Source organism: Polyodon spathula, chromosome 1 (genome assembly GCF_017654505.1).
Source record: "Polyodon spathula isolate WHYD16114869_AA chromosome 1, ASM1765450v1, whole genome shotgun sequence".
Taxonomy (NCBI): domain Eukaryota; kingdom Metazoa; phylum Chordata; class Actinopteri; order Acipenseriformes; family Polyodontidae; genus Polyodon; species Polyodon spathula.
The window spans coordinates 83,411,099-83,483,187 of NC_054534.1; the positions used below are offsets into that span (position 1 = coordinate 83,411,099).

At 37.9% G+C, this 72,089-nt stretch overlaps 2 protein-coding genes and 1 pseudogene across 2 annotated transcripts; 1 reads left to right on the plus strand and 2 right to left on the minus strand.

Annotated features, from left to right (window-relative positions):
• Positions 1–5,551: 5,551 nt before the first annotated feature.
• LOC121323424 (signal recognition particle subunit SRP72-like) lies at positions 5,552–18,154 on the minus strand. The gene is made up of 19 exons (XM_041264501.1): positions 17,971–18,154; positions 17,232–17,352; positions 16,093–16,216; positions 15,729–15,872; positions 14,879–14,990; positions 14,533–14,564; positions 11,424–11,548; positions 10,638–10,695; positions 10,343–10,474; positions 9,890–10,018; positions 9,238–9,310; positions 8,917–8,981; positions 8,650–8,745; positions 7,543–7,646; positions 7,181–7,258; positions 6,780–6,917; positions 6,617–6,654; positions 6,185–6,344; positions 5,552–5,944 (listed from the first exon to the last, which is right to left on the minus strand). The coding sequence occupies exons 1-19, from the start codon at positions 18,068–18,070 to the stop codon at positions 5,770–5,772; spliced, it is 2,004 nt and encodes a 667-aa protein (XP_041120435.1). The 5' UTR covers positions 18,071–18,154; the 3' UTR covers positions 5,552–5,769.
• Positions 18,155–21,879: 3,725 nt separating this feature from the next.
• Positions 21,880–26,372, minus strand: LOC121323428 (leptin receptor overlapping transcript-like 1). The gene is made up of 4 exons (XM_041264516.1): positions 26,266–26,372; positions 24,432–24,507; positions 24,123–24,309; positions 21,880–23,008 (listed from the first exon to the last, which is right to left on the minus strand). Exons 1-4 carry the CDS (start codon positions 26,279–26,281, stop codon positions 22,892–22,894), a joined length of 396 nt encoding a protein of 131 aa, XP_041120450.1. The 5' UTR covers positions 26,282–26,372; the 3' UTR covers positions 21,880–22,891.
• Positions 26,373–27,530: 1,158 nt separating this feature from the next.
• LOC121325456 lies at positions 27,531–38,854 on the plus strand (annotated as a pseudogene).
• The last annotated feature ends 33,235 nt before the right edge of the window (positions 38,855–72,089 follow it).

Here is a 72,089-nt window from a genome sequence, read left to right on the forward strand (position 1 = left end):
CCCAGCACATCAGCATGACAACCGTTTGGATTGAGCTAAGTAGGGTACATCTCTGGGGTCTTCAAGGTGTTTCCTCGACTAGCCCACAACACCTCAAGAGGGCTCAACAGTGATTCTGGTTTCCCAGCATCACCCCCCTCCGTCCCCCACACAGCTCAGCCCAGCTTACTTAACCATACATCAGCGTTGCTTTCTTTCTATTGTGCTTGAGATCCCTATCCAGAATCTTTCTGTCTCAACCACAGCCAGTTGCTGCTCCTTTCTGCTGCTTCAGATAAGTTCTTCACTGTGCGATGCAACTCTTGGCCACTGAACCTGACATCTCTGAGAAACTGGGTTGTAGAGTGTGCCACAAATCCTTGACAACCCACCTCCACTGGGTAAACTCAGACTCTCCATCTTCGCTGTTCCGCTTCAGCAGCTAGTTGAGCATACCGAAGTTTCTTCCTCTCATACGCCTCATCTAGAGCATCCTCCCATAGCACTGTTAACTCTATCAGATGAACAAGGCGTGCTGATCCAGACCACGAGACAATGTCTGGTTGTATTTAGTGGTGGCAATCTCAGGTGGAAAAATAATCCATTGACCAACATCTGCCAGAATCTTCCAGTCTCTAGCAGCTTCCAGTTGTCCTGGGCGAGGCTTGGTTTTAACATCTTTTTTTGGTGGTTGCTCTCCTGAACGGAGGAATATTGTCTTTTGTGTGTAATGCTTTGATTGAACTGGTGGCAACCTATTGGTCAGGTTACGCTTGTCTTCCAATGCTAAGGCCAAACATCTCAGCACCTGGTCATGGTGCCAAGTAAACTGTCCTTGGCTAAGTCCCACCTTACACCCTGTCAAAATGTGCCTTAATGTTGCAGGTGATGAACACAAAGGACATGAGGGATCTTCACCCACCCAGAGGTTTAGGTTCTGTGGTGATGGGAGAACATCATAAGTTGATCTGATGAGGAAACTGATCCTGCTCTGTTCCATTGTCCATAGGTCTTGCCTGCCGATCTTGTTTTGTTCCGCACTCTCCCATCTCATCCATTCTACCTGCTTGGCCTTGGAAACGGCTTTTACACACATGATCCTCACCTCCTGCTTTTGCACCTTGTTGATTACCAGATTCCTCTGTTGAGCTGGGGTTGCCATGTAGGAGGAGCTGAACTGAGACCAAGACCTCCTTTTCCATGCTGAACCTGCCCCATAATATCTTCTATTCGAAGGGCAGCCTTAGCATCTTCTACAGTTTTCTTCCATTTTCTTAAAGTTTTCAACACAGGTGCTGCCTCCCTTATGCTTTTGTCACGTGAATCTACTAATGTCATTTCCAGTCGGACTTTGGCGCACTTAAACTCCTTGGTTAGAGCAGAGATTGATAGCTGCAGTGTTCCTTTACCATAAAGTCCCAATCTGCTCAGGCAGTGTGAAACTCCCAACCACCTCCTAACATATGAACTGATTAAATCTTCCAGCTTCTCAACTGTTGTCAAGAAAACCTCGTACACAGTCAGTGGCCACAGCAGTCTTGGCAGTAGACCAAACTGAAAGCACCAGAGTTTCAGTTTGCCCAGTAAAGCGCTGTTGTCTATGCTCTTCAAACCTTCCACTGCTTATTGTCTAACTTCTCCCACACTAACTGTGTCCTTTAGATCCCCGTCATACCATCTCCCTAGACTTTTCACTGGCTTCTCGGACACTGTTGGTATTGCCTCACCATCAATGTAGAACCTTTTATCTACTACTTTACCTTTAATTATAAAGATGCTCCTTGATTTAGTGGGCTTGAATGTTATTGGTTAATTTGCCCAATAACCAATTAGTGCAGACTACTGTTGTAATCATTGTTGTCGTGACATCCATGTATGCTCGAATTGGTGGTAGTCACATTCCAGAAGCCAAGCACTCTCCTCCCACTACCCATTTTGATGCCCTAATAATTACTTCCATTGCCATGGTAAAAGCCAGTGGAGAAATGATACATCCTGCCATTATTCCAACTTCTAGGCATTGCCATGTAGTGCTGAATTCTGAAGTTGAAAAACTAAATTGCAAATCTCCAAAGTAGACTTTCACTAAATTTGTTATTATCATCAGTAGCCTTAAAAAACTCTAATCAAATGCTGCCCAAAGAAGTTCATGTGTTACTGAACCATATGCATTAGCCAAGTCCAGGAATGTTACATGGAGCTCCTTCCTCTCCTTTTTTGCTGATTGAATTTGTTGCCAGTTTACACTGATGTGTTCTAAGCATCCTGGGAAATCTGGAATGCCTGCTTTTTGTACTGAAGTGTCAATGGAGCAGTTCTTTAATAGGTAGGTTGACAATCTCTGACCAATGATGCTTATTCAACTTCTTTCCACTTAGATGCACAGTCCTCCATTTGGTATTCGGGTGGATTGATAGGTGGGATGTCTGAAGGAATTGACATAGGCTCCTGCCTTTTTGAATCTGTATGTGTTTCCTCCAAATATCTTTCTAGCTCAAATGATTTTAGTGTGTCATTTTTCTCAGGTACTTTGTAAATGGGTTTGACTGTATATCTCTTCTAGGGATATTTTGATATGATATCGATATCGTTCGATATTGATAATAATTTCCACATCGCGATATCCATCCATCATCATTAACCGCTTAAGCCTTTACAGGGTCGCAGAGTCTAACCTGGCAGACACAGGGCGCAAGGCAGGACTACACCCGGGACGCCAATCCATCACAGGGCATCACTCACACACAGGGCAATTCATAGTGACCAATCAACCTGAACAGCATGTCTTTGGACTACGGGAGGAAACCGGACCCAGCGAAAACCCACGCAGACACGGGGAGAACATGCAAACTCCACACAGACCGGAATGAAACCCAGGACCCTGGCGCTGTAGGGCAGCAGTGCTAACCGCCACGCTGCCCCAAACGTACGCTCGCAGAGACACTTTTTATTGCTAACACTGTTAAAAATACAAACGCAGTATAATCAAGTTTATTTTATAGCAAGATATAACAAACTTTAAACATACATCATGGTCAGTCTCATAGGCAAACATCACACACTATGTATTACTTAACCACTGTATTCCATTGATTGGCGTTTAGGTAACAAACGCTATTTACAGGCTGCATTAAGCACCATTGGCCATCCGTCTGCATTATTTTGAGATATGCGCATACGTCAGCGGTTCATTACTTATATTATTATTAATGTATTTTTTTTTTTTTAAATGTTAATTTTTGGTATTATAAATGAAATGTACTTTTAAAACATCAAAACACTTCTCAAAATAATGCAAAATTCAGCATGACACCGTACTTAATACTTTTAGAGATGTCCTGAGTCAGCATTTACATGCAGAGCAACAAGATTAAATTACTTCCGGCTTCAGTCACGTAATAACACGTTCATTTTTTTTTAATAAGATGTACGCATACTTTCTAGGAATTCCATCCTGACATCTGTATTGATACAAACAGCATTGAAACCTTCACTGGGGGACACTTTTCTCTTGACTGTACCAGTGGCCAGACAGTACAGGATACTGGTCTTCCCAGCTCCATCTAAACCCAGTACAAGGATCTGTTTGTTTTCAGAGATTTAAGAACAAAAAATATGAGGAATGATTCTTAACCCTAGCTCTAAATTTCTGCATGGCTGCCAGGTACAATCAAATATTAAAGGAAAAAATAAAGTTTTGAAACCTGTGTTACAGGTTACAGTCCTCGACATCACAGTTTCACTGAAGGATACAATTAAGTAATTATTTTAATGTGATCGACAAACACACAGCAAAATGAATCAGCAGTATAAATTTATACTGATTGTGCTGCATCAGTTTAAAACCATTTAATCCAGAAGCTCCCACATTTTAATTCCTGCTCAACCAATTTACTCTGACCTTTTGCATGTTATTTTCCTCTTTGTGACAGTAAAACCTGATGTAATCAGTTCCCTAAATAAATGCTATATAATTGGAAGAACTGCATTTTATAGTGAATTTACATAGGAAATAATGTGCATCCAGTGCTGTGATTTTGTACTTTGTGAATCAGCTATGCAAATAAACGCATGATAATCAATTATATTGCATTGCTCAATGGATAAATGAAGAGGTTTCATAAGTAATATTTACTTGTCTGTCTAGACATCATTATTGAACGAAATCAAGATAAACTATTCAAATCTTACCTCTGTAACTAAATTGGGTTCATCACTTTGTTCATCTATGGTTGTCTGTTGTTTTCTTGTCGATGCTAAATAATTCCAGATGGCACAAACACCAATCAAAATATAAGTTAACTAATAATGACAGCTAATGTAAAGCATGACTTTACTGATTGCAAAAAACTTATCCACCCCCCCCCCCCCACCCCCCCCCCCCCCCCCCCCCCCCCCCCCCCCCCCCCCCCCCCCCCCCCCCCAAAAAAAAAAAAAAAAAAAAAAACCAAAACATAGTATTTATAAAAACAGCATGTGGTGCTAAAAAAAAAAGACCAAATGTGTATATGAATTTGGCATTGGTACTGGTAAATCCAGAAAAGCGTGTGCTCGGGTGGCATTAGCTGCCACACATCGTTACAATATGATCCCAGGTTTGCAGTGTACTGTATAAAAGGAGGTTTGGTGTAGCATACTGTTTTGACAATGAAAATAATGGAGCTCAGGCAATAAATACATGGATGGTTGAAATGGATTTGCATATTTGGTATAGTACTTTTAAGTTACATAACATCCTGTATTGTTTACTGCAAATGTATTATTTCACACACACACACACACACACACATCCAGGGTCATACCCAGGCAGTTATAGTAATGAACCACAATTTCGCACAACTGCCTTGTTTGTATTCGCATCGGTGCTCCCTCCTGCAACATTGCTGATGCTCTCATTGAACAGCATTGTCATTTTTTTGTACTGTGTATTACTATAAAAAAAGGTGACAATGCTTTTTGCTGCAAAGTTTTTATCACGTTAACTACACTTAAAACAGAAATGTGATTATTCTTGTTCGAACCAAACACAAGCAATGTTATTAGGATGTCTCTTACATTTTTTGAGAGAATTAAGAAATGTACCATTCATGTTATACAGTAACAACTGCTTGACGATTTACATTTCTTTAAAAGCTATAGAAAAAGTGAAACTGATAAAAACTGTACCAAATCAAAATACGCCACCTCAAAGTATACGGTCTGTATCAATGATAAGGCCAGTAAAGTAACAGTAAAAAACATATTTTACAGCTGTGTCCCAAATATAAAGAATCTAAATATTCTCTGCATACACAGTGTAAAGTATTGCCCTCTACGTCAGCCATATTGCACCAGATGCTTATGTGAAGGTTCATAATATATACTCTCAAGGGTTTACAAAACATTGCAAATATGACGTCAGTATCTCAAATGGTATTTGAGCTATAAAGTGGACAGTGCAGCAGTAACAGCTTTAATAAGTTTATTCTTATTGGGCCAATGTCCAAACTTGACCCATTTTAGAGTACAATTGTTTCTCAAAACAACTGGTATTCATCATGTGGAATGCATAAAAAAAGAAAAAGAACTTTGATTAAGTGATTGTTCCATTTATTTTTAAAACAGCAATGTAAACAGGATTGATTCCCCCATTATTACACATTTATACAGACGTTAAACCGTATTTAAACAAAACAAAGTTCCTTTTTAAAACAGAAAACTTCATGTTAACATTTTAATTTCATATTTTAACTTATTCCAATTAAAGAATTCCTCCACTCAGACTGATGAACATGTTTTTTGCTTCAGCAATCACCATCCACCTTTTCCACCCTTCTTTTTCTTTTGCTGTGGTTTCTTTCTGGTTGCCCCAGATGCAGTTGGCTTCTGTTGTCTAGGGGGTACCACGCTGCTTGAAGTGACTGATGAAGCTGCAGTGCCAGGCCTCGGAGACGTAGGAGGACTACTTGCTGTTTTACTTGCATCCCTAAAAAGGAAAGTTTCATTAAAAAATGTGCTCCTGTTAAAACCTTTCTCCATGCGGACATCAACAAAGACAGCTTCACTGTAATTCTTATGAATTTAATATAGTCAGTTAACCTCTGGAAGATACTCCAGTGGGATAAATATCTGCTTAAGAGTAGCCAAATTTAGATTAATTAAAATAGGCCACAGGGAGTGGTTTTATTTTGGTTTTATTTTTATTTTTTTTGTTCTCAATACTTACAGTTCTCCCGATGCACCTGATGTTGCGCCCTGTGTACCTCTGCCAACTTGCTCCTTCTTTTTACCCTTCTTTTTTCCCCGATAGTAAGAGCGCTCTCGCATTGGGAGCCATCTCTCTGGATCTGGAGTAGCTTTAGGATCACAATTCTTTGGCAGTTTACCTACAGAACACAATCCAAAGAGAGAGAGACATTTAGACAACCTAACACACCATTCGGTTTCTATTACCGCACACTTAAATGGTAAAAATAGACAAATCATTTGTTTAACAACTTATGAGCTGTTGACAGAAGCTAGTAATAGGCACAATCAAGTAACATTTTTAAACTTATCCGCAGCCATCCCACTCTCTGTCAGCTCTAACGTTCACATCTAGTACATAACAAAAGATAAAACCACAGTACATGCCCTTCTACAGAAAATGAAACCTTACCTTTCTTTTTCTTCTTCTTTTTCTTTATATCCCCTTGTCTGCAAAAAAAGTTAACAAGAAAAACACAAACTCTTTACACACTACAACACAAGCACACACTTTATATTACCAACATTTATATTACAGTTTAAAGAGAAGGTTTTTGCAGGAAGCAAACACTTACCCTTGTTGATTTGGTATAATTTCGCCAGTCACCTTTGCTGCCTTCTTTCTAACATAAGTAGCTCCGTGTGAATTCTCCAGCGCATCTACATCAACATTGAAAGACATTTTGTCTGCTGATGGCAGGTGCTTGCTAAGCCTGGGAAACACTGAGCTTAGGAAATCTGACTTTGATAAAAGGCAACACTAAACTACAGGAAATTTTACATTTCAATATAGATTTTACTTCATCTGCCAATTACATTCTACCTTATGAAATAATTGACATTGGTCAATATTGCAAGAACAGTCGTCCACAGCTAAACAAGCTTGAAAAAAATAGAACCACCAAAATAAATAAATAAATAAATAATCTGGAACCTCAATGAACTCCCAAATAAGGTAATTCTGTTAAAAGGATACGATTTAGCTTTTTCTTGATCTACCAATGAGTAAGCAGAGATGAGTTGTGCCAATGTGTGTATATCCTTTGGATTCTGCCTAAGGTGCAAAAAGATAAATCAATTTTTTAGCAAAAAATTTGGGAAAAGGCTTAGTCAACACAAACAATATAATACAAAATAATGTACAAGTAATCAGGTTTATTGTGAGCTCAAGAAACATTAAATAAACTGCGGAAAGTTATCAAAGTGCAATTTGATATTAACTGGGAGTCAATGCTGAAGACAATCATAAGAATATTCTATAGTTTTAGGAGGAATTGGAGAAATTGTTGTCGTAAACGTGTTTATTAACATTATGTAAACCTTTGAAAATGTACTTACTTCCACAACTGCTCAAGGTCACTTATAGCCTCCTTTTTTCGTCCATACTTTAACTTGAAATTCGCGGCTTCTCTTACAAGTGATAAATGAGCAGATAAGTTTGGCTGAAGAGTTAAAAAAAGGAAACGTCAAATACCTTTATGGCAAAACTGACAGTGACAATTTTTTAATGTATAAAATAAAGCTGATGTTCATGACTGTTGTTAAAGAGCCAACAACTGCCTAAAACACATATATGAAATTATATTCAAGTCATAATAGATTAGGGCCCAATAAGGACTTGTTTAACAAAAACAAGAATCTAAGGTGATTGTCATATCAGATTGGATGGTTTGTAAACACAAACAAAAAATGGATATGTGAAAAAGATCTGTACTATTCATATTCACAAGGAGTTTCCATAACACTGAAAATATGAAACTGCAAGCTTAAATGATTTATTTAACCCTTTGAGTAGTACACCGTACCGGTGCGTTCGCTGCTCTCTGGTCCCCAGGGATTCCGAACGTACCAGTACATTCTGCAATTTTAAAACGTGAATTACTGAGCCTACAAAACCCCTGATCGCATAATATTTTAAGACTAGGTTTCTGTAACACATTTTATTGGTCTCTTGCGCCCCCTGCTAGATATTGACTGAATTACATAAAATTATCCCAGACACAAAAATGTCAAGTGTGTTTGTAAACCTGTGAAAATTGCTCAGTGAGAAAGAAGTATTAGTAATAATATTTAATACAGATGCCGATTTAAATACATACAATTCTTCCACTGAATCGGACGTCAGCGAGTGTGAGAATATTTACCACTAACAACAAGTGACAGCAGAGGTGGCGTCAAGCTATATATAATATATATATATATATATATATATATATATATATATATATTTTTTAATGGTAAAAATTATTTGTCTGTATTTCAGCGATATTCATTACATATAGCTTTCAGCTTGTTTGTACGCTGCACTCATAATAATAAAGCGGATGCATAAGAGGGAAATAAAAAAAAAAAAACTCCCATAAGCTGGCAGTGTATTTTAGAAATCGCAACTCAAAAGGGTTAACCTGCAGTGGCAGCACTGGACACTTCAATTAGCAGACATACCTGATGCTCCTGGTAGTGTTGAATAGCTTGGCTAAAGACATCAATGGCGCTGTCAATGTCTTCTTCATGGCTATACATTGTAACCAATGCAGAAATCTGGAAAGATGACAAGCACTTGTAAACGTTTGCAATTACACATGACTATAGAACAAATAGTCATTCTTACAGGGCATTTTATTACAGAACATTTTATTTTATTTCATTGTATAAAGGGGCTTACATTGCATTGAATACTAAACTACAAATCATATTATTATTTTTACTTACAATGCCTTGTTTGTGCTTAAGATCTTCTATGGACCGCAAGATGTCACATGCTTTCGTTACGTGACCTTAAAGTTAAAAGAACAAATTAATCTTTGATTTTAAAACAGTCCAAAGAGTAAAGAAAACAATATTGTACGCATAAACATATTATGCAAGGCCATCCAAGAGAAACTAAATCTCTTGTATAGTAAACAGTGAAAAAACGTTGAAAAACATATTTTACACCTTTAATTGAATAACTGCACCCACAAATGAATAAACCCTACGAAAGGAATAAAACTATTTTTTATTTTATTTTTTTTAGCATGAAAAGCAGCTTACCTTGAACCACATACAACTGAGCCATTGTTAGTTTTATTTCTGATGCACTCTCTGGATGTTTTTCTGAGAAACTCTAAAATGAAATAATGGGATGTTCAGGGTTTGTTCAAACATTGCTGCCTCAACATCACATTTGGACAATGAAGCAACATTTCAACCAGTTATCTGTAGCATTACAAAATATAAAGTGAAACATGATTAAATAAATACAAATAAGGTTATAACGTGCAGTAGTTTAGTTACTAAACTGTGTAATTAAATTGATACTAAAAACTGCCTTCCAATTTACAGAGCAATACACAGTGTACCAAAATATTCTAGTAACAATACAACCGAACGTACTTAATTAAAAATGTAGTAAACTGAAACGTGTACTGGTTTGAACTGAATTTGTACCTTGTAGAAATCAAATAATTGGTATAAAATAAATAAATAAAAATGATTAATCTCAGTCCAGAGACTCATTCAGATTAGAAAATTAAAAATATTTTCAAAATAGACAGCCTTTGATTCTTGTTAACATTAGTTTACAGATCAAACTGTAAAATTACAATTGCAATCTGCAGCAGACCAGATTGGAAACAGAAAAAGGAGTTACATAGGACTGATGCTAATAAATATAAAAACAGTATCAAAGACATAAATGGTTCACCTGCAGTAGATCTATAGCCTTTGAATGCTGCTTTTCTCTGCAAAGCTGTGAGACTTGGATTAACACTGGTCGTGGATGACCTGGATTCTGGGACTGTAAACTTGCAGCTAGTTTACAGCATTGATCTGCCTATAAACATAAAAAGATTTGAAGTGGCTGATGTATGGAACAGTGCTAATTTCAATCTGCATAATATACATTTGCAATAATTTAGTAATTTCAAATAAATACACACTAATATAGGCACCTTAATGTTCCTTCTTGACCTTAAATACATTGTAAGTATAATTTAGGAATTGCTTTAAAGTGGTTTCACGAACACAAATTAGCACCTTGGACCTTATAACAATGACCAATAAAACATAAAAACACACACTTAAAAGGGAAGACAACTGTGGCAATAGGCTGCTAAACATTACTGTAAATCTAAAAACAAAACTTTTCATTCCTTACCTGATTCGTGTACATGGCCAATAAAGCCTTGTTAAAATCAATAGCCTGCAGCTGTTTTTTGGCAAGTTTGTGCTCCACACCATCTGCATTGGTTAATTTCACCTTTTTCTTGGAGTCAAACACATTTTGGTCCTGTATAGAAGAGATCAACATGTTATATTAAGAACTAGATGTATGAATTTCTTTAATATAACTTAACAAAATGAAGATGACACTGCCATTAAAGACATTTTAAAAATATATTAAAACGAACAAAATCTGTTCAACAACATTTATTTAAAATGATAAAATGTACCTTGTTAATAGTTATTATGTTATTAGCAGTGACAGCAAGCAATCCAACATCCGTGGGCCTATAGAGAAAAAAAAAAAAGTTCACATTATATTGTGATAGTAATAGTTAACTTCAAAACCAACACATACAAATAAACACGCACCATATTCCTTCGAATTTAAGACGTGCTTTAACAATTTTTTGCTTCTCCGTCTTTAATTCAAATACAGAATACAGTATTAATCACCAACAAAAGACGTGACAAGCCAAGTACACAAACAGCAACGTGACTAACTGACGAGAAAAGACAACAAAGGCGTCTGCCCGAATACACAAGCAGTAATGTGACACGGCTGAGAAAAAACAAATGAAGCTTCCTGAGGAATTCCAAGAGAAACGTTTACAATTTCTGCATTTGTAACAAACAGTACCAGCATGGACAGATCGGAAATGCTGATCAGACCCCCGTATTTTTCGACATGTCAAGCAATGTTTGTGGTTGCTGTGGGTTGCATGTTGCCTGATGCCATGGAGTGTTAGGTCATGCTTGCTGTTGCCAGAATGTGTGATGCTGTGAGTGAGTTGTGGTATGTATAAGACAGAGACGGCATCTTAAGTATTATACAGTGCTCAGCACAATAAACAAGCTCTGTGGTTAATACAGAACACTGTTACGTGTCAGGTTTGTACGATACAACAGCGTAATTGAGGTTGTATTTTTGTAAATGCATACTTGATGTTTTACTTTTTCCTCAAATTGAGGGTGGTAAATTTGGGATGTGTCTTAAATTCGAAGAAATATTGTACTTTAATTTGATGACTTGATTGTATAGCTGCAAAGCATCTTCAGTCCGTCCCTGCAACTGCATGACATAGGCCATTTGGGAATGGATCACAGCCAGCTCAGCATCAATATCTTCTTCAGTCATATCCTGATGATAAAAAAAAAAAAAAAAAAAAGATAAGACTGCTATGCACCATCTGACATATACATAAACCAATTCCCTGAATAGATCAATTAGCTTATTAAAGTCTCTGCAGATTATTAACAGCAATGACATATAGCATAAACCATGTATACTTTGCTCAATGATGCTCATAGAGACGAGGTTGGTCGCACTCACAAAAATCTATTCTTCTTTAAGTAGTATCATACATAAAAGGACACCAATCAATACAATAGTTAATCATTAACTGGATAATAACAATATACGTTATTTAGAATTACAAATAACAATCTGACCTGTCATAGTATTTTAACTGAAAATGGTTTTAGAATCTTTTTGTTAATCCAAACAGTGTCATTATACAATAATTAAACTCAAATGATGATATATTAAAAAATCTTAAAATATAGCTATATATTCTACTGTACGTAACAGATCATATTACATAATTAACTTAAACAGTTATTCAATACTAAAGATCGGAAGACACTGGAAAGCGATTCTCAACCCCGGACAACTGAAGATTCAAGTTACCATACAAAGACAAATTATCTCATTTTTAAAACATTTAACACTTTAAGGAGACATGGATTGAGATCTAATGTTTCATTCATTCCACGTGGTTTCATAGATTTTAAAAGTAAAAATCCAGAATGAGACTCTCCTTATTAGCAGATTCACTGTATTACCACCTCTATTAGAGACTTTTTCGATTCCTATAAATTTAAAACTTGAGGCAGAATCATGGTTCATGGCTAAAGCTACGATTTTGGCACAGTGATTTTTAGTACATTACCAAGAACTTACGGAAAGGTCACCAAATAATGTAGCTTGAGCTAGACATCAACATAAACAAGAGCTTTTAAATAGTACACAAAAACCAATATAATAAAGACTATTGCTTTTGACTGCTGGTAAGTTTAAATGTTACTTTAGAGTACAAAACTTAGTTAATAGGGTTTCACACCAACATAACTTTTTTTTTTTTTTTAAATACTGTACAATGCAGGCTTTCACACCAGCCACATAGTGAAACAGACGGTGTTTGAAATAAACTGCGTTCCTATTTCTCTGTGCGCGTCTGGCATAAACATACACATATACAAAATCAGCATGTCAAATAATTGTTTTTATTACCGTGTTCAAAAAAGAAACGGGGCATCACAAAGATCAGAAAAAAAATAATAAACCTCTCGTTTTTTCTACAGTTTGCAGGAAATAAAAAAAGACATTCAACGGCAGTCTGAAGTATTTTGTTCAGCAATGTTTAGTTTTAGAGAAAGTGAGTATTTATTGTCAACAGGCTACTTGTTACATTGTATGAAAAAAGTTTCAAGAAATATAATGTAAGTATTAATTGATATTTTTTGAAGATGCAAGCCCACTTCTGTTTCAAAAAATAAATTAAGCTCTGTATGTGAAGATCACAACTGAGAGTTTACAGGAACATACGATCCGTGTTCATTTTTTTACTTGCTTGCTCAGCTACAAAATACAAATCTCATTCGCTGACCTACATAGCGACACATAAATGCTGAGTGCACACACAACCAAACAAGATACAGATACTCGCAGGTTTCTATTTTCAGTTCAAGACATACTGAATTGTTAAAGGAAATAAAGGAAGTGCCTAACCAAATGCGTTTTTACATCCATTTCCACGACTTCATGGGCTTTTGTTCAAATTCACAATTTCCATGACTTCTGTGACAAAACTGTAGCCTTATTCATGGCGATCGCATAATCCATACTGTTATTTCGTATTGCAGTCTCATGTTCTGCTATATGTATTTTTACATTTATTTGTCCGACATAAACCAAGCCACAAGGACATTTAAGCATAGATACCACATGGGTTATATTACAATTGATAAAACCCTGCATCATCTATTTATGACCAGTGTGTGGATAATTACAATATTTGCTATTGTGCATGTTAGAACAATGAACACATCTTCCACACTGAAAGTTACCATGTATTGTTTTGGTAAGCCAATTTTCATTAGATGGTATTGATTATACATAGAAGCAACTAACGCATCCTTAATATTCCTGCCATGTCTAAAACAAAATCTAGGTAAACAGGTAATGAAGGGCAAAAGTTGAGTATCACATTCCAATATCCTCCAATGTTTTGAGATTATTCTTTTAATGTCATTGGAGATATAGTTAAACTCTGTGACAAAAGTCAATCTTTCTTGTTTAGTCGAATCATTAATCTCTGTAGTTTCTATAAACTCACTATGGTTTCATTTCAGTTCTACTAAAAGCGGCACCAAGTAAGTTCTTATTATAACCCCTATATCAAAAGCGAGCCTCTGTGCCTTTAGCTTTCATTTTAAAGTTAGACATATCACTAATGTTGTTGAAGCTGACACCCTGGGATCCTTCAAGAAGCTGCCTGATGAGATTCTGGGATCAATAAGCTACTAACAACCAAACGAGCAAGACTGGCTGATTGGTCTCCTCTCGTTTGTAAACTTTCTTATGTTCTTATATTCTTTTTAGCTGTGCAAATTGACCATATAGTATATTTTTGATCACATGTTTTGAATGATCGCTATCGGCATGCAAGATTGTATTTCTACCTGTTGATTTACAAAAAGTAGATGTATTAAGAGAACCCTCATCATTTACTGAAATTAAATCTAAAAACGTATCTTCGTTTGGCTATATTCCATAGCAAACTAAGTTTGGATTGTTATTATTTCTGTAATTGCAAAACAAAAATAGATCAGCCTCAGATCCCATCCATTTTTTTAATAACACATCATCAAGATATATTTTCCAACACAAAACATCCCGTAGGTATGGGTTAGTTTCATGTGAGTCATTTTATGCAAGTGTACTGTTACTGTTAATTTTGTAGTGACAATTTAATGCAGGTTAAAAATTATTGTATTATACAGTAAAACCACATATACTCAGGTTTGGGTACAACTTAAAATAAAACAGGAAACAATACTTACAGAATCTTCAGACAAAGACTGACGGCAGAGTTCTAAGGAAAACAAAATTAAAAAAAAAAATATGTAAGAATCACTTTAACATTTGACGTCTAGGTGCAAGTTATAAGTAACATACATAACCATAGAACCTGTGCATTTTTACATTTTACTGTATGGATTGGTAAAACTGCTTTTTAGGAGCAATTTCTGTGACACTAATGCATTTACCTACTATACTGTTTCAATCACTGCAATACATGTCCTTAAAGACATGTATATGAATAATGTATATCAAGTTATTTTAAATTAACAAATTATATACATCAATAAGGTATTACACCACAATTCTACAGCCGCTGAACCTTACCTTCTGCTTCTTGAAGTTTTTTCATAGCCTCAGGTAGCCTGCCTTGACCAATCAGTGTACAAGCAGAATTGTAGCACAGCTCATAAGAGGTTTCAGGCAGTCCAAGGTCTTCCTGGGAAATAGTAGTTATCACTGTACTTGAAATATGACTGGAATTGGCAAATGTACAGATTGTATGAAAGTAAAGCAGTAAGTCATTATGTGAAATTATCATTTAGTTTAGTTATAACTGGTGGTTGTTGCCAACAGGCTCCAATTACTTGTAATGCTTACAATGAGCGTGCTTCAGTGATGTAAGCAATATCTACCTCTGCAAAAACAAGAGGTAAAATACATCTTGCTCTCTCTCCGCTTTATTTGTCCATAAACTTTATAGTCTACATTTGTGTTTTTTTAAGTTACCTTGTAAGCATATCATTTTGTACCGATATGGTTATCAAGTGAACTGAACCTTTAGAGCAGCGGTGGCCAAAATTGGCCATTTCACTCCTGGTCTTCATTCCAACCTTGTCCTAAATTGTTTGATGAACCAATTCACACTCTATCCACACCCCGAATTACACAACTGTACCTGTTAAACCTGGAGGGGAATGGCCCACCGGGACTGACTGACACCCCTGCTTTACAGCCTGCAATGGTGAATCGTTTCACCCCTATATCCTAATATAGTAAAGAAGCTACTTTAATTAGGGACAAAAATGGCCATTTCTGCATTAAGAGTAAAGGTTATAATTGTTATTGCCAATTTGTAAAGTCCAACTTGTTCAAAGTGCATAGGAGATCCATTGTGGGTGGCTGTTAGGTATGCTGTATTTACCTTAAATAGAACAGATTTTAAAAGGTATCCTACCGGTGAAGCCTGTTCCCAGGCACTCAAAGCTGCAACTACTGCAGATAAGTTTGTTTTCCTTTCTTCTTCATAATCATCCTGAGAGTTTCTGATCAGGTCCCGATACACTGCCAAACACTCCTCATAGCGCTCCAACCTATACAACTGTCCCCAAACAAATAAATCTTCATATTTACAAAATAATAAATTATTTTTCAGAACAGATATTAAAAATAACAGCTTTTAAATAAGCCAGTATAATTCAACCAATGTATTAATTTTTAATACACCTCAAGTCAATAGGCATCAGCTGGCCTGCTGCATATACATTTATAATTGCATTAAAAGTGAAAGTACACAGAAGGACATTTGTTAGAATGATTACCACTTGGCCATAAAGTTCCTTTAGCTTATCTGTCTGCTGGCTTGCGCTTTCAATTGTCTTCAGGGCGTTTTCCACTCTGTTCAATCTGTACTCACAATAAGCTTTCTCAAAAGCAATGACATCGCTGCAGACAAAAAAAAAAAAAAAAAATCATAAAGTACTTTCTGTATACACATAGATAGTACAGTATTTAAGATAGTTGTGTGCGTGGTATCATTGCTGTTGGGGTGAAGTATCCCATAATACTTTGTTTTAACATATTCTCTAATTTATATAACTTTGCCTTACATGGCTGTATATCTTTTAACTGCATTTCTATTTGACTTGAGTAGAGCATATTCATGGTGCCACCACATTATAAATAGGGCTTCTGGTTTTCATTCATTTCATTTTTTGGTGCTTATTTTTGCGAATACAAGCTCATAACAAAAGTATTGTCCATGAAAGGTTTTATACAAAATATAAAGAGGCAGTGATTCTCATTGAACTTATGAACTTGTGAATTCACACGTAACTACTTGCACACTTAAGTTGCACCTTCTTTGCTGTCTTCCTCAACGAAGTCCTTATGGTCACGGGCAAATTCTTCTGGGGTTTTTGTGTGTTTTTTTTTTTTTTTTTTTTTTTTTTAACAGTTCTCCACAACGTGCAATTTTCTTTTAAATTTCGCAATATAGCTTTAAATCCAAACAAACATGTCTCTGTTCCTAACTGCAATCAGAGTCTCCAATTGAAATGTAGGAGTCTGCTGCCACTCAGTAACTGGGGTAAGTTCAAAGTATTCACATTGAATCAATGATAGAGACAAGTCAGGAAGTTTTTTTTTTTAAGGGAATGGGGCGAAGGCAGTGTGAATTGAGTAACCATTTCCAGTGTTTTTCCTGTCTTTATTGGCTATGCACCGATTTCATTTTTTTTTTTTTTTTTGTATCAGGAATGTTTTATCAGTGAAAAATACAAATCAGAAGCCCTAATTATAAATCTTCCTTTGCACTTTGATACACATAAGAATCTATATAAATCTATAGTGTGGTGGCAGTTAAAACAGAAAATTCCACGATATGTTAATTTCAGTGTCATTCCACAACACACCTAGTTGTAATAAGTAACACAGCATAGTACAATTTAAAATGCAATACCTGCCAAACACTTTATTGTGGGTATGGATAACGTTCAGAGCTTCCTTGAAGTTACTATTCTGAATTAGGCAGACAACTTTACAGTTTAAAGCTGTGACGTCATCTTTGCATTCTTGCAGAACTTTTAAAGAAAAGAAAAAGCAACATAATCTCCCCAGTTACAGCCCAACATTAAGGTTTTCCACTGTGCCAAGCCTGTGTAAAACACAATGCACCTCACCCATGCCTAGCCTACTCAATTGCTAATACCGTAGACTGGATTAAATATTCTGTTGAACCTTCAATAGTATCTTGATTAGAACTACAGTCCTCACAAAGCAGATGGTGTGTATTACAATGCAAGATGAAACTGGTACCTGCTACAGCCTTCAAAGATTGTGCTACCCTGGAAAAGAACATCTGCAATATTGAATACTTGTCCGACTACAAAAAAATATTTGTAAGGGCAGTTTTCTAACCGACACATTCGTCATTATTCGCTTTAGTGTATGTGACACGTAACCACTAGACAGGCAGTATAGTAAACATGTACCAAACCAGTTACCTTAATATTTTATTATACTGTTATAAAAACGACACGATGGGTTACTAACTCAACCTGAATTATACAAAAATTGCTAAATGTTGTGATCTATATTTTAAACATTTACCTAGTCCTGCTACACACTGCTCTTTGTCAAGTATTTTTCAAATGTCTGTCTAATTTAGCGAGTAAAATATACTCATATACATATATTACTTTTATTCACAGATTTCAGCGCTCGAGAGAAGTCTCCGTTTTGCCCACATCGATTTACTTCAGTCCAGAGCGCTGCTACAGAAACCCCACTGCCCGCCATCTTGCTGCACACTCAGCAGAGCTGCAACACCGGAAGAACTGTAAAATCATATCCTGTTGAAAGGTTACATTGTTTAACCCAATCGCAGGTTTACCAAAGATCTTCTATATACACATATATATATATATATATATATATATATATATATATATATATATATATATATATATATATATACACATAAGATAGTCAACTCCCCCCTTTCTTCTGCCCCAGCCGAAGCGGTGCATCCTGGGAATCCAGAGTTCCGGCGGCGAGTTTTCCCCTCTCTCTATAATGTAAAGTCCGCCTCTTTACCTGTTCCACTGTTTCTCTTTTGAAAACGATTTTATTTTTAGCAAGATTCATCTGGATTTATTTAGAGACACCCCCCCTTGCCCTTGTTGTGGATGTCGTTAAAGAGTAACAATAAAAACAAATAAGATGTTGCTATTTTAGAGTGTTTCAAATTTATTTAATTTGTGTTCTTACTGTCCTCTTTAGTTCGAGTTGCCCACAGTACTATAGATATAGACGACCGACAACCTATAAGAATGATTAAAACATCAAAAAGCTAAGGGAACAGTAAGAAAAAAAATGGAATCTTAAGTTACTCACTTTTTAAGTTTTAGGGCTCAAAACAAGGATGAAAATTAACATGGGAGATGGAATTTGAGAGGGAGTGTCTGAATATACTACTACAACTATTATTATTATTATTATTATTATTATTATTATTATTATTATTTTATTTTATTGTATATTATTTTACTAAATTGCCACCCAACACAAATCCAGTTTTGTACTTGTGCAATGGTTATAAGGAGGTGAACAGGACAGCAAATTTCATAGGCCTTGCTCTAGTAAAACCGATTAATTTCCCCATGATAGACACAACTGATTCATTTGTTATGCCCAACAACTTTTTTTTTAATAGAAACCAACAGCTATTCCTTCATATATAAAAAAACAGTATCTCCCTGTTACAAGTTCATGTCATGATGAGCATGACTATCTGACCGATCTTGACACAAGGCTGAAAAGGTGCTTTGCTGGCAGGTACGTCTGCGTCTAAAACTGCAGAAATGATATTAGTAACAATCAGTTATCATTGAGAAAAAGTCATGTATCCTGCTAGAAAATGTAAACATCTTGCAGACCTATTGCCATCCCATATTGACACTTATGTTGAATATCTTCTGGCAGGGATTTTCCAAACCTGTATATTAATCAAATTATGAAACCCTAAAATTTAAAGTTTCTAAAGAACACTCAATTATGCAGGCAGGTATTCAAAAATGTTATTTTATATTTCTCAAAAAGTTCCAGGTTTACCACAAGTACAATATTGTTCAGTGCATGTAACAGAGCAACATATATTACAAAATAAAATAACCTACATGTTGTACTAGCTTAAGCAAAATAAATGCAAAAATATACAGACAAAGCATTACAGGCAAACTTCAAACATAACATAACCACAAGTATAGTTACATTTCTTGAAAACATTGTAAACCCTGACTGACACAAACTAAACTTTTTTTTTTTGTTGTTGTTCATTATTAAGCACAGATTTACAAAAACAAAAAAACAAAAACAACAACAACAACAACACAGGATTTTTCCAATTTTAGGGCTGAACACCTTATAAAAGCAGGTGCCAAACATTTACACAACTTTAATTAAATCTGGGCAAATACATAACATTTGATACACTTCTTACATCATGAACTACACACTCCTCAGTCAGTGAGTTTCCTGTTTAGTAAATACTTTTGCTGGGACAAATTATATTTACAGTTTACATACCCTCTATTAGCATGTGTTATTTTCCAGTGACTTAAGTGTTATACATATTGTTTGATACACTATACTTACATGGCAATGATACCTCTTGCGAGTGTGTTGAACGCTCATTCGTCCTACCGAGTGGTCGTTACAAATCTGGTGAATTAACTGAGTTAAGGCACAGGGTACCAATATGTATGACTCCAACTCTATGAAGGTCAATGGAGTTAATTCATAAATATTATTGGTACCCTTTGTCTTCACTCAGTTAATTCACCAGATTTTTAACTACCACTCAGTAAGATGAATGAGTGTTCAACACACTCAGAAGAGGTATCACTGTATATAAACATTGCACTTGTTGGTATATATCCTTAATAAACAAGCATACCAAAAATACCATAAAAAGAAAACAAATGGTGCCTGAAAAACACAAGGCACATTCTAATAAACAAAGCAGTGTTTATTTTGTTCATATGGTTATTTGATGGGGTACTGGGTGTTTGTACTCCTGAGAGTAATCTGCTAATTCAACATGAAAGAATACAGTATAATGTCAAATAAACAAACTAATGGGGGAGGTTAATCCATCTGACTAACTGATTTTCTGGCCCACTCCCTGGAAGTAACAAGAATGCAATGCAAGATCAGAAACAACTGAAAATGCCAAGCTTCAAAAGCACAACCCTGCCAGTTAGAGACCTTGGTAATCTGCAAAATCCATTTTTATATTATTTGTTATTTTGACGAAGTAGTGGTCTGGTAAATTGACAATCAGGCTAACAGTAAGCAGAGCATAAAAATGATCTACATGTAAACAATGTAAAATCATATAGAACATGCAGCTAAATGGGGTTATGAATGTTCCACATGCACTGGTCTTGGTTACAAATATGTGAAAATCTTTAATATCAATGTATGGTTGTAATGATACTAATTTGAAATTGTTAAAAAGGGTAATCCTTGTTTGCATTTTTTTTTTTTATACCTATATATCCGCCCCCCAAAAAAACAGCCAGTGTGGCAACATTACATTGGCCAATATTCACAAAGCTTTAAACTTGCAATTTATTTTTTGTCTGATTGGCTGAAATAAACACAATTCGAAACTGACACTGACCTAGACTTGTTATTAATTTAGAAGAGCCCAGACACATTTAATGGACACCTTTTTTCAGTTGGTGGAATGAAATATTTAACAAATTAGCCCTGTTGTTTTTTTCATCTTCTGTTTGTAGTGGATGTGTAGATTCTTAAATCACAACTTGTTTACAAAATGGTATGTGACTTTTTTCTAATATAATATATATATATATATATATATATATATATATATATATATATATATATATATATATATATATATATATATATACCGTATTACTTGAATTTGATTCTGCAGCGTTCATTTTAAACTGATCAAAATTACTATGGTGCTTAAAAGAGGGCAGCCATTTTACAGGGACGACCTTTATTAATAACACTACGATTTTAAAATGCTGCAATATTTTATTACATGATTTCTGACATTTTAGAAGTATCACAGTTGCTTATTTTTTGTAATACGGTAGCCTACCTGTATGTAGCAACATTTGTCGCTAACCTACTTTGACTACAGTACATTTATCGGTGACAGTTATCGAGAGCCTATTAGGTGGTAGTTGGAAGGACAGAGGAGTACTGTATCAGTGAAACAAGAGTGCGTATTGGTTGTTAAGGGGCGGGATAATGCTGGTGTGGCAGTTAAATCCAAGAGTGTGACACAGATGTTTTTCTGCACTAAAAATTACTTCAGAATATCACTTTGATTTCTGTAAAAACTAAAAACTACAACTTGTGTTTTTTTTTTTCTCACTGCAACTTGCTTGTTTGTAATTTATCTGCAAGAGAAACCAAAACTAAATCTTCTCATACATAGTAAGCACAATGTTTTTATTTGTACGAGATTGAGCAGTGGAATTACAATTGAACTAAAAATTGAACTCAAAACAAAACAAAACCACCTATAAGAACTTCAGAAGGACTGTTGTTCTGTATGTAGTTTATCTTGTATTTTCTTTCAGAACTGTACTATCATAAAATAAAATGTGCTTAATATGTGTGTGTGTACATTAGTTTTTAATTTACGTGCGAGATTGAGGCTCCCTCAGGGGCGTTACATGTACGTAGTCAGTGTTGCGCGTTTGTGTGTGCTTTCTTCAGTAGGGGAGAATAAAATACCTTAATGTTTCTTAACTGAGTGCGGCCTCTATTATAAAGCTGACATACGACTGTAGCGTCAATACCAGGGCAGTGCCAAATTTAAACACTTGCTTACCCTAGGATTTAGTTTTAATTATGGAGCAGTAATCTTAAGTACCACTTAACAAAAAAAACTGTTTAATTATTTAATGCTACCCTCCACCCCCAGATCAGTCTTTTACAGACCCTGGTACTATAATTTGTTTTTAGTACAAGTCCCACAGTATTGTTTGCACTTATTATTACAGCTGTAGAAATGTGCAATATTTACTGAATAACTGCCCTCATCCTTCTACCACCACCAAACATAGGTTTACAAAATGTAATTGTACAATTTTATGAACCTGGAAATACAGTAGTTTATAATCTGTGCTTTGTCAGGCTTTAAGAATACCTTAGAAAGAAGGTAATTATAACATCTCATTTAAAGGATTAGTAATAAGAATGTTGCTTCTTAAAATGACTGTGTCTGTTTAGGCTGGTATACAATATCAACAGCTTGCTTAAACTGGGAAGACATGCTATTTAAGAAATTGTATACCACGTTCTGGCTTCCTACCCCTTGTGTATTCTTTACACCCAAGGGAACTGCCTGTGAAAAGGGATTATGACTAAATAAATCAGAAGGGAACAATGAAAATCCTTATAAACCAGTCAGTGGATCATCAGAATATTTTGACAAACTCTTTATGACAGCTACGATACTTCAGTTTATTGCACAAATATTATCTGAATGGATGGCTGCTCGCTGCACACTGAAGCAGTCCCTATTTTTGTTTTTTTTATTCCTCCTACATGAGCATCGTTTTACTTTTACCACTGTTGCCAACTGAAATCATCATTTGTTCCAAATACCAAGAAAAATCCCAGGATGGTTCCAAAGATTATAGCGTTGCCCGTTAACACAAGCGCACAGGCTCCCCACTCAATCTGAAATGAAAAGAAATAATTTATATAAATAAAATAGGCAAGGTTAAGATACAAGGAAATACAAAGAGCTTTACTAAAATTTAAGACATGGACTCAATTGAGCATGTCTGGGAGCAGACCCTTTTAAAGGTTAAAGGGGAACAGTAATGCAAATTAATATATTACCATTTCAATAGAAAACATGTTAACTGAAGTTTTTGACGCATTTTCAGCCTCTCCTTGAGCAGTATATCTCACAAAAACCATTAAAATAAATTAACATTGAATGTATTGGAGCTCTCTTCTGCCGCGCTTTGTTTGACATCCTGTCTACAGTCACACATAGTATTCCACTGAGAGTATGTCCCACTCCTACATTATCTAGCCATTATTTTGTTATGACCACCCCTTTTTTAGTTTAAAGGCTTAGGCACACAAAAATACTTTGTTTCTGTTTTTCCTTTTGTTGTTTTTGCACCCAAACGCTTTGCATTCTGACACAATTCACCCTGTTGGCGTTCACTGGTGTGGGTGGCCGTCAACGATATGAAGTAACAGTTCCAATGTGGCGGTGGCCTGCATTTCCAGCTGTCCCAGAAAGCTAACAAAAAAATTTAAATACTGGCCAAATGCTTGACTTAACAAAATTAGGTATACATTTGCTATGTATACAAAGCATTTAGAGAGCCTTGTTATTTGAAGTACAGTTCCCCTTTAAGAGATACAAAATCAGGAGTTACAACCCAAACCCAAAACCAAACCCTGTAATGTTATCCGTCACTACTGATGCTGAACAACTGGGTTGTTATTTTTTCATATATTTTAAATATATTTAAAACTGCATGTTAACTATAAACCAAGAATATAATATATTGGTATCTGTTTCTACATTATCCCTAAGCCTGATGCTCATTCTACCGTATCTTCCTCTCTCTGCCACATTTCACTCTATAAACCAGATTGTCATGGTCCTACTATTTGAAACAGCAGTTCATCATAAATGACACTTAAGCTTTTACAGCTCAAGAATCAAAAAATAAACAGGCATCAACCTTTGGAAATATGTAAAGTCATTTTTTAAAAACCCTATGAACTAAATCGTTGGAACAAACAAATAATAAGAAGAAATAATTACCACAGTCGCTCTGGCAAAGATTATGGGTAATCCAAAGGCTGACACAACTATGCCTGTTGTAAGAAAAATGGCCAATTCTTTACAAGCGTTGCTTGCAGTGTCGGTGTCATCCACTACTCTCCTTGCAATGCAGTATGGGATTGGAGAAAGGATATAAAAGAAAAGAACAAACAATGGCCAGTATTTGCTGTAACAAGAAGAGAGAGACAAGCAAATTAACATTAGATTAGATCCCCTACTGAATCTTTTGTTTTTTTAACCAACAAGGGGAGCAACGTATTTTGAATGAACTTAAATTAAGATACTTACTTATACACAGGTAGGGCACACCCAAGCATAAGAAACATAAGCCCAATAGCTCCACCAAAGGACAGGCTAATTAGGGCTGTGGGAAAAACAAAAGATTTAGGAAAAAAGTTTTTTTTTTTTTTTTTTTAAAGAGAAAATTACAATATCAAATAATAAAATAATGAAACAACAACAAACTATAACAACTTTTGTTAGTGTTGTTGTTACATTTTACCAGACAAGTGAAGTAGAATATATAATAATTATGATTTATTTCTTAGCACACGCCTTTATCCAGGGCTACAGAATTGTTACAGAATATCACAATACAAAACATCACATTACAGATAAGACCAGTAGAAAGTACAGTGCCATCAGCAGAAAAGAAAATAAGATCAAAGTCAAATAACAAAATAAAGAATACAGTAAGTAATTACATTTAAGAGCGAGTTCGAATAAGAGCAGTTAACTTATGGTAAAGAAAAAAAAATGCTATACGAGTAAAGTTCAATAAGAGTACATAGTAAGTGAGAAATGGATGAGACGATAAGAGCAATTACAAAAACGTGAATACGGATGGATACCCATAAGAGTACAAGATACTGGAAGTATCTATAATTAACAGCAGTGGTAGAATATGACAGGGTATGGGTAAGTTCAGTGCAAGTATAAGCTGGCGTAAGTACCGTAGAATTGGATGTCATATAGTCCAGTACAGTAGAGAGATAAGCTTGTCTATACAGCTAAAACTGTGGCTATGATAAACAAATGTCAACTTTCGCAGAGTGCACAAAAAGACTTGGGAAAAACTAAGAAACAGACACTAAAGTGTATTCTACTTGTATTTAAAATATAAGATAAATCTGGGACACTACAGCTTTAATAATGATTCTATTTTCACCATGTTCCATGTCATTTGACATCAGAAGAAACAAAACTCTGCTTAAAAAAAAAAAAAAAAAGGATGTATGAAACCCTGTACGCAAACAATGTACCACTCAAGAGTACTTTAACAACACGAGAAGCATGTCCTCTTATAACAGAAAAAAACAAACAGTTTCGTCGCACTATCCATATCGTCATCCTGCTTTTCTGAACAGGACCAGCAGCTGTTATGCTGGATAAACTGCATGATCAATATGTGCTGGTGCCAGAGGTGAAACCACAAAGTACAGAGTAGAGACGGTAAAACCTTGCTGTCCTCACTTCTCCAGGACAAATACGACAGCATTCTGGTTTTAATCCACTGCGTTTTATATTTAGATTTCTGGTCACCGGCATTTAAGCACAATGAACACATCATAAACTAGTATTCACAAGGCAAGTTTCAAGCCCTTGCAAATCTAGTGTGAAATCCACCCAACAACACTAATTTAAAGGAGTTTAGCAAAACATTTGAAAAAATCTGTAACGACTACGCTACTACTACTACTACTACTATTATTAATTATTATTATTATTATTATTATTATTATTATTAAACATTCAACATATCCAGTTGTTTATTTCTGACCCTCAGGAAGATTTCAATTTGTATTAGCTCCTCTAAATAAAAATAAATAAATAAATAAATAATAAATATAAAAAACCATCGTGACATTGATATAGTATCCACTAACTCACAATGAGTAAACAAGTGTCAATAATTAAATAAATCATACTTTAAAGAAAGTAGATTTACGAAAGCTGTTGGCCTGTATAGAAAGATGTGATGGATTAAATGCTAATGCCACCATCGTCCACATACCCTGTTTGCCCTAAACAAAACAAACCCATATTCCAATGTAAATTAAGACCAGTACTACCAAATGTATGTATCTTAACAATAGATTGAACACAATTAATTTAAACTCACCTTTAATTCCAGCCATTTCTGCAAAACACTACACACAACCAGATAGCAGAACAAACAATTTGATACAGCTTCCAGTCTCCTGCTCACTCACTGTAAGTACGCATGCTCGATCCGGCGCACACTGATTTGTTTCGTTGCGCATGTCAGACAATGAAATAAGTTATACGTGAGGTTTTGGGTGATAGTAGCTGATTTTTACTTCTTATTTGTATAAATTATTTATTATTACCAACAGTCCAATTCAAAACTTGGCTACTAAATAGTTTAGCAAAAAACGTGATAAAATCCACCATTTGGATTACAATAATTCCAACAAACGTCACCCTAATTGGGCAGCTGCAAATAAACTGTACTTTGAAAGAAAGATTACCGCATTGGATATAAAACTGACATGGGGGTCTGGCTTGAGAACGTACAAAACATTTAATAAATGAAGCTGTAATAAACGTCACGCTTACGTGTATATATGGTTGCACACACTTGTTTTACTGCTGTTGGAAAACTGATGCAGACCTAACCTACTAGTTACTTCCTAATTTGAACACAAAGGTCAACCACACGAATACAACATAAACACTATCAATCAAATGCAGGAGTATTAACACTAAAGTTGCAGTACCTATAAAAATGGATACTATTGTTCAGAATTCAAAGTTAAGGAGTTAAATTTATTCAGTTCAGCACAAGTAGAGTGCTGTGTATGCTCAACGTGTGTCCATCGGTTACACAGCTCACACTCACAAGAAGCAACAGTAACACATGTTCAATTTTCAAAACAGTTCTCTCCGTATTAAATATGATAAAGTATATTACCCAGCAATAACTGACAACATGTTTTTTTTTTTTTTTTTTTTTAATAAACATTTCACTGCAATCAAAGGTTATTACACACGGCTGAGGTTGGCTTCTTATTTGCTTGTTTCTTATTCACTTTGATCTGCTCCAAACTGAATGATTGGCTTTATATTTAAGGGGTTAAATAACGTCGGGCTGCTAATTTCTCTGTGGATATTTTTTTAGAGGGGCAGATCCTAAACAATATTCATTTCTTTTTTTGCTCAGTCCAACTCTGATTTCAGGGTCAAAACAGCTGGTGAAAATGGCACATGCCAATATATTGTAGCGTGCACAGGGGAAGGTAGCAGCAGGGCTGGTAGGTGACGTCGCTGGTAGGGAGCCGGCTCTTTTGTACAGCGGTATCGGTGCTATGGTTTAGTGCGAGAGGTCCCAGGTTCGCGCTCCGCCTGTGTGTGGATTGCCTCCCCATGTCTGATGCTCCTCCTGTGGGAATCGAGATTGCTACAATATGTATTATAGTTGAATAAGTAACAATTGATTTAAGGGGTTATACACTGTTACTTGTTCAACCAGCTGTTTTGACCCTGAAATCAGTGTTCAGCTGAGTAAAAAATAAATTAATTTTTGTGGATCGGCCCTTGGCCCTACATGCAAAAAAAAGCTGTTTGAAAACCTATGAGGTTGCCTATGTTTAATTTTGGTAAATCTAGTGAAAATGCTAAATTAGTCATTCCTTCATAACTTAGAGTTTTACCGATTACAGGGAGTGTTTTGCTTCAAGAGATCCAAGTCATCTCTTTGGATAAAGGGCGACATACAAATTCCAGACAGACCAGCACTGGTGGATCAGCTGGATGCCTGACTTTTGTTCCAGAAGTAGTCCAATGCCAGAATAAAGGCTGGGATGGCTTTGATGTGCAGGTAGTGTAAATCATCCATGGTATTCATACAGATGTTTCACAAAAATATACACATATATTTGAAAAGTGTAAAAGGTAAATATTTAGGTAATAGTGTACGACAAGGAGTATTTTGGAGTGTTATTGGGATCTGTAGCTTATAGGGTATGTTGTCATTTTTGTCTCTGGTGGACAGGAATTATTGTGAAATATTTCGAGATATTCAATACATTATTTTCTTTTTTATTATCTACAGTGGGAATGTAAAACTGACATGGATACTGCTTACAGATTTGGGACAATTGAAGTTAGTTGTGACGGATATAACTATCCAGATGACCCATATGTTCTAAAGGGATCATGTGGACTGGAGTACACCCTTGAACTAATTGAGCGTGGCAAGCAAAACAGGGAAAGTTCCTATGACAGTGGGGGCTTTAGTTCAGATTTTTTTCAGGGGTCATCAAACATCTTCAATTCCCAGATGTCTGGTGACGCAGGTGCCTTAATTGTCATTGCCATATTACTGCTCTTTGCTTATGGTGTGTATAAAATGTTTTTGTGTCAGCCACTATGAGGACAACAACACTTTCCTAATGATGACTATCCGAACACCCACACACATGACTACAAAAGTGGACCTCATACAATGGGTCCTCCACCTCCTGGATTCAAACCTGATTACATGGGCAAAGCAGGCTACACAAGCGATGCAGGCTATACAGGTACAGTAAATAATGGATGGGCTTCAACTGCTGAGTTATTTAATTGATATATTTTAGATGGATTAGATAAAGTTTGATATTTTTGAAACTCTTCTGGAAAACTTATGCAGCCCTCTTGCCTTTCACCTCTGGAGGCAATAGTTTAAATGTCAAGTAAGTTATCTGTGAGTACACCTTCATCCTGGCCTGTACGTATCCTGTCATTTAGATCTGGGCCTAGTGTGGTGTTCTGTGTATATGATGTGGAATAATGTCCACTGGGGGTGTTATGGGTTATGAATTTGAGAGCACCTCCATCATAATTTTTGTGCAGTCACTCTGCTTTTTACATTTCTACAATTAGGAACATTTTCCTTGTGTGCATTAATGTCATAAATTAGGCCAGCCAGTACTAGTTGGTGTCTGGATTGGTTACCAAAGCCTCATTAGTAAGTGTATGTAACTGTAATGTCACGATCAGCAAAGTAGTGCTTTACAGATCCCAGTGCCATGGTAAAGTTAGACTAATATTTATTGACCGTATAAAATAAATGTCATTTAAAAAAAAAAAAAAAAAACATTTAAGCTTTAAACTCTAATATATATTAGGGCCAACGAATTATTAAGTTCACAATTTAAGTGCCTCCACTTTATTTGAAAGCGTCAAAAAAAACACAAATACAAATCGACAACAAATAGATATTGAAAAGCACATGCACATTAAAAAATACAAATAAAAAACAGAAATACAAATTGAAAAACACAAATTCAAAAAACAGAACCCCAAAAATATAAAACACGAAGCACAAAAACAAAAGCAGGAAACACAAATACAAGTACAGAAAACACAAATTCAAACAGCCCATTTGGAGGCCACTTCCCCAGGTGTTTTCTGGAGAAGTTGGAGCTGTTTAGATAGCGCAAGCTGAGTCTAACTAAAATAGCAGCTTTTAACTGCAATAACAATTATAACACTGACAGAAATATACCACGGGCAACCAACTTATAATACTAAGTACCGGTAGTGCACTACTCTTTCAAATAAACTTGTTATGATTTCGAGTGTGACGTTCTTAAGAACGGTATTGTCACTGTCTGCATTGCTAATTTTCATACATTTAAAAGGTTTGCAGAACGAATAAAATTTTAAGTACGGCTACTGTAAAAATAATAATAAAAAAAAGTACAAGATATTTGGTTTTAAAATGTAAAAAAGGCCTGGAACAGAAGGATGGTTTAACAGGTGTTGATGTATCAACGTAAGATGTGATATTCTACTTGATGCCTTTTATTATTCAAAATTATCACAAAATGCAAGAAATCGAGCTTGTACTTGCATAAAATTTAGTAGCTGCTTTTACAACAGAAAAATAAAATTGCCATACCTTTGTCTCTGTTGAAGCATGTTGTGTATTTATAGTCTACTGGTTATTTAAAGTTTGCAACAACAACAACACTACTATGACTATAACTACTACGACTACTAACAATAATAATAATGAGCTTGGTTTTTTTCCAGCATTCACAGTGTTAGTTCTGTCTTTGTGTATGTTTATCAAAACCATTACTTTTAAAGTTGTTTTGCTATGGAGAGTGGCTCCTGCTGGAATAATTTAATATGTTGCCTTGTTTTATTTTATTTTTTGGTGGCTGTGAAATTAAGATTTTCGTCCACAATATTATTGTCTTCTAAAGCATTCATTTTTTCCGTTCTTTAATTATCCAAGTTCTCTGTATATTTCCCATTTTAAAAGTAATCTAATCTCACAGCAACAGTAAAGGCCCTGCACATTGAAAGACTTGTCTGTCTTGTTTGTCTGCCACTGGACTGAGTGATGTATCCCTCTCCCACAGCCCTACTGCAGTCATGATCTGATGCATTTTGAAATATTATTTTGGGATCTCTAGATGCCGTAGCAGTGGTTGTTCCGGTGTCTATGACCGCCACTAAACTTTGTGTGCCATACAAGTGTCTTTTCCCTGCTGTGCACGTCTTTCTTTTAAAAAATGAGGGGGCATGGCTTACCGTTGTGATACCAGTTATATGACACAGAACTATACCAGGGCAAACTAGGTTACCAAAGACTCAGCTTGCGCTTTCAAAATGACTCCAACTTCTTCAGAAACAGATGGAGACTAAGCTGGGGTATCTGGGGGCGTGGCTTCCAAATTACTTCCCTTCTGTTGTGGGCTTTTTGTATTTGTGTTCTCTGTTCTTGTATTTGTGTGTTCTTTATTTGTATTTGTGTTTCTCTTTGTATTTGTGTTCTCTGTTCTTGTATTTGTGTGTTCTTTATTTGTATTTGTGTTTTTCTTTGTATTTGTGTTTTGCACTTCAAGGCCACTGTACATCCATTCTATTTAGCAGAGATAAGATTAGAATTTACTTCAAATTTACCATACCTTACATGTATGATATATAAACACTTATTGATAATGTACAACATATTGGAAAAAGTGGATTAGTCTTGCCTTAGTAATAGTGTCATGTTTTATTATATATTTGTAACTGCTGCTGTGGACAAACTTTTTCTGACCAGATTGAAGAACTACTTTGTTATTACCTTTTTTACCTCTAAGATCCCAGACAAATACTGGTACATGGAATACATGGAATTCAACAAATGTCCCCACTAAACTAATGGAAAACACAGGGACAAAGACAACTTCAGGTAATGTTAGATTATCATTTTAAGTATTATTTTGTATAATATGCTTGGTTAACATGAAACACAAAGGTACTAGGTCCTGATCCTATTTTGATAAACATTTCCAGCTCACTTCTTGTTGGACATGACAGGTCAAAAAGAGATAATGGATTTCAATTTGAACCCAGACATGACAGCAATTAATTCACTGGGTAAAAGTTATTGGTTTTCTTCACCAATTCTTTTCTAGGTTTATCACATGTTGCCTGTTGATTCAAAATATAATATTTAACTTGTAGCACTTGATATTTTAAATTTCAGTTCTGTTGCTTGATCACAGATAAAATACTGTTGATTTGAAAGCAAGTGATTTTTTTTTTTGTTGTTGTTTTTGTTAGCCCTCTGATAATGATAGTTCTCATCACAAAATGACCACTCAATTCTGCACAGTTTTCAGTCTCTGCTTGGCAGGGTTTTATCAGGTCAGGATTGAACTGGAAAAATCAATTCACCAAAACAATGTAAATAAAATAAACAATTTATTTAAATTGAATAGGTTTTGGAGGAACCACAAAAAGGTAAAACGTAAGATAAGAATACACACATCATTTTCTGAACATGCAAAATAAATAATGCCTCTCAGCAAAAGTAAAGGTTTTATGGTTTGGTATTGCTTTCAATGTTGGTGTATTTTCCAGAGCTACTATTCGCAGTTGTAGCTCTTCATATTGGCGTGCTTTTTTTAACAGACCTGCAGTTCCCCAAAACAGGTATTTTCTTATAAATTTTTTTTTTTTTTTTTCTGTTTTCTGGAATTTGATTTTTTATCTTGATGCAGATAATAAAACACCCCAGAATCTGATGCACATGTGGGGTTCATATTACATGTAATACTTCTATGAAAACATATAAAAAAAAAAAAAAAAAACTCAATTTGTTTTGTTTTTTTGTTATGCAAATTAGTGGTAAGCCATTTCCAAATTTATTAAGATATCCAATATGAGTTACAAGCTTTGTTTTAGTTTTTTTATTTTACCTCACTGTGCCATTGCACACTGAATCATTCCAAATGTACTTGGCAGATTGTACTCTGAGGCTGCATTTTGTACTATGAAAACAAAATGGACAATTCAGACATTTAGCTGTTTTAATATTTCTTAGATGTGCTTTCCTTTTAAATTGAAAACGCTGCAGTGCTTAAATGTGATAAGCTATGCGTACACTGGGTGTTTGGTAGGATTTAATTCAAATGTACGTCGCTGACATTTTAGGGTGCATGTCTTTCCAAAAGACGTGTTGTGGTGTTCTGGTATTTTTTTTTCTGGATAACATATTTCTTTTGCACTTTTTTTATCGAAAGCAAATATTGATATAAAAATTTTTTGTTTCTTTGTTTCAGTCAGCATTGTTTCTGTCTCTTTTTTTATCATTTCAACATTGGGTTAAAAAAAAGTGACTTTTTAACTACTAAACTGTTTCAGAATAAGCTACAAGGTAAGTTGCAGTGGCTTGCAAAAGTATTGACCCCCCTTGGCATTTTTGGGGGTTTGTATCATTTGATTTACACAACATGCCTACCACTTTGAAGATGCAAAATATGTTTTATTGTGAAACAAACAAGAATAAGACAAAAAAAAAACAGAAAACTTGAGCATGCATAAGTATTCACCCCCCCCCCCCCCCCCCAAAGTTCAATACTTTGTAGAGCCACCTTTTGCAGCAATTACAGCTGCAAGTCTCTTGGGGTATGTATCTATAAGCTTGGCACATCTAGCCACTGGGATTTTTGCCCATTCTTCAAGGCAAAACTGCTCCAGCTCCTTCAAGTTGGATGGGTTCCGCTGGTGTACATCTTTAAGTCATACCACAAATTCTAACTGGATTGAGGTCTGGGCTTTGACTAGGCCATTCCAAGACATTTAAATGTTTCCCCTTAAACCACTTGAGTGTTACTTTAGCAGTATGCTTAGGGTCATTGTCCTGCTGGAAGGTGAACCTCCGTCCCAGTCTCAAATCTCTGGAAGACTGAAACAGGTTTCCCTCAAGACTTTCCCTGTATTTAGCACCATCCATCATTCCTTCAATTCTGCCCAGTTTCCCAGTCCCTGCCGATGAAAAACATCCTCACAGCATGCTGCTGCCACCACCATGCTTCACTGTGGGGATGGTGTTCTCGGGGTGATGAGAGGTGTTGGGTTTGCGCCAGACATAGCATTTTCCTTGATGGCCAAAAAGCTCAATTTTAGTTTCATCTGACCAGAGTACCTTATTCCATATGTTTGGGGAGTCTCCCACATGCCTTTTGGAGAACACCAAACGTGTTTGCTTATTTTTTTCTTTAAGCAATGGCTTTTTTCTGGCCACTCTTCCATAAAGCCCAGCTCTGTGGAGTGTACGGCTTAAAGTGGTCCTATAGACAGATACTCCAATCTCCGCTGTGGAGCTTTGCAGCTCCTTCAGGGTTATCTTTGGTCTCTTTGTTGCCTCTCTGATTAATGCCCTCCTTGCCTGGTCCGTGAGTTTTGGTGGGCGGCCCTCTCTTGCCAGGTTTGTTGTGGTGCCATATTCTTTCCATTTTTTAGTAATGGCTTTAATGGTGCTCTGTGGGATGTTCAAGTTTTGGATATTTTTTTATAACCCAACCCTGATCTGTACTTCTCCACAACTTTGTCCCTGACCTTGGTCTTCATGGTGCCGCTTGCTTGGTGGTGCCCCTTGCTTAGTGGTGTTGCAGACTCTGCGGCCTTTCAGAACAGGTGTATATATACTGAGATCATGTGACAGATCATGTGACACTTAGATTGCACACAGGTGGACTTTATTTAACTAATTATGTGACTTCTGAAGGTAATTGGTTGCACCAGATCTTATTTAGAGGCTTAATAGCAAAGGGGGTGAATACATATGCACGCACCACTTTTCCGTTATTTATTTTTTAGAATTTTTTGAAACAAGTTATTTTTTTCATTTCACTTCACCAATTTGGACTATTTTGTGTATGTCCATTACATGAAATCCAAATAAAAATCCATTTTAATTCCAGGTTGTAAGGCAACAAAATAGGAAAAATGCCAAGGGGGGTCAATACTTTCGCAAGCCACTGTGTGTGTGTGTGTGTGTGTGTGTGTGTGTGTGTGTGTGTGTGTGTGTGTATGTGTGTGTGTGTGTATATATATATATATATATATATATATATATATATATATATATATATATATATATATATATATATAGTACTGTGCAAAGGTTTTATGCAGGTGTGAAAATCAATTAACTAAATGCAAAGTGAGTGAACAGAAGAAAAATCTACATCAAATCCATATTTGGTGTGACCAGGGATTTTGTAGGCATATAGTCAGGTGTATGATTAAACAATTATACCAAACAGGTGCTAATGATCATCAATTAAATATGTAGGTTGAAACACAATCATTAACTGAAACAAAAACAGCTGTGTAGGAGGAATAAAACTGGGTGAGGAACAGCCAAACTCAGCTAACAAGGTGAGGTTGCTGAAGACAGTTTACTGTCAAAAGTCATACACCATGGCAAGACTGAGAATAGGAACAAGACACAAGGTAGTTATACTGCATCTGCAAGATCTCTCCCAGGCAGAAATTTCAAGGTAGACAGGGGTTTCCAGATGTGCTGTCCAAGCTCTTTTGTAGAAGCACAAAGAAACGGGCAACGTTGAGCACCGTAGACTCAGTGGTCGGCCAAGGAAACTTACTGCAGCAGATGAAAGACACATCATGCTTATTACCCTTCGCAAACGGAAGATGTCCAGCAATGCCATCAGCTCAGAATTGGCAGAAAACAGTGGGACCCTGGTACACCCATCTACTGTCTGGAGAAGTCTGGTCTGAAGGGGCCTTCATGGAAGATTTGCGGCCAAAAAGCCATACCTCTGACGTGGAAACAAGGCCAAGCGAGTCAACTATGCATGAAAACACAGGAACTGGGGTGCAGAAAAATGGCAGCAGGTGCTCTGGACTGATGAGTCAAAATTTGAAATATTTGGCTGTAGCAGAAGGCAATTTGTTCACCGAAGGGCTGGAGAGTGGTACACGAATGAATGTCTGCAGGCAACAGTGAAGCATGGTGGAGGTTCCTTGCAAGTTTGGGGCTGCATTTCTGCAAATGGAGTTGGGGATTTGGTCAGAATTAATAGTCTCATCAATACTGAGAAGTGCAGGCAGATACTTATCCATCATGCAATACCATCAGGGAGGCATCTGATTGTCCCCAAATTTATGTCAGTACTGTTAATGTATATATAATAATACTATAGTAATAGGATTATTATAGTAATTATATATTATATTCATAAATCTATATACAGTACTGTATATGTGTGTATATATATATATATATAGATAGATAGATAGATAGATAGATAGATAGCTATGGGGGGGCGACAGGACATGCACTTTAGAAAACATAGCTTTAGGAGAATTTAATCTACTCTCTTTATTCAGATATTGTATATTATATTGCACTGAGTGATAAACGAGCCCTCATTGTACTGTTTTTAAATTTTAAGTGATTCCAGGAAACAAAGAGGCAGAAGACCTGACAATGAGGCATCAAGAGATAGAGAGAAATACAAGAGCAAGCAAAAGGCAGCTGAACAGTGAGAGAGAAAGGATAGAGCGAGAGAGAAAAAATAATACTAGAGCACAAGGAAGTAGTAGAGTGAGGAAGCAGCAAAGATAGAGCTACAAGAAGACAGAAATAGCCAGGATGTGACTGTCACCAGACTCCAGACTGAGTGACAAAACACACAAACAGCAACCAAAATGGCAAAAAGATGAATATTCCAGATTTTTTCAGCAATGAATCAAGGGTCGCTGCAGGTGACAGGCCATGCCCAGCACTGTGGCATATGTAGAATTAGCAGCTTCTGATCCTGATGGTGAAAGTAGTACCCCCACCCCCCGCAAAAAAAAAAAAAAAAAAATCCAAAGGAGTTTTCAAACTTCATGGCTAAAAGAATTTCCATAGTTAAAATACAACAAGGAAAAAGATCTGATGATTTGTGTGTACTGTCAGACTGCAGGTTCTCACATTGCAGGAAAAAAGTGTATTCAAAACAGGAAATTAACATTTTAAAAAAGAGTCTGTAAGCAATCAGTCAGCAACAAACATCACAATAACAACAAAATAAAAAAATAAATTAAAAAAAAAAGCCAATAGTTATGGCAGTGTCCCTTGCCAGTGAGAAACATGGTGAGAAAAATGTGAACGATCTGAAGATCAAATTTAATACTGCTTATTATATTGCAAAACAAGAACTTCCTTTTACAAAATTTCAAGGTCAGATATTGCTTATGACAAAGAATGGTCTGGATGTATCCAAGACCTACGATATTGATGTACATTGTACTGAGTTCATTGCTGTTATGCCAGAAGAATTGAAAGAGAGAACCCACAATGATCTTGAAAATATAAACTGCATTTGAGAGATGCTTGATGGTGGAACAGATGTCTCCTCCAAGGGAAATGTAATAGTCTACTGCCGTTATTTAAAACATAGGAAGCCAGAAAATAATTTGGTGGGTTTAAAAGAGCTGGAGCATGCTCACGCACTGTGAGTTTTAAGTGCTACAAAAAATGTAGATACAGACTCAGAAGGTAATGGCTGGTGGGCTAGCAAACTTTAAGCATTTGGTGTTAATAGAGGAAGTGTAAATATGGGTGCTCGGTGGGGGGGGGGGGCTGGGGTGGTAGGTGCACTTTTGAAAAGGAAACTTGGAGAATATATTGTTTCAATCCACTGTATGCAACATCGACTAGAGCTAGCAATGCTCACTATTCCACACTCAATACTAATTGTAAGAAAAATGTACGAAATTTGGAAAACATACCATTGCAGCCCAGATAGTTAAAAGCACTAGGTGCTGAGTTGGGTGCCTCAATTAGAAATCCTTCAGCTGTTAAAACCCAACGGTGGCTAGCACACATTAATCGGGCCTTGTCTGTATTTTTGTAAGGAAGATCGGACAGCCTAGGCCAATTTGTTGTTGTGCATCATCATATGGAGCATCTTGCTATATCCTCAAACAATATAGATGTTAAAGGGAAAGCAAAGCACATTAGCCAAGAAATGGAAATATTTGTTGGTTTTAGCCACTTCTTTTTTCAGTTTTTTCTCAGCTCAGCCTGACACTGCAAAAAATTTAATTTTGCCACAGGCGATTGACGCTGTCAGGAATTGTATCTCTATGATACAGAGCTTTGAAGTCAAACCCCTTAGTAATGACAGGCTAGAGAATGTTTTTACCATTTAAGAAGCACAAAAGCAGACGTACACAACAGACACCCAGTGTAGAACAACAGAGTCAAAGGAAAAATCCACAAAATTTCAGACACACTAGGTTCCAGGGTATAAAATGAGAATGTGCAACAGACACATTTAAAGATGATATACAGATCCCAATGCACCAAATTATAGTTATAACCCTGCAAGAAATGGACAGATGATTTGGAGATCTTATACATGACTCAGGACAGCATGCAGATGGTCCCTCAAAAGCAATATACTGCTTTTCTGTCTTCTGTCATGATGCTTGGCCTGATTTTGGAGTGGAGCAAATAAACGTTCTGCTGAGGCAAATGTAACGTTACTGAAAAATGTGGCAACCAGATTTTAGGTGCTGGCTCCAATATTATTTTGGTTGCCAGCCAAAGGCTCCCTAAAGAAAAAGTTAGGAGAGATCACTGTATGGGGATGGTTAAAAAATAAATAATATCTTTATATGGGGACATACAGAAGATGCAAATGCATGATGATGTCGTGGCATAGTGCAAACAATTGTGGCTGCAAAATCCAAATTGCCTAGCAGCCAGGCAATTATTTTGCACTGTGGCCTATGTAAGCTTAAGAGCAATGCAAATTACTCAACACTCACAAATGATGATCTGCAATCATGATAACGAGGGTCGCAATGAGTGCCGCCTGTGCACCGGGCTGTTTAGTGGCTGCACTTACAGCACAGAGGTGAGTTAGGAGTACAGAGAGCAGTAGGTGTTGTATGGGCTTTGTGGAATACAAAAATCAAACCAAACTGAAAAAAATGTCAAAAAAGGGCAGCAAAGTCCTCTTAGTGCATTGAAAAGAAAAGAAAAGCTTTCTGAGGAGGAACTGAGAGTCCTTACAGCACTCAACATGAACATCAATTATGCCACCTAAGAAGCCATATGGTCCTCTATACTGGAGAAAGTCAGTGTTGTCAGTGTTACCAGGAGGACAGTCAACCAGGTGATGAAAAGGTGGCAAGAGCTGGGCGGCAAACAAAAGCGAAACTCGCAACACAGCATAGTCATGCAGCAGAAATGGAAGGGCCTCCACCCACGTCACAGCTGACACCACTGGAGAGGCAAGCAGAGAGGACAATCCATCCCAAACAAAGTAACTGAATATACAGGGTCTTCTACGTCTTGCCTTTATCCTCCAAAGGTTTTCCTGCTTTTCCTCAACAAGAGCCAACCACCCGGACCTGAGAATGCTAGGCTGCTGCAGGACTGCAGCAGGACATGACCCGATGATTCTGGGTGAGTGATGGGGGTGTGGTTTCAACTGAGAGACTGCTGTGATTGGATACAAACTGAGAGGCTATGGCTGTTGTGATTGGGCGCAGAGTTTTGAAGCAGGGAGGGAGATGATCTGTTGAAGAGGCGTTTTAGTTATTAACAGGGATTCACATAACTGGTACGCAGGTACACATGCTCACCAATAAAATAAAATGCAGACTTCCATGTTGTTTTTAAGATGCAAACAGGAAAGCATTTTTCAGAAAGGCAGCGAGGGTGCAGATTATCTGACTGTGACCCATACCTGCCTAACCTCCCGATTTTCCATTGAGTCTCAAGACCATAATTAAATACCAGTCCCTGTATTTCACTTAAGGCTGGACTAAAAAGTCCATCCCTGCTAGCGCTATCATTGGCAACTTCAAGGTTTTATGAAAAATAAATGGAAAGCGATAGGTGTAAACTCCAGTTTGTAATATCAATGGTTTTCTTTTATTGGACACTTGAAGCAACCAATGATAGCAGGGATCTCGATTCAGCTGTCCATTCAGAGAAGCATGATGTAGTTACAGGGAGTGGCATTGTGAAAGCTCGCAGACACTTCACTTCCCAAACTGAGCGTGGATGACAGGTTTTGATGTTTGAAAGCCATTATATTTCAACATGAGTTAAAAAAAAAAAAAACCAAAAAAAACATTTACTTAGCATTTTACTTAAAACAATATTTTGATTCCGTCAGTTATATCCTTCTATAAATACTGTTGTGCCATTAAGCTAACATGTTCAACAACACTAATAAAGTGAAGTTTTTAGCTTTTGAATACCCGAGGCTGGTGGTAGGTTACAGCAACCTTCGCCATTTGATTCCTCGCTCCAACCTGAGCAGACGTGTCTTCACTTGCTCCGTTTTCGTGAAAATCTCTTTCTTTGGTAAGAAAAAAAAAAGTACCTCGCTACTCCTCCTCTGAAACCAGCTTGCCCCTTCCTTTGGATGTGATGGTAGTTCTAGTCTAGTCTAAGGCTGTGTTGTTTTGGCGGCTGAGAAGCGGCAGCTGCTGTTTCCAGCCTCGTCCATTTTGGATTTTGGCTCCACAAATTGTTTTGAGTCATGGTTTCTGGTTTGCACTTTGTGCCAAACTGACTACTGTTCCTGTCTTCAAATCGGCTACAGTTGCTTTTAGTGTGCCGTGCCTCGTAGCTCCGGCTTGGCAGTTTAGCACATTAACCCAGTGCATAGCACTTCGTGCATAGCATTTTGGACCTTTTTCGGTGGTACATAGCACTCCTGTGCATAGTCCACCACACATCCATTGGTACCTCATACCTGTGCATTACAAAGCACTCGCGAATATAGCCCCGGTACACTCAGCACCTGTGCATTGTACTGCTGTACATAGCACCCTCGGTGCCCTGTGCTCGGTGCCTTGTGCATTCATCTGGATTAACCCGGAGCATAAAACCTCCGTGCATAGCCCCGGTACACAGAACACTCCTGTGCATCCCCGTGCACTTCCTCAGTGTCCCCGTGTCAGGTGCACCTTGGCACTTAGCACTCCCGTGCATAAAACCAGTGTCTTACCCTATGCTCAGTACAGGTGCATAGCACTCCTGTGCAGAGCACTCTACACTTTTATCCATCCGTACAATGCGGTTCCACGATTGTGTGAGATGTTGGGCCAGCTTCCCCCTGGAGGATGGCCATAATTTGTGCATCCAGTGCCTGGGTGCTGGTCATCCCCGGCGAGCGGTGGCAGATCCCACCTTTTGTGCTGTTTGCGCTAGCTTTCAAAAGAGGGCTAAGAGGGCAAACCGTGCTGAAGGTCGTTCCACCTCCTCTGGCTCTCCGTGGCCTTTGATGACACTCTCAAGGAGCCCCTCGCATGAGCCGTCTGCAAACCACAGTGCTCGGTCCTTGTCTCGCTCTCTGGAGCACAAGACCAAGAAAGCGAAGAAGTGTAGGCACTAGCCCAATGCAGATGTGTCAACCTTATGGGCACAAATGACGCAGCTAGCAAGCACGGTTGCAAATCAGCAGTGGTTGTTGGAGCTTTTTGTCAATTTGACAGCTCCCCTTGCACCTACTCTGGCTTTTGGGGTACTGGAGACTCCTTCAGCTCCAGCACTGGTCCCTACTCTCTCGTAGTCTCAGCTGATTAAGCAGAAGCAGGACAATGTGGTGTCCCTGGCCGTCTCCATGGAGGAAGGCGAATTCGAAGGGCTCCCCGTTTGAGACATATATGGCTCCTAGCGGTCCGCTGGCAGGTGAGCTGCAAGCCTGCAGTCGCCCGGCCAGTCCACAGGGGTCACTGGTGTGCGGTGAGCCGAGGACACCCTGGCCGACCTAAGCCCCCCCCCCCTCACAGATGAAGCTCAGCCAATTGTGTGCCGCCCCGTGGGAGCTTTCAAATAGCCTGGACTCGGACCGGCGACCTCCAGGCTATAGGACGCATCCTACGCTCCATGCAGAGAGCCTTTGCCGGATGTGCCACTCTGGAGCTTTCTTAGCACCCCTGATCTTTGACGTCCCAATTGGTACTCCAGTGAGAACCTAATGATAAAAGTTATGTGAACCCCTGGTTATTAATGTATCTACATTTTAAAAAACAAAGGCATGTAGATTGTGCAGCACAATTAAACTGAACGTTATTTTGTAATAGGCTATCACTTTATTTATATGTATAACGATTTGACATATTTTGTGTAACTAGTAGTAAACGATTATGTTGTTGAAGACTGTATAGTTAGCCTACCCTACACCATGGATCGAATATACAGTAGTTTCAGAATATTTTTCGAGGTAACAAAAACATAAGCTATACTTCAAACTTAAACAAATAAATAAATGTGTTGAGTATTCTAATATGCACAGATAGGATGCAGTTTTGGCAAATATGTAGGTACAGCTGCACCTTTATCATTGTCATGTTTACAGGTTAGGTAGCCACACCGAGATCCTTCTAGAATTAAAACATATTATTTTTTACAACACATCTTTATTTACATATACTGATATACATTTTAAATCAATAATTTAGTCTGCAGAAACATTAAGTACTACTGTTTAACTATACACTGCTACACTGTAATGGTCTATCAAATATGTAATTATTGGTCCACTACCGCCACCTTGCGTCTTCTCATAATATGACAACTCAGTTTACACATGCACAAAAATGTACATTTGTTATTTTGCAGCCTATTGACTGGTAGAGAGGTAAATTATTAAATATTCAACCAAGATCATGTTTTCAGCAAAATCCTGGGTAGAAAGCCATTTTACAAATCAAAGCTTCATTGCAGGACTGTTAAGTAGTGATGGATATTTGTGGTGATGGGTCTATCTTATACAAAGATGTTTAATCATCCTTAATCATCACTGATATGATATGTAACATTTTCATTCAAAAGCCCTGATAGGCATTTTTGTAATATTAGATATTTTAATTATCTTAGCTGTTTCTGTCCAAAATGTACTCTCAATATTTGCTAACATTTGTGAAAAATAAATACATGTCTGTCAATCTGTTATTTCCTGTCAGAAACTAATTTTCCTATGAAGTTTTAGGATATTAATATAATATGTAATGCACAATTTACATTTACCACATATCGGTCATGTGAAATAAATGTAGCCCACTTTTTAAAATGTAATGGCAAGTCCCAGCAAATGTGAATAAATACTCCAAACCACTTTATGCAAAAAAAAAATTGGATTGGCACAAGTGGATTTTCTCACTTCTACATTTTCACATTAAACACCAGAGATACAGATCACTGGGCTGCTTAATAGCCCAATAAGTTCTTCTGATTTTTGTATATTGCTTCTTTTTTACACAGCAAATCTCTCTCTCGCGCTCTCTCTCTCTCTCTCTCTCTCTCTCTCTCTCTCTCTCTCTCTCTCTATATATATATATATATATATATATATATATATATATATAATTTTATATATAGGGTTAAACTCCTTCAGAAAATAGTGAGTGGTTTACCAAAGTTGTGCAATGGTGCACATTTTCATACACACAAGGGGTTTTGTGAAAAGATGAAGACATTTATCTATAGATATTATTTGGGGACCCCAAATTAGATGGGTGGGAAAATCTTTATTTGCATTTAATAATGATATTATGTGGAGATTGGACCTAAGTTTTAGGCTACCAATAATCAGCATAATAATTTGAATTTATAGTGGAGCATATGCTGTCACTCTTGGGTAGATTTCCTATGGAAGGTTCCCAGCTCAGAATACAGAAAAAGAGACTCTCGATCTCTAAACCAGGAGGGATATCCTTGCCTGGAGAAATATTATTTGGCTGCAAGGCTATCGTCGGAGGCTGCCTGTGGCGAGGGATCCTCTGCCCCTGATGTTGGAGATGGCAGCAATGGCTCCTCTTCCTCTGGCACTGCAGACAACAGCGATGGCTTCTCTCCCTCTGGTGCTGGAGTCGACAGCAATGGCTCCTCTCCCTCTGGTGCTGGAGATGACAGTGATGGCTCCCAGGAACAGGGGCAGCAGCAATGGGCCAACAGCTGTAGCAGCCAGACTGACCACACACAGGTTGGGTCCTCCGACCAAGGTAATCCTGGCAATCGGCTGGCTGTCTGTTGGGGTGGTCTTCTGATCTTTCCACCCTTCTCTGTAGGGGCAACTCCCCCCTTGTGGGGCTCCAGGTACCAAATTTCCTGCAGCGACCCCCCCCTTCCAAAATGCGTGCGAGGGGAAGGTGGTCCTCCTTACCTCTCTCCCCTTCTTTGTAGCTGGCAGCTCTCTCTTCTGGGCTCTGGCCACCGAGATCTTTTCTTGCTGCCTTGCAGGACTGGCAGGAACAACCCCGTCGAAGTGAAGTCCACTTCATCGACAGCGTCCCCCGGTGAACTTTCAGAGCCGGCAGCGACCCCAGGGTGAAGCAGAGCCGACAGCGACCCAGGTGAAAAAGAACTGGCAGCGACCCCAGACGAAGCAGAGCCCGGCAGCAAACCCCAGGTGAAGCAGAGCCATCCTCGACCCAAGGCAAAGCGTGACATCAGGCTCTCTCTTCCTCTGGCACTGGAGGCGGCAGCGATGGCTCCTATCCCCTGGTGCTGGAGATGCCAGCAATAGGACCTTTTCCTTCTGGCACTGGAGACAAGAAGACCGTGACTCCTCTGTTGTCTGGCGCTGGAGATGGAAACAATGGCTCCTCTCCCTCTGGTGCCGAGACGCCAGCGATGGCTCCTTTCCTTCTAGCACTGGAGACAACAGCAGCGCCTCCTCTGTCCCTCTGTCCGCTGGAAGATGGCAGCGATGGCTTCCTTTCTTTTTCTGGAGTGGAGACAACAGCAGTGGTTCTTCCCCCTATAGCGCTGGAGATGGCAGCGATGGCTCCTCTTCCTCTGGTGCGGGCGCCCCTCCCATATCTGTGCAGCCAGGTTGTTGAGCACCATGGCTGCGATATCTGGGAGGGATGCTGGGTGGGTGGTCCGTGCTGTTCCCAGGCCTCCCCACCGCTCCCCATCTCGGTCCCACAGGAGGTTTCACAGAGCAGAGGGCCTTCTCGATATCCTCTCTCAGGCTCAGCTAGTCCCAGATCCCTCAGAGGAGAGTGTCTCCCAGTCTGTCTGACCTGGTTAACTAGCTATTAATTATCTTATAACCCCTCATCCTTATTAAACTCGTGCAGACTAGTTTAATAAGGATGCGTCAGCTAGTTAAACAATCTGTAGCTGATCAGTCACGCATCCTCACAAGGTTTTAAAAATACAAATACAAAACAATAATAAATAATTGTGGCTGCTTTTTGTCCACGCTCCATAAAATATATATATATATATATATATATATATATATATATATATATATATATATTAGGTATAATATATATATTAATATTATATATATATAGGGGTGGGGCACTCCGCCACACCACACATGGTAACCATTGGGAAAATAATCTGACTATTCACATCTCCTGGTCCCCCAAAAAACTGCTTAAACATTTAAAATAAATTGTATTTTGCATACACTAAATGTCTGGTATAATGTTTACATTTTTTTAGGATTAGACAATGAATTTAAAACTGGAGAACAAAGATATTTCATCCACAAAATAGAAAGTATGGCATCAACACACTGCAGGACATCTCAGGATGGCACACTGTTATCCTTTGACACGCACAGTCAAGCACAATACAAGAGCAAAGGCCCAAATTTATAAAGGGGAAAAACTGACCGCAAAAAGCCACGTAATGTGTGTGTTCAGTACGGCCGCACTCATCGTCAAAATAACAACCTATTTTATAAGACTAATTAGGTGAAGCAGATTCCGCAATCAACCAATTTAAATACCCCTCACCGCAATTAGCGGTGGAGAATTACACACCTCTCACAATAAATAACAGGTTTGGGTCAACCCTGTGTGTGTAGGCTACACATTCCAAAAGAAAATGAATGGCACACAAAGACCTCAGCCTGGTACTAGCCATGGTGATGAGGATGCTCAGAAGCGAAAACTGAAATTTACCAATATGGAATTGGAGATTTTGGTACAAGCAGTACTTGTAACACATGGAGATGTGTTTCAAGCTCTAAATACATCACCAGGACAAATGAATAAAATATGGAATGTGCGGTGGCTTCTTAATAAGCAAATGTACCACTTCAGAGTTTGTAGTAGGTTGCTTATACATTATGATGCATCATCCAGTTACTGTGCTTCGCATTTTAGTTCAACTTCTTATTTCGTATAGAATAATTCCAGGTGTATAGACTTTTCAAACTTCAGAAACAATAAGTTTTATTTACTTACATCCATGGCAGTCAAACAGGTGGAGTATTTTACTTACATCCATGGCAGCCAAACAGGTGGATAATCCTTCCACTGTAATATGTTCAGCAACAAATTAAACTGACGCATACTTTGTTAGAAGTCAAATTGATACTTAATATAGAAGCTCTTTGAAGAATATATAAGTTTGACAAACTCTTCTAATCAAACAATGTTTGTCTGTATGAGATACTCTAAAAATTTTTTATAAAGCATACCATACGTAAGGTTTTTTTCCAAAAAAATAAACACTTTTAGCAAATCATATTTAAAATTTTTCGTGAAATCTTCATGTGTAGAAGTACACAAAAAATAAACTTTTTGAAAAATGACTTACTCAAAGCACCAAAAAAAACTAAAAAAACATTTTTTGTACCTAAAATGGTTGCAAGTTATACGTACAACACAATAAAGTACAAAGAAAATGTTATTTCATGTTTCATTTTAGATGGGTTGTTACTTCGTATACGCGGTGATAATTAAAATTAATAATATGACTCAATAACCATCGGATTTTGAATCTAAGTTAGAGGTGTATTATAGTAATTTACGTTTATTTCTAATTTTTAAGCAATAAAATAAAGTGCTGTTAAACATTCGTTATTTTAGCCTGGTCTTCTGAAATATAATATCTGACATCATTTTGTATAGACGTCACAAAACATTTTGTGAAGCGCGAAACTTAAACACATTTCGCTTTTTATTATGCGAGTTCACAGTTATTTTCAGCATATCGAGAGCTGTTGATCGCCGGGTGGCAGTACCTGTTTGGAGCAAACGCTATTTTTCAACAAATCTGTTTGGATAGTGTTTGTCATTTTTGGAAGGGAAAAAAACAAGATCAGCTGTTGCACTAATTTTCAGTTAGTTTGTTTTAGAAATTTTGAACTAAATCAACATGTTTTTATTATTATTACTTGATTATATTAAGCATAAAAACTGGGGAAAAGAAGCTCCAGAGAAAAGAGGAAAAGCAACGAAGGGAATGAAACCATGCAGACGAGTCAGGTACTTTAAAACTACAGTAGAACTATCATACCGGATTTAACTGGTTCCAGGTGTCCATTGGATATGTAAAAATATTGAGAGGGAGTTGTTCCAGTATATTGCAATTGTACAATGTCTGGACTGTATAATAACATTCTTTGCACTTTGAACTTGTGCTGTTAAAAAATAATCCACCACAGAGAGGTGAAAAACGTCAGGCAATAAAAACAGCAGTGTCTTGATTGTTAGCATGCTTGAGTTCTGCTGTTGATTCTCCATTGCAGCCTGTGGCAAAGTGGCTGCTGGTTGTGAACAGGTGCAGAAGTGATGCAGTGTAGGAATAATCACAGACAGACAATTGTAATCCGGTTTGGGAAAAGAACATTTTATTTGTAAATCCAGATCTTGCGACTAAATAATAAGCTCCGGCTATACAAAGCAATGTGTAAAACACGGAGAACAGAAACAGGGATTTCAGCCCAACGTTGTTCACCCCAATATAATACTTGCCATGGTCACCAGTCCGGGTGCGTGGAGTAGTGCTCGTGGTGGGTGATAACAATTTATTTATAGTGACTGTGGTGAAGTGTTGATCCGGTTTCATGCTGGCCCAAGGTGACAGCTCCAGGTAAGTGTTAGCCGTCTGGTGGTTTACTAACAGACACAAACAAACAAAACAATCACGAATATATTTTAAACACAGGGTTCTCTCATGGTCCTTCATGTCTCTAATACAAAACCAAGCAAAGGAATAGTTGCGATTCTCCAGCCCCTTTTATGCTGCCATGCATGAACCCTTACAGCTACAGCCTTTTCCCAAAATGTCAGACTTCCGGTTCTGTCCCACCATCGAGTTGGCCCATCCCTGTGAAAATGTACCACCAACTTTACTTAGAGCCCTTCCTGTTTGGGAGGTAGATTTGCAGCTCAGATTCCTTCTCTCCCCTTCACAGGGTAGTCTGACTTTTGGTTTCCAAGATATTGGCTTCATACTCAGTACACAAGTGTATTGTGTGTTACTCCTTAGTCACCAACTTCATTGGCACATTGTTTAAACCTCTAGACACTGGTAATTCAAATGTGGCTAAATTGAATTATAGGAAACATGGAAAGCAATCCTCAGTACAGCAAGTGTGTTCTAAAGGCAATTACCAAAGAGTGTCTGGAGGCAACAGCTGGATAAGCAAACTCTCTATCGATTTAAGCATGACTGACTGCGTGTCTTAAAAGGTAGATTTTCAAAATCTTAATGCTGGTAATAATGAACAATAATTACCTTCTATTTGCTAATGTCCATATTATAAGCCACCTGTATATCTTCCATGTAATGCTTTGCATCATATTTTTGCCTTCACACTTGACAGTCTTTGTGCAGAAAATGCATGAAGATGCATTTTGTTTTTTAAACAATATATATATATATATATATATATATATATATATATATATATATATATATATATATATATATATATATATATAGGTTTTACTATCCTATCCTTTTACCTTTTTCTATCGTCCAACATTAGCAACCTCTGTACTGAAAATAATTCTCAGATAATAATGTTCAACCTTTTAGAAATTGTTTCATACAGGTTGCTAGTTACATACAAGGTGCACAGTAATTGCAGTAATTCCTAATTATCATGCAAATCTGCATCCATGACAAAAAAAAAAAGATCAAAGAAAGAAAATATCTTAAACACATTGATAACATGACTAGTGATGCTAGTTGCAAGAGTTCCTAGTGCCAATAAGAGATATATAAACATATTTTACATCACTGGTTATCATTCATTGAAGGGACACTACAATAACAGGATTTACTGTTTGCTACGTTTAAATTGTGTGGAAAAGTGGTTTGCAGTGCGCAGGTGTAGCTTCTCTTGTTTAGAGATGACATTTTAAATATAGAACCAACTCAGAAAAAAAAACAAAAAAAAACGTTGGTCATTAATGTTATTTAACCCCAGTGTGGAATTGATACCATACCACGCCTACTACAGGCATAAACGCACACAATGCACCAATGAAGCGCCAGATCGACTGAAAATAAAACCTGCCTCAGTGTCAATCTTTCTGTTGCACCAATTAGAAAAGCTACTTAGAGACAATTTCCAAACCCCTTCCTTTTATAATATCTGCCCTTACTTTGCACTAGAACAGTCTGATACGCAACGGACTACTGAAGATTAATTACTAAAATGAATGCATAAAAAAATATGCATTTGATGACATTTATCACGTGACCAGTTATACAGAACGTCTAGCATATTATTAAACATTTTACCACTTCTTTGAAGTTTATACATTTAAACCTTTAAAATTCCCATCCATAATATAAACTGCTACTTCCAATGCTCTAGCTCACAATCTTTGCAGCTAGACAGGAAGTTACCAGTTTAGCGGAAGTACTCATATTTGTGTATTTCACTGCAACCTAAAATCAACAAAACTTGATGTTAGTTGTAAACTACTTAATGATTTTCATAGTGAAAATAGGCTAGTACATAGGAAAACTCATCACAAACACAATACTAAAAGTAATATTTCATTTATTTTCTCATGTGCTTTAACATCTACACTCTGCTCAGGTCAAATCAAGTAACTGGGCACATCCAGTAAAAAAACAAACAAACAAACAAAAAAAACACATCAAAACTATAAACAGTCACAGAACCCTGACATGCTCATACCGGTATGTGTAAAGTAAATGTTAGGTTCAGCTCTAATTATAACTGACAGCTAGTAGACTGTAGCCTCTGTTCCCAGGTACATTTTTTTTAATTGATTGGTCTGCAGGATAAAACATTTCTTTCAGAAGTTAACATATTGAAAATGCTCAAGAGAGTAGTTCATGCACAGCACAATTACCTATTCAGGAGTACATGGCAAAAAAAAAAAAAATGCAAAGAATTTCCACTCCAGATCCTGGCAACGAATCAAAGTACAGCAGTTGTTAGACTATACTGTGTTTTTTTTTTTTTTTTTGGATGTTTTTTTTTTTTGGAGAATAATACAAATATATTCAGGTAACAATTTTGCCTTGTTTCTTTTGAGATACAGCTATGGCCAAAAGTTTTGCATCACCTAGAATTTTAGGACTGAAACAATTAAAAAAAAAACCTATGGGAGGTCCTGAAGTGACTGATCCAGTTAAAGCACTGCTGCTGGGAGCACAAGATGAGCCACGCAGCTTGGATGGAAACAGTTCACATCCGGGCTGTGCAAAAAGGCCGAACTTTGCTGGGGACTCCGATGCTCCTGTGGTGGGGGGTGAGAAACCTGCAGGGATTCCTTCTCCTCATTGCGCAACAGCGAACCCTACTGGCCAGACACCAAGCACATTCAGAGCGGATACAAAGCAGGGCTGATCTCTGGTCTCCGGGATCGGTAGCCCGCCCACCTCTGATCTGGATTGCTCGGCATAAAAGCGATTCTGGAGGACACTCACTTGTCTTCAGAACGTCTGGGCTGTGTGGGGACTCGTTGCGGTGAGGAGAAAAAACACAACTGGAGTATAACCACGTCAGTTCTAGTGTTAATATATCTAATAGACAACTAGATGAAACTGAGGAGAACAAAACTGAAAAGAGCACTAGAAAAACAACTTCATGGACAATGAATGTTTTTAATGATCGGTTGAACAAAAAAAACAAAAAAAAAACATCAGATTGGACTGAATTGAATGACATCCTAAGGCAATTTTATGCAACTGTTAGAAACACTGAAGAAAATGAATGCAGCATCTCAAGTTTTCTGGGTCTAAGAACTGGCATGAATCACTATCTAAACAGTGTTTCTGTTGGTAGAAATATCAACATAATGACTGAAATGGGGTTAAAATCATCCAACAATATTTTCATCTCTGTCACTTAGAATTACAGAAAATCTGGCACAGATCCACCACCCTCCGTTTTCAGAAACAGATTTAAACAAAATTCAAATCTCTCCTGCTCTACAAGGAAACCGACAACCGATAAGGTATAACTCTGCTTTGACCAAACTCTGCTGTAACCAAACGTTATTTCAATTAGAATGTTGGTAACCATGGTTTTGTTGCATGTTGAATATGATAAAGGGGTTTCGCTAAATAAGACGTTTCTGAATGGCATAAAAGTTTTTTTTTTTTTATTGTATGCTGAGCACTTAAAAACAAGAAAGATGGTGTGATACAGTGAGCGACCGTCAAAATGCCTGGCAATTAAAAAGCAAAATTAGATATCCATGCATTTTGGGCTGCTTGGACAAACTAATTTGGATTTGTTTCAATGAAGGATTACACAGCTTGTGCTTTCTGTTGTGAAAGTGTTGTGTGTCATGGATCAAGTGTTCAAAAACATTTACAAACCCAACATTAAGAACTATTTCCTGACAAAGCTGACAAGAACAAAACAATCAAGAAAGCAGTGGCAGCATTTGAAAAACAAACCAGTGTTTTTTTCATGTTTTGATCTTGGTAAAAATCAAGCTACAGAAGGGAGTTACAAGACAGCAATGTGTATGGTAAGCATTTTGAAGAACGAGGATTTGTGTGAAACCATCACTTATGGCACTGCTGAAATGGTGGGAAAGCAAAGGGAACTTGTAAATCTACTGTAACATTATATTGGCCACCCGATTGTCAGAAGTCATCCACCAGGAAAGCTTTTGTTCTAAAAATTCAAACTCCCAAATTAATGATGTGATGAATACTGTGGTGAGATCTGTAAATTTTCTTGTAGCTCACTGCTTTGACTTTCAAACCGTGTTGGATGAAATGGACTGAGCTTAAAAAGACATTCTTCTACGCCATAATGTGCATTGACTACACCATGGCAAAGTTTTGGACCTGTTTGTAAACTGCCTAACACTTTTTTGTCTGAAAAAGGAAAAAACTACTCTGAATTGGACACGTGGCTGGGAAAGTTCACTTCTTAACCTCTAATTTGGGAGAAAAAATACAGCCTAAAATGTTGTATTATATTTATAGTCCTGACATGATATTTCCAGGCTCTTCTCTTCAAATAAATTATGCCTAGCATTCTGTTTGTCTATTCTCACAACAGCACTTCCCATCAAGCCCAGATGGTGAGGTGTTGATAAGGGTATTGTGCAAACTGGCACAAATCCCTCACTGCAAGATCCAACATCCCATAGTTCTTTGTTACTGAGAAAAGGTTGTCAAGTATGTTTACTTTTTGGAAAGGTAAATTGTAACTGACAACGTACATGTAAATTGTGAAAGAAAAAACAAAAAAAAGACCCTAATTTTGACTAATGTGGGTAGTGTCTGTTCTTCCCATCAAGGCCCCATGTCTTTTAGGCTGTCAATAATTGTTTCTTTTATTTTGTCTTCATAGCTCATATTTTTTTGCCAAGGCGCCATTCTCTCTAATTTCTCTAGTGCAATTATGACGTTTCTTTCTTCTTTTTTCTTTTGTAGTGGGATGAGGTCTAATTAACCCTAATTAGAGATTATTATCATAGGGTATTAAATGAGGCAATGTAGGGATCTCAGCTCTGATCCTTGTGATTCACCATTAAGTACTTTAACAGTTATTTTCTCAGACCTCCATTAGCACATAGAATACTTTTCTAAATTTAGAAAAATCTGTACACTTTTTACTTTACCTAACCCTAACCCTTTTTTAACCTTAATGCTAAAACAAATTCTCAAATAAGCACTGAAGTTCATGAAAGAATCAACTTGTGCCTTTGAAAACATGGGGTTATCAGAAACCTCACAAAGTCTGTAAAGTTTATAGTGAAAAAAATGAATAAATTGTAACTAAAAGCATAAAAACAACATTAAAACGACAATAGTGCCATTATAGTAAGAGTGACAGACACTAGAGACGCCACTCTGCATGCTTGGTGTCTGTGTCACAGAGAATTTTTTAAGTATAGATTGTGAAAATCCATTTGGTTTTTCAATACGTTTTCTCTGCATCTCTCACAGTCCTTCCAGTTTCTAACCAAAAACCAAGTTAAGAAAAAGATTAGTTTTCTCTGGCCCCTCTTATGCTATCCCGCATGACCCCTTGGTAAACGATTGCAGCTGAGTCAATTGCTTGCAGCTGCTACCTCGTTTACCTTCCAGGTCAATACGTTCCTGCAAAAGAGTTTTGGTTCCATCCAGGCTGACCGACTTCCCGACCTCGGAAACAAACTGTCAGGCCAGCCCATCCAGAGACTTCTCCTTTCGCTATTTAGCACCCTCACAGGTCGAGAAAGAGATTTACAACCAGAACTCTTTGTATTTTTGTCACATATTCCACTGCTCAGAGTAGAGCCGAAAGAACACTCGGCTGAATCTACCTTTCCCATTACTCCTCCCTGCCGGGAAAAATAATCAGCATTTTGATGGTCCTTTCCCTCAGGGTGTATTATTTAGTACATGAAGGGCTGCAATGCCAGATACCACCGAGTTATTCGGGCATTGCTGTCCTTCATCGTGCTTGTCTACTTGAGTGGGGCATGGTCTGTGACAAGATCAAATGAGTGCCCCAGCAGGTAGTATCGTAAAGAGTGAGTAGCCCATTTAATGGCCAAACACCCCTTTTCGACTATGGAGTAGTTGCCTTCCTGAGGTAGCATCTTTTTACTAATGTACAGTATCGGGTGTTCTACTCTAGCTACCTTTTGGGACACGACAGCACCCAAACCTACATCCAATGAGTCGGTGTGGAGGATGAATCTCTTGGTGAAATCTGATGTGAGGGGCCTGGCAAAGTCTACGCTTAATCGTATCAAACACCCCCTGACACTCAGCTGACCACTTAATTAAATTTGGAGCACTCTTTTTGGTGAGTTCAACTAACCGGTTAACCACCGTGGCATACTCGGGGATAAAATCCCAGTAGTGACCTCACCTGAGTCTTGGTTTTGGGAATCACTGCGTCAACCAAAGTCTGGATTTTGGTGACTACAGGTCTCACCCTTCCATTCCCAATTAAAAATCCCAAATATTGAGTTTCTATTTCGGCAAAAGCACATTTTCTCAAGTTAGCTGTCAGCTGGGCTGCCCTTAGAGACTGAAGGACAGCTGCAATCCTAGCCAAATGCTCTCGCCAGGTGGAGCTGTAAATAACCACGTCATCAATATACGCTGCTGCATATTCATGGTGTTGGCATAAAACCTGGTCCATCAGTCTCTGAAAGGCAGTGGGTGCACCATGTAGCCCAAACAGCATGGTTTTAAAGTGAAACAGCCCTTATGGTCTTAAAAGTGTGGTTTTCTCTCTAGAGCTGCGGGTTAAGGAGATCTGCCAGCATACCTTTGTCAGGTCCAGAGTAGAGATAAACTTCTCTTTTCTCAGTCTATCTAGAAGTTCGTCGACCCCAGGCATAGGGTATGCATCGAACTTGTCAATAGCGTTTACCTTCTTGAAATCTACACAGAAGTGGTCGGTGCCCTCTTTCTTGGCCACTATGACAATAGGACTGCACCACTCGCTCCTGGAAGGTTCAATCACATCAAGCTCGAGCATGTTCCATACCTCTTTGCAAACGCCACTTCATCAACTTTCTGGGATCCGGTACAGTCTCTCTCGCACGGTGACACCTGGTGGAGAGATAATGTCATATACAACCAAATTAGTTCTGCCGGGCAAGTCAGAAAAAACATTGCTCAATAAGCTTACGCAACTCCCGTTGCTGATCTGGAACCAATTGTTCCCCCATAGAAATAATACTTGTGCTAGGAGTCTTTGGACAGGGGCCTAAATAATCCTCTATATTGCCTGGGGCAATAAACAATACCTCTCTTGCCTGACAGGGCTTTAATAAATTTACATGATAAATTTCACGTTCGTTACGGCGTTCAGGCTGTCTAATTTCATAATTCACCTTCCCCATAGCCTGAATCACTTCATATGGTCCCTGCCATTTAGCACATCACTTTGATTCTAATGAGGGAAGTAGCAGCATTACCTTTTTTCCTGGTCGAAAAGTTCAAATTCATGCATTTTGCTGTAATGCTGCTGCTGTCCGTGCTGAGCCGATCTGAGGTTGTCCTGGGCCAAACTACTGACCAAATATAGGCGATCTCTTAGTAGGAGCATATGCTTCACTACATTTTTGGACCAGCCTTTATGCTCCTCCCACCCCTCTCTCAGCAGATCGAGGATGCTGCGAGGCTGTTGGTCGTACAAGAGCTCGAAGGGGGAGAACCTTTTCGACCTCTGCGGCACCTCTCTCACTGCAAAAAGGAGGTAGGGAAGAAGCGATGCCCAATGTTTTTGCTCTTGCGTTACAAATTGTTTCAGCATCGACTTCAAGGTCTGATTAAAACTTTCCACCAAACCGTCTATTTGTGGATGATAAACATGTGTCCTGATGGGACGTATTTTTAATATTTTATATACTTGCTATAACGTGTTAAACAAATAGTTGGTTCCATGATGAGTCAAGATCTCTTTGGGGATCCCTACTTTAGCCATAATCTCCACTAACTCGATGGCAATTGCAACGGCACTAGTGGATCTCAATGGAACTGCCTCTGGGTATCACGTTGCATAATCTACCACTACTAATATATGCGTATACCCAGAGTCAGAAGGTAGCAAAGGGCCCACTATGTCCATTGCCATGCGTTAAAAAGGAGTGGAGATAATCGGCAGTGGAACCAAAGGGAAGGAGTGCACACAACCTGGTGCTACTCGCTGGCAGTCTGGGCATGTGGCTACATATCTCAACACACCAGTATGAAGACCTATCCAATAGAATCGAGCCAATATCTACTCCCTTGTCTTCTCGGCTCCGAGGTGCCCCGCAAAAGGCATATCGTGTGCCAGCCTTATGACCTCTGTCCGACAAGACAGGGAAACCAATAATTGTGTTACAGGCTGTCCTGTGCCTGCGACCAGATTTACCCTATACAGTAATTGCCCCTTGATACCGAAGTGTGGATATACTCGCGCCCCAGCGCCATCAACATCCTTACCTTCAATAGACCGGACCAGCTCCTAAGCGTGCCCTAGTGACGGGTCATCATGTTGGCTTAAGTACCACAGGTCCAGTATATTGAGAGGGGCCCAGTAACCTTGCCCTCTCGGTCACACTGCGTTCCGACTCCCTTTGACTGGTATTTGTTACCATCCGAGCACACTCCCACCAGACCCCAGCCTTGTCTCAATGATGCTGCCTCCCATTTTGCGGTCCATCTCTCTTTATTTGTTTTTCTAGGACGGAAAATAGGAGAAAACATTTTGGCTTGAAAAGAAAACACATCACCAATTCATTCCTTTTTCTTTTTTCCTGCCACATTTATGTATTTGGTTGAGACTTGCATTAATTCTTTAACTTTTGGCCAATCTCTGACCAGAATAACTGGATGTGGCAACCTTTCCACCACCCCTACCACCAGGTGATGTTTTATCGGTCCTACTGATAAATACACTTTTAGTGTGAGGTATGCCACCGTGTCTCCATCGATACAGGAGATGGCCATCTGACTTTGTGGCTGCCACGACACACCGCCCAAGAGAGCTGTCCTAATTAAAGTTTGCTCACATCCTGTGTCCACTAATGCATGGGTTTTCACATTTCCTAAATCCATGGGAGCGGGGCATGACCTGGCCTGATGGACCGGTTGGTTGCACCTAAAACATGTTGGGGGGACAGAGGGAACAGTGGTTAGGTATTTGTCCCGTTGCGGGTATGGCAACGGGGCAGGCGCAGCACCTCTACCTCAGCTGGGATCCAACCCTAGTCTCCATGAAGAGGGTCTCGGAGGTCCCGGGACTGCTGGTGCAGGTGGTGTTGGAGGAGAGGGAGGTAGGGGTCTTCTGCTCTGAAGGGCAGGAGTCAACAATATCCAATCCGGGCGGTAACCAGGGAGTCCTCATAATCCTCCGCCAGTTTTATTACTGTTGCCTGGGAGTCGGGGTTGTGGCTCCATGTCCAGGCTTGGGTATCGGCGCTGACCACATGGAAGAATTGTTCCACGACCCACGGCTTCCCCCAGTTTCGGGATGGTTTTTCTCTCGGGGGTCAGCCAGTGTACCATGTGGTCCCACAACCGCTCCGCAACCACCCTGGGTCGTGTCTCCAGGGATCTTTGGTACTCCTTAAACTGAGCCCAGTGGGTCTCTGTCGTGATGGTGAGGCAGCGAAGAATGACCAGTTTGACCAGGTTGTAGCTGGCAGCTTTGAAGTCGCTCATAGCCTGGTAGGCTGCCTGAGCCTCCCCGATCAGGCAGGGCCCAGCTGGCTTGCCCAGAGCTCCCGCGGCCATGATACTGTGGTAGCCATCTTCTCAAACACCACCAGGTACGCCTCTGGGTCATCCTCCGCCTTCATCTTCATCGCCCGAACCTTCAGTGCCACCATTACTGGTGTAGCGGTAGGGGCTGGCGCTGTAGAAAATGCCAGCCCTACCTTTTCAATGAGCACAGTGTAGCAATCCTCTCTCCTTCTCCTTCTCTTGAGATCAGGAGGCGGCTCTGCAGGAAAATCCCCAGTCTTTCTGAGGCCTACTGTATGTTTGGTTGCGTAACACACTTGACCATACATTCTACAATCATCACTTGTTGTTTTAACAGACTCGTGAGACGCTGCCTAGATTTGATTCTTTCCTCATGAAGGATCCTTCAGCTTCAGGTGACAGGAAACTCTGGGCTGTCAGAGGCCTGCAATCCACCCCTTTCAAAATGTTCACCTTTTGTTGCCTTATAGCCTTGATCCAGAAGAGGAGGAGGCTCTGTTCTTCACAGGCCAACAATCCACTCACTGCAACAAGAGACCTCAACTGCAAGAAGAGACTCACTGCAACAATAGATTCCAGACCAGAAGGAGGCTCTGTGCTTACAGAGGCCAGCAATCCCTTCACTGTTACAAGAGATCCAGACCAGGAGGAGTCTCTGTTGCACACAGGCCAGCAATCCACTCACTGCAACAAGAGACTCACTGCAACAACAGATCCCAGATCAGAAGGAGGCTCTGCAGGAAAAACCCTGGTCTTTCTGAAGCCTATTGTATGTTTGGTTGTGTGACACACTTGACCATACATTCTACAATCACCACTTGTTGTTTCAACAGACTATTAAGACACTGCCTAGATTTTATTATTTCCTCACGAAGGTAATTCATTTTATTTATTTATTTATTTTAACTGAAATGTCACCCATAGAATTACCTGAAAATGATGTGAAAGCAAAGCAATGCTTAGCATGTAATATGTTTGTAGTTGTTAAATGTACTGAGCTTATGAGCAATTTGAGTGGAGAGGTGGAGATCACTGGGTATCTGTCAGAAGGGGATCCAAGGTCAAAGCTTCTTTACTTGTTTCCCCTAAACTTGTGCTCATGAATATATTTAATGGCCTTATTGATTGTAACAATCATGAATCCAATTCTGGTGAAATACTCTTCGTTGGTGACTCCATTATTAGAAATGTCAGAACAGCTTTCAGGAATACTAAGAAAATGACTCTTAAATGTTTTCCTGGCGCAAGAGTTCTTGATATTGCTGGTCAGATGGAAAACTTAGATGAGAACCATATACAAGCGTCCACTGTGATTGTCCGTGTGGGCACTAATGATATTAAACTTACAGAATGTGAGAGACTCAAGAAACACTTTAAATCCCTTTGTCAGAAATTAAAAACATTGGGTAGGAATATAATTGTCTCAGGCCCTCTGCCTGTCATTAGGAGGGGCTGTGAGGCTTTTAGCAGACTGTTTTCTCTTAATAGCTGGCTAGCTAAGTGGTGTGCCTTAGCGAATCTGGGTTTCATTGATAACTGCGACAGTTTCTGGGAAAGACCAGGGTTCTTTAAGAAAGATGGTCTGCATCCAAACAGGAGGGGTTCATTCAGATTAGGAGAAAATATAGGGAACTATTATACAAATCTCTGACTCAATGCTTCCTTCCAGCCACTTGTTCAAATTCCTGAAGAGACTTATCCAATTAAAGTTATATCAGTCCCTCGTTTAAAATGTTCAGCCTTTTCCCCCGGCTCATGTACTAAGAATTTAATCAAAGTTAGTACAACATCAACTGTGAACTCATCATGCTCTGCACCATCCACACTTCATTTTGCCTTATTAAATATAAGACCTTTGGCTAACAAGGCTGTTTTAATGAACGACTTTATTCTTGAAACAAACTTAGATTTTTTAACTTGAGTTGAGACATGGCTGAAGCAAGATGAAAATGTACCTCTGGTAGAGGCCTGTCCCACAGGTTTCTCCTTCAGTCAGAAGATGCGCCCAATGGGAAGATGTGGTGGTATTGCAACCATTTTTGATAATAATTTTAATGTTAATTGTGAAAAAAAACAGATGGCTATACATCATTTGAAATGCTATCTTTTAAGGTTCATGGCCAAACTTCTATTCTAGTCTACATTATTTTTCGCAATTGCTGTCAACCATGATAGGATTCTACTTCTAGGTGATTTTAATGTACATGTTGATGTTGATTGAGATCCCCTTGGTAGAGATTTTTTGGCATTACTAGAGTCATTTGGTTTTACTCAACATGTTAAAGGTCCTACTCATATTCATGGCCATACTCTAGACCTGGTTATTTCTTATGGTCTGCATATTCAGAACATGTCCATTACTGATATAGCAGTTTCTGACCACTGTGCTATTATCTTTGAAATTGTATTGCATGGCTCTATAGTTAAGCTGGTACGTTGTGTTAAAACTAGATCTCTAAATTCATTAACATCTGATAAGTTCCTGGAAGCTTTGTTTGTTTCAGCTTTTATTCAGTCAGGAGTGGTCAGAGATTTGGTGCATAACTATAATGCCACTCTGGCAAATAGTATTGATACTATTGCACCTTATAAAATAAGAAACTATCTACAAAATGATTTTCTTCTTGGTTTAATGATGCAACACATATGCACAAATGTATGTGTTGCAAATTAAAATGCAGATGGAGATCGACTGGACTTCAGATACATTGTCAAAGCTGTAAAGATAGTATTTTAACATATAGAACGTCACTGTCTTTAGCTCGATCAGTTTATTTCGCTGATCTTATTGACAAAAATAGGAACAATACAAGGTTTATTTTTCAGTCAATAGCAAGATTAACAGAGTGCATTACACAGAATATTCCTCCAGTAAGCTGTGATGAGTTTATGAATCACTTCAATAAAAAAAGTGACCGACATTAGGAATCAGTTGAGCAACTACATACCACACTAAGATAAGCTGACTGATATAAACAATGATATAAATATTCTTGGCCTGTGTGAACCCAACCAAACCTTACAGCACTTTTGCTTGTCAAGTGAACAAGAACTGGATGCCATAATTAAAAAGACAAAACCCACAACATGTGCATTATATCCCATTCCTACTACACTTTTGAGAAAAGTATATCCAAAAATAAATAACAGTTTTAAATGTTATTAACAGCTCACTCTCATCAGGTATTGTTCCAAATTCTTTGAAGACTGCTGTAGTAAAACCCCTGCTCAAGAAGCCTGTCCTCGATCCCAATGTGTTTAATAATTACAGGCCCATTTCTAATCTCCCTTTTTTTGTTCAAAGTGTTAGAAAGAGTAGTGGCTGAACAATTAAATAGATTTCTTGCTGCACAGAACATTTCTGAGAAATTTCAGTCAGGTTTCACGCCTTATCATAGCACCGAGACGGTACTGATTCGAGTGGTAATGTTGTTGACCTCTGACATGGGCTCGCCTTCAGTACTTGTTCTACTGGATCTAAGTGCTGCTTTCGACACCATTGATCACTCTGTCTTAATTACTCGCCTTAAACATTTAGTGGGATTGTCAGATACTGTCTTGTACTGGTTCAGATCCTATCTCTCTAATAGGTTTCAGTTTGTGAAAGTCAAGGAGGAGACCTCTTATTTCAAAGGTTGTGTGTGTGTGCGGTTCGTCAGGGTTCAATTCTTGGCCCACTCCTATTCTCTCTATCTATGTTACCTTTGGGAAATATCATTCGTAGACACAGAGTTCATTTACATTGCTATGCTGATGACACTCAGCTTTACCTGTCTCTCAAACAGCGTGATGTATTTGCTGCTAATATTTTGAATATCTGCCTTGCTGACATTAAACGATGTTTAAAAACTTTTTAATGCTAAACAAAACAGAATTGATGATAATGAGACCTCAGAAGCAATACAAGAACATAGTAAAAAAAAAACTTAGGTTTCATTTTTGATCCAGACCTCTCCTTTGAATCACACATTAAAAATGTTACAAAAAATTCCTTTTTTCATCTAAGAAACATAGCTAGACTGAGAGGTATGCTTTCCAAGCAGAATGCAGAGAGATTGATGCATGCTTTTATATCTTCAAGGATTGATTATTGTAACAGCCTTTTTGCTGGTATTAGTAACAATGTTATATTTCGGCTAACAATGTTATATTTCGGCTGCAACTTGTACAGAATGCTACTGCAAGATTTTTAACTGAGAGTAAGAGACAAGATCATATCACCCCTGTGCTGTCGTCCTTGCATTGGCTCCCTGTTTGATTTAGGATAGATTTTAAGGTGCTATTATTAACCTATAAGGCTCTAAGTGGCTTAGCTCCAACCTATTTAAAGGATCTTTTAAAACCATATGTTCCTAATTGTCCACTTCGATCACAGAATGCCAGGCTACTTTGCATACCAAGTATTCAGAAACAAAACACAGGTGGTAGATGCTTCAGCTACATTGCACCGGAATTATGGAACGACTTGCCTAGTACTATAAAGGAAGCTCCTTTTGCCGATGCTTTTAAATTTTGTTTAAAAACACACTTGTATAGCTAGGCTTATGCAAGTTTTTAAAGTGATATTCTCTCGCTTCTGCATTCTTATTTTATTTATTTATTTATTTTGTATGTGTATTTTATTGCTGATTATATATATATATATATATATATATATATATATATATATATATATATATATATATATATATATATATATATATATATATATATATTATATATATATATATATATATATATATATTATTATTATATTATATATATAAATATATATATATATCCTATATATAGTTTCTGTGTGATATATTTGCTGATTATATATATTTGTATGTGTTTTTTATCATGTATATCGCTTTGTGGCGACCCCCGTTAAAAGCGCCATACAAAAATAAAGATTGATTGATTCTCTCTTCTATGTCCCGTCTGCTATCCAGCGCATCCAGCAACTCTGCTAGTCCGTTGTGATCCATATCCGGTATTTTGACTCCACATGTGAGAAAGTGGCTGCTGATAGTGAACAGGTGTACAGCAGGTGCATTTCTGGTGCAATAATCCAAAGAAATCAACAGACAACAAAGTACGGGTGAAATGGTTTGTTTATTATTTGTTTATAATCCAAGGGTCTGATGACCAGACAGAAAATAATAACAAGCTTGCAATACACAACCATGTGTACTGCACAGTATTGAAAAAGGGTTGCAGTCCCGTGAATAATACACACAGTACTTAAACACACACAATTAGACACACACCATCACCAGTCCAAAGTGAGTGCTCTCAGTGCTTGTTGTGCAGTACCGTATAATAGGTGCTTTATTTGTGAATGACAGTGCTAACAATGTTAATTGTGACTGAAGTGCAGTGTTGATCAGGTTTGTGCTGGCCCTTGGTGACAGCGCCGGATTTGTGGTTAGCCGTCTAGTGCTACAATCAGAAAACACAGACAGTTACTAAACAGACACAGACAAACAAATAAAAAACACTCAAGAATATTTCCAATACGCTTTCTCTGCGTCTCTCACGGTCTTTCCAGTTTCTAACCAAAAACCAAGAGAAGGAAAAGATTAGTGTTTCTCTGGCCCCTCTTATGCTATCCCACATGACCCCTTGGTAAATGATTCCAGCTGCGTCTATTGCTTGCAGCTGCTACCTCGTTTACCTTCCAGGTCAATATGTTCCTTCAACAGAGTCTCGCTTCCATCCTGGCTGACCGACTTCCCGACCTCGGAAACGAACTGTCAGGCCAGCCCGTCCATATACTTCTCCTTTTGCTATTTAGCACCCTCACAGGTCGAGAGGGAGATTTACAACCAATCTCATTGTATTTGTCACATGCAAATACTAAGGTGGTTTGCAAACCTAAAACTTACACAGAGAAACCTATTGTACTTTCCATTGCATATGTATACAGATATTTTAACTCCGCATTCCATTAAAAAAATACAATGGAAATTAAAATAAAAAAAACATGTTTTAAGTGACAGTAAGAGCTGACAAAGCCAAAAAAGACAGGAAATTGTCAGCTAAGACCGCCACTTAGCTCTTACTTCACCCAAGTTCTGACAAGGCTTTCCAGCACACACTGCTTAACTGGTAAAGTAAGTGGGTTCACTTCACACAACATAGGTAGTTGGTACCACTGGGCAGGTCAGTGGGTTGCTGAGGATTAAAAAGTTCTCTGAAACAGCCTAACATGCCTTAGATGAGTGATTCTCAATCCTGGTCCTGGGGACCCCCCTCTGTGTCTGCTGTTACTTTTTTTCCAACTCAGTAGCTTTATTGAACACTCAATTAAATTAACACTTTGCCTAATCAAAGCTGCTGAATGATTTGAAAGAGGGAGATTTCAAGTTATGTATGAAATTGAATAGAACTTTAAATCTCCAACTTCTTATAAGTATAAATGTGATTAACCAAATTGTTAGTTCCGTTGAGTGTTCATTTAAATAACTGAGAGCTCAGTTGGAACAAAAACCAACAGACACAAGAGGTCCCCATGACTAGGATTGTGAACCACTGCTTTAGAAATGAAGAAAGATCACTGTTCTTTGTGTCGAGAACCATTGACATGTAAATTCTAAATGATAATTAAAACAATTACAATCTGAACATATTTGAAGTGAGGCAATGTTTTTCTTGTGTGCTTTTCTTTTTCGAGAATACAAACATTTCTAACAGTAACCTTTGTTTTAAACCCTTTGAGCTATTTTTATTTATTTTGCTGACAAAAGCCATACTCATGTTAAATCTGATATATGTGTGGCATAGTAATGAGGTAATAGAAAGGACCTTAATATAATAAGGAGTTAGGAAAACAAATATAAATTTAAAATCCACTGACATAAATAAGAAAGTCAAAACAAAGTGCATTTTACAAAAGCTTTATGCTTTATGTAGGCACAGTGATTAGCAATGGTTTACATTTTTTTTATTTTTTTATTAAACCAATCGAATACAAACCTATTAAACTGACAGATATATTAAGAAATATAAAATATGTGTCCATTCTCTTTCCCTGGGTCAATCCTCTTTGTTGCTAAGATACTGTATTAGGTACAGCATGATTAAACCCACCCCCACCTCCCAGGGAAGAGAATTAACTGCATTTGTGATGGAGCTGTATACTGTAGGTGAGTACGATACAGAATGTAAAGTACATATGAGGAGCACTGGATGATTGGAAGAGATTACTGAAGGCAGGGCTAGTCTTGTTAAACTAAAATATACATACAATACAATACTAATATGACTGTAATTTGTATTGTAGACCTCTGCATTTACCAGCAACAAAACCTCTCTCAAAAGGATGCCTCAAAGAAAACACTCATATCACACTGTCACTAGATGGCACCATAAGTCCACAGTGTAAGGGAACTTTGGATTCACTTAGAATTAGGTTTCTGTATTCAAAAATGTACTTCACAGCAGAATATTTCAACAATTTCGCCCTTGATACAGTGTATTTTGTGCCTGCAAAACTCAGTATTGTTACTGTACCTCAGGATGTCACATACTTTTCAATTACTGTTTTTTCACATGTCAAAGAGGTGGAATTTTCAAAACTGCCTGACAAACGATTTTTGATCTCCCAAAGCACCACTAAAAAGTTATCGCATTGTCAAGGGCGGATATCGTTGATAAGAAAATTACACTGTACAGGAGGGAGGGTCAGACACATCGCAGTGATGTGGCTTGTCCATCCAATAATTTTGTTGGGTTAACATTTCCCTGATTGTTGCATATAATGCTTTCATTATAGCATGAAGATGATCATAGCTTTTGAAGATGATCAAAAAAAAGTTGCTCTCATTATAAACATGCTACTGAAAGCAGTGTTTACAGAAGAAATCCACTTGGTTGCACATTTCTGCAAAGGTTTGTGCAGTGTGACAGAGCTGAGTCTTATATTCTAAATAGTGTGGTTTAAAAATGTTGTTTAGGTTTGTAAATAATGTGTACTGAAAATATAAGTCTGTGTTAGATATGGCAAGGCTGGTGTTAGATTCCCCTGGATTAATTAGAACAAATGTGGCATGTGGCCAGGTGTTAATTAATGTATTTATTATCAATTAACCCTGGCCACATGCCTTTTAATAGGAGCTGGAAAGCAAGCTCCTTTCTTCTTTTTATAAGCTTGGAGGAGATCGGAAGAACCCTCACGACTGCATGTTTACCAGGGTGAGCTACCTCCTCATGACTGCACGTTTACCAGGGTGAACTACCTCCTCATGACGGCACGTTTACCAGGGTGAGCTACCTCCTCATGACGGCACGTTTACCAGGGTGAGCTACCTCCTCATGACTGCACGTCTACCAGGGTGAGCTACCTCCTCATGACTGCACGTTTACCAGGGTGAGCTACCTCCTCATGACTGCACGTCTACCAGGGTGAGCTACCTCCTCATGACTGCACGTCTAACAGGGTGAGGTACCTCCTCATGACTGCATGTCTACCAGGGTGAGCTACCTCCTCATGACTGCACGTTTACCAGGGTGAGTTACCTCCTCATGACGGCACGTTTACTAGGGTGAGCTACCTCCTCATGATGGCACATTTACCAGGGTGAGCTACCTCCTCATAACGGCACGTTTACCAGGGTGAGCTACCTCCTCATGACGGCACGTCTACCAGGGTGAGCTACCTCCTCATGACTGCATGTCTACCAGGGTGAGCTACCTCCTCATGACTGCACGTTTACCAGGGTGAGTTACCTCCTCATGACGGCACGTTTACTAGGGTGAGCTACCTCCTCATGATGGCACATTTACCAGGGTGAGCTACCTCCTCATAACGGCACGTTTACCAGGGTGAGCTACCTCCTCATGACGGCACGTTTACCAGGGTGAGCTACCTCCTCATGACTGCACGTTTAACCCTAGAACCCCCACAGTTATACTCGTACCTAAAACTACCACTGGCAGTTATTATGACAGTTACATTTTAAATAACATCAATATTAAAATGAAACACAAACTATCAGATACAACTCAAACTTTTTATTCAAGCACGATATATCAAACATCTGCACAGCGGAAACGCTGTATTTAAATGACAATTAAACATAAAAGGGTTTATTTTCTAACTTACCACATATAAAGCACAACTTCATATACATACAAAACAAGTAGTGATAACAACAGACTTGTATATATATCAAAAAATAGAATATTGTAGGTTGTATTAAAAATAAAAACATGTATTGTAAAAGGCAATCAAAATGACTGCTTTGGCGGTTCTAGGTGGGCGGGATTATAATGTCCTTATTTTCGTGATCCTGCCTTTCAAACGGTGTCAGGGTATTTAATGCATGTACTTATGAAAAGTCATAAACGGACAACCGCATAACTTTCAGACACGTAGATTAATTTCAATTTGAAAACCTCAAACTGTCAAAATGACTGGTTCTAGTGTTAACCAGGGTGAGTGAATTAAGCATGCGACCACTGTGTGTGGAAACGGGATCATAAATACAAACTTTAAGAATAGGGATTCATTTAGGTGACTTTAATCCAACCCAGTATATTTAAGTGTCATGGAGAATGTTCCTGGAGTGAGACCCTGGAGTTAGAGCTTGGCTGCCTTGTAGGCCAGCTCTTGTTTTGTTAGTTGAGTTTTTACTGTATTTTATTTTTCACTTTTGCATTTATTATTTTCATTACAGTACACACCACAGTTTCCCATAATATACAAGACATTTATTTTTGGCATCAGAGCAATATACTGCATTCATTTGGTATGAATGATAGAACGCACACCCAGTTCGAGGACACCATACAGTCAAGACCATTCATCTCAGCACATTTCCCTTTGAAGTACAACTTCAGGAAAGGCAATATTTATGGAGTAGTTTGGTTCCAGGTTAATATTTATGCGGTCAGTTTATTTCATGATCTTAGTTATGTGATTTCAGACAAACGTTCACTAAATTCAGCAAGGCTTTAGCATTGTAACAAAAATATTTGTCTCCTGCATGATATGTACTTTCACAAATCCATAAGTTGAATTTGCATTCCATTAAGATTGACTTTCCATTTATAGTTCATTAAAATGTATGGACAAGCACCACCCAAGATCAAACTGACAACATTTTAACAACTAATCAATACAGGTCCACAGCAACATGACTTCAATACAAGTTATAATGAGACTAATTAACAGTGCCCCCTTTTTTTTTATTTGGCTTTGTCTTTAGTGGCGTTACATACACATTCTTGATATTGATTGTGGGAAATCTAATAAGAAATTCTAGTAATCCAAATCACTTTTTAAGTGAAAGAGACAACATACATGTATAAAGGACTTTGTAATCATGGCACAAAATGACTGCGATTCAATAAGTGCTCAGATTAATGAGGTGTTGAGTAGTAAACTTCCATGAATTTTCTGCCACATGACTATTTTAAAAAGGAAGTGTACTTACACGAGGCAAGATTAAAGGATTTTTAAGGGTATGTGAGAACAGAAAAAGAGTAGAATAATGATCAATAATTCATTTACTTTCAGCCGGCCTGAAGCAATTAGAATGCATTTTCTCATTATGTGCTTCCAGTTAAAAAAAAGCAGATACAACATTCCTTCTTCATTCAATGGTTTTAAACAAAAGAGTACCTTTATTATTAAAGGTCATTGTAAATATGTGTGTTAAAAAAAAAATTAAAAACAGCAGGCCCACCATAAAGATAATTAACACTCACTGCAAAAAAACAACTTTGTTGTGACACAAACCCACAAAACCAGAGATATTCTGGGTTTTACAATACAGCCTTAACCGAGACATGTTCTACCTAGGCATTGCAGCATAAACAAGGACAGTGTGTTACTCCTGTACTGTTATTCACTTTGGAATAGAAGTAGTGTTTACCCTCGACTCGACAAGGGAAGCAGAGTGCTCTGCTTGCTGCCAACCGTTGCTGATTAGCTAATCACACACTATTATATAGAGAAAGAGCACACCTTCAGTTAGGCTACATCCAGACATACCTGGTATAGAAAATAGGGAAAACACTGATACATTTTTAATAATCCATTTCAATCTTTTTTGTTTGAGGCCTTACATATTAATATATTTTTGTTTAATTATTGTGTGTTTTTGTATGCCAACCAAAACCTGTAAAACACAATTGTGGCATGGTCTCCCTTGTATTTTTTTCTGTATACAACCACCTCTTGTAGTGGTGCCAATACTGATATTATAGGTGCATTTTAACATAAACCAGCTTTTTGTAAATATACTTGGATTTCATCTAACATCTCGCGTTAAAAAAAAAAAAAAAAAAAGATTCTGCTAATTTTTTTTTTTTTTCCAGTGTAGCATTCCAGCGTTGCATCTGTATTTTGTAAGAAAATGCATTTTACTATAGACATATAAAATAATAGTAACAGATACTTTGTTAAAAGAAGAACCCATTGGCTAGACATTACCATAAAATGACTATGTTTTCACTGTAACTAAACAGAAGAATATGAACAAAATACAATATCTGTGTGGATTGGCTACACGATATCACACTGCTTTTCGAAGAAGCAGAGTCGACCTGGGTGACGGAAGGCCCCGGAAGCAGGCCGTCCTTTAATCTGACCACCCTCATGACCACCCTTTAATCTGTTTAGGCTTGCTTGTTACAGACGCTTCCATCCACACTTGTCTGGATTGAATCTTCTGCCCAAATGTTAATTAAAGCAAATGTTTCTTCATCGCTCCATGCCATCCCTGTAGCAATCTGGCTCTCAAATCAACAGAAATATAGCGAAACTGAATAAACAGAAATGTCTCGTAAGTTCCCTGCAGAAGTGAAACCTTCACACAGACGTGGCTGTTTGTTACTTTGTCCGTTTACGAATGGCCATCATGCATTTTGTCTTGCTCGACAAAAGCGTGTTGAACCACATACCTAGCCTGACCCAGGTACACGGTTTCAGACTGTGCAGGATTGTGACCCTGGTAGCCAGAACCGGGATCGGGACCTGGGTAGGAGCGCTAGTGTGAAAGGGGCTTTAGATTTTCAGTCTTTTTTCTTTTTTGAATTTAGAGTGACCAATTATTATTTTTTATTTATTTTCCCCCAACTTGAAATGTCCAATTATGTTTTTTCTCCTCACCATAGCGAGTCCCCACACAGCATGAATGTTCTGAGGGTGTATGAATGTCCTCCAACCTCACAAGCCTTATGCCAAACAATCCAGAACAGAAGTGGGTGAGCTACCGATGCCGAGCAGAGATCAACCCCGCTTCTTCTCCACTAAATATGCTTGGCGTCTGGCCAGTAGGGTTTGCTGTTGTATGATGAGGAGAATAATTCCCTGCCAGTCTTCCATCTCCCACTCCGGGAGTGTCAGAGCCAACGTGATGTCCCCCCTCGGGATTCCCAGCAAAGTTCGGCCTCTTTGCCCAGCCTGAACGTGAACTAGCTCCGTCCAAGCTGTGTGACATCCTGCCACTCGGGGAGCTGATTTTCAGTTTTAAATATATATATATATATATATATATATATTATCTGTTATCTGGATTTTAATTGAGATGTGCATATCTCCTGCAGCTTGTTTTTTTGACATCAGCGACTTCACCATACCAAAAAAAATAAATAAATAAAAAATCCAAGTTACAGACTTTTCAGTGTGATTTGAAACAACAAATGTAAAACATCAAAAAAATATAAACATAAGATAACCTTCAAAATACAAGGCTCAATCTGACAGAGAAAAGCTGCTGGGTGTGGAACTCAAAGGCACATGCGCAAGCATCTGCCGTGCTCCTTTCCTCTCTCACTAGTGGTGGTACAAAGTGAAATGCAAAATGTGGGGTCTGGATAGTGAGTGAAAATAAAAATACAGAACAAACCCTATTTCATATTAATTTGAAAAGGAACACAGCATTTTACTATCAAATAAGCAACAGGTGGCAACAGTCAGTCTTAGTGTTATTGAACAGGCTGTAGGGTTTAAAACAAATTATTTTCCCAGGCCTTTTGCTGTTGCAATTATTCCTGGAGTATCTTTTTCAACAATTTTGTTTTTACTCTAAGTTCTATCTAACTGATTCTTAAAAATTGTCAGCTTATCAGAAAACAGGACAGGGCAAGCAGATATTTAATGAGTGAGTGTGCATATTTATGCTATATTAGAAAACAATTCAGAACCGTCAACCAATCAGCTTCCAGCTGAAGCAGACTTCTATCAGACGATTGATGCCTGCTGCTCAATTTAATTTAAAAACAGTCCGTGCAAGTACTTGACTTGCCTCAATGAAAGCTCAGTTAACATCTATTGGGCAGCAAATATCGAACAAAGAGACAGTTGGTCCAAATGTATTTTATTATCCACCAAAACCAGCCAACAAATACTTTGCAAACATGAAAGAAACTAGTCCTGTACCTTGCTTTGTATCATGTAGCTTGTGCTTCAATGAAATAAATAACACAAAACTATTTCTAAAATGTTGTTGTACAGCTCTACTGGGCCTTTATGTGATACCTTTACCTGGAGGCGAGAAAGATCAACAGTAAACAATTTACAATGGGCTAGTTTTCAGAGAGAATAGGAGCTAATTAGATTCAGGGGTTCAATTACTGAGGAACAACCACAAACTCTGAGCTGATGTGACCCAGCTTCAGACCCTCGATACGCTTCTTTAATTGCTGCATTGTTATATGTCTTAAATGGCCTTTATATGGAAAGATTCATACAAAGAGTCCAAGACAAAAAAAAGCTTTCTGGTAACCACAATACAGTTATTTTCTTTAAGGTACCATTAAGAGCAAAAGGGTCATTACAGTACTAGTATTGTTTAATAAATATTATATATATATATATATATATATATATATATATATATATATATATTATATATATTTTTATAAAATATATATATTATTAAAATTTTTAACACGAGGGTATTTTCTAACATCTCTAAAAACAACACTTCATCCACCAGCAAATTAATTAATGTATTCCTTTGCTCTTCAAATTTATGATGATCAAAAGTCTTCTCCCGAAACTGAAGAACACATGCTCTTAAATAACTCTTGTCCAGTTCTGTCAATCTACCTGCCTACCCTCAACCATCATGGCGGTGAATGACAAAAGGATACTTTGGATCCCCCATGTTCCTAAACCCTGGAACAGGCCACATACATTCCATCACAAGCTCATACACATTTACTTAATTTTCTTGGGGTATTAAGCAACATCTACTATTATTTAAGTTTTAAAAACTAGTATTTGTTATTACAGTAAAAGTAGAGACCCGTGAAATTCTTTATTATTATTATTATTATTATTATTATTATTATTATTATTATTATTATTATTATTATTATTATTATTTCTTTTTTTTCACAAATTTCGTTTTATTACGGATACACTTTTATAAAAACAACTCAAATAGATGTATATCAATAATAGTATAATATACATCATGTTTTAACTACATACATCATTTTGATTAAACATTTTTTGCTTTTTTAAAATAACATCATGACCTCACCCAGAAAAATACATTTAGCTATCATAATTTCTCATTAGGGGCAGTGACTGTAACTTACAGTCCCCCACTCTTTAGCTGCCTATTTACAGTAATAATAATACTGCCCATGCCCTCTATACAAATACAACAAGATGAAATAAATATATATTTACACTGCTCTACTATTGTGGGGCTGTTATAATAATTGCACATACAGCAATAGGAATTGCTTGGGGAGGTATATAAGTATGTAACAGTATACAGCAAGCTTGGGGTTTATCAGTATTTAAACAAACAGCAAAGCAGATTCATTCATACAAAACCAAAACAAAACCAGTGCAAAGTTTGCACCATGTGAAATAAAACAAATAATTTGCATACTAATACACAATAAACAAACAGCCACATTTTCCCCAAAAGGATTAAACAGTTAATGCCTAATGCTCAACCCTTTGCCGTCTAATCAGAATTCCCATATTCGGACATGCACATGAACATGTTCTGTTTTATTGCTTGTTGTTTGGAAACCTAACACAAACACTTAACGTGACAAAGGGGTTAGTATACTGTACCCTAATGACTATGTGAAGACCCTCTGCACAGTGGAAAGAAAAAACCCCTTTCTTTTAATTGTATTTCTTAGGGGGAAATCTTTGGTGGCTCAGGCAGAAAGGTCATCCCCACTCCGAACATACTAGCAATAGACTGATGTGCGGAGGATATTTCAGATGATGAAGAACGAATATAAGTTTCGACTACGGATGAAGTCCATCGCCCCATATTTTTAATTAAATGCTGTGT

Excerpts from the sequence above, each read along its gene's own strand:
- LOC121323424 (XM_041264501.1), bottom strand. The coding sequence starts at position 18,070 with ATGGCGGGCAGTGGGGTTTCTGTAGCAGCGCTCTGGACTGAAGTAAAT. Across the intron at positions 11,549-14,532 it reads AGTCTTTGTCTGAAGATTCT|GATATGACTGAAGAAGATAT; the intron begins GTAAGTATTGTT and ends TTTTATCATCAG. Across the intron at positions 10,019-10,342 it reads TGGCCATGTACACGAATCAG|GCAGATCAATGCTGTAAACT; the intron begins GTAAGGAATGAA and ends TTATGTTTATAG.
- LOC121323428 (XM_041264516.1), bottom strand. Across the intron at positions 24,310-24,431 it reads TGTGCCCTACCTGTGTATAA|CAAATACTGGCCATTGTTTG; the intron begins GTAAGTATCTTA and ends TTCTTGTTACAG. Across the intron at positions 23,009-24,122 it reads TCTTTGCCAGAGCGACTGTG|ATTGAGTGGGGAGCCTGTGC; the intron begins GTAATTATTTCT and ends TTTTCATTTCAG.